Below are 72089 nucleotides of genomic sequence, written 5' to 3'. Positions count from 1 at the left end.
TGCAATCTATTTTGTGAAGTGCACCAGTCCCTCCTGCAGCAAAGCACCCCCACAACATGATGCTGCAACCCCTGTGCTTCACGGTTGGGATGGTGTTCTTCGGCTTGCAAGCCTCCCCTTTCCCTCCAAACATAACGATGGTCATTTTGGCCAAACAGTTCTGGGATTGATCGTCACTCTTCTAACCAAAGTACGTTCATCTCTAGGAGACAGAATGCGTTTCCTTCCTGAGCAATATGATGGCTGCGTGGTCCCATGGTGTTTATACTTGCATACTATTGTTTGTACAGATGAACATGGTACCTTCAGGTGTTTGGAAATTGCTTCTGAGGATGAACCAGACTTGTGGAGGTCTACCATTTTTTCTGAGGTTTTGGCTGATTTCTTTTTATTTTCTCATGATGTCAAGCAAAGAGGCACTGAGCTTGAAAGTAGGCCTTGAAATACATCCACAGGTACAGAGCTAAGGATGATGTCCACAGGTATACCTCCAATTGACTCAAATGATGTCAATTAGCCTATCAGAAGCTGTAACGACTGTTTGAAGAAGTGGACCAGAGGGAGATACCGGACAGGAGGGAGACTCCGGCAGCACCGGACAGGAGGGAGACTCCGGCAGCACCGGACAGGAGGGAGACTCCGGCAGCTCCGGACAGGAGGGAGACTCCGGCAGCTCCGGACAGGAGGGAGACTCCGGCAGCACCGGACAGGAGGGAGACTCCGGCAGCACCGGACAGGAGGGAGACTCCGGCAGCACCGGACAGGAGGGAGACTCCGGCAGCTCCGGACAGGAGGGAGACACAGGACTCACCGGGCTGGGGAGACACACAGGAGACCTGGCTCTGGGAGCAGGCACGGAGCCAGTGGGAGACATCCAGGAGGCCTCGTCCGTGGAGCAGACACAGGACTCACCAGGCTGGGGAGACATCCAGGAGGTCTCGTCCGTGGGGCAGACACAGGACTCACCAGGCTGGGGAGACATCCAGGAGGCCTCGTCCGTGGAGGAGGCAAAGGATAGACCGGGCTGTGGGGGAGCACTGGAGATCTGGTGAGTAGCCTTGGCACCACTCTTCCAGGCTGAATGCCCACTCTAGCACGGGGTAGAGCTGGAACAGGCCACACTGGGTCCTCCTGGCCAACTGGGGAAACTCCTTAGAGCCGGCGCAGGACTCACCGGGCTGTGGAGGCGCATTGGAGGTCTGGAGCGCCAAGCTGGCACAAGACATGCAGGGCTGGGGAGGAGCACAGGAGGCCTGGTGCGTGGGGCTGGCACAGTCTTCACCAGATGGCCAATACGCCCCATCAACTCGGGCGGATAACGTGCCTCATGCACCAACACAGCAACTCCCTCATTACTCTCTCCTCCAATCTCCCCATTAACTCCTTCACTGTCTCAGCCTTGCTTCCGTCTCTCTCCTCCAATCTCCCCATTAACTCCTTCACTGTCTCTGCCTTGCTTCCTTCTCTCTCCTCCAAACTCCCCATCAAATCCTTCACTGTCTCTGCCTTGCTTCCGTCTCTCCTCCAATTTCCCCCCGACTGGCTCTGGTTCCATCCTCGGCTCCTTACGGTAAGCACGGGGACTCTGAATCCTGACTCTGCCACACTCCCCGTGTGGGCCCCCAAAAATGTTGCCTCTCGTGTCTGCTTCGTTGCCGTGACTCCTGGTAGCAAAGTTGTTCCTCCCTCGCTACTTCAAATTGTTTCTATGGCAGGGTCTTGGTCCCCTGCCATCACCTCCTCCCATGTCCACGATGTCCTCCACTCTCTCTTCTCCCGGGCCCAGGATCCCTGCTCCTCCTGGCCACGCTGCTTGGTCCTTTGGTGGTGGGTAGTTCTGTAATGACTGTTTGAAGGAGTGGACCAAAGCGCAGCGTGGTACGTGTTCATGATTTTTATTAACTGAACACTGAAATAACAAAGAGAACGAACAAAATCGAAACAGTTGTCTGGTGCAGACACAAAAACAGAAAACAACTACCCACAAGACACAGGTGGGAAAAGGCTACCTAAGTATGGTTCTCAATCAGAGACAACGACAGACAGCTGCCTCTGATTGAGAACCACACCCGGCCAAACACACAGGAATAGAAAACATAGAACACAAAACGTAGAATGCCCACCCCAACTCACGCCCTGACCAAACCAAAACAGAGACATAAAAAGGATCTAAGGTCAGGGTGTGACAGAAGCTTTTAAAGCCATGACAATTTTCTGGAATTTTCCAAGCTGTTTAAAAGCACAGTCTGTTATGTACTTGAGTGAAGACCCAAAAGCGGTTTTAACAGAAAACAGAGTTCTTTAATGAAAACAGGAATGGCATAAATCCTCTTCCAACGTAGTCAATGGAACAAAAGAACGTAGTATAATGCAGGATGCACCTGCCAGGCAGACTCCGACAGGATAGGACAAGGTGGAAGCAAACGGGACGACAGCTTGCTTCTGGCATCAAAAACACAAACAAGAATCAGACACTGAAAGTAGCAGGAACAGAGAGAGAAATAGAGACCTAATCAGAGGGGGAAGAGAGAACAGGTGGGAAAGAGTGGATGAGCTAGTTAGGGGAGATGTAGAACAGCTGAAGAATGAGAGACAGAGAAGGTAACCTAAAAAGACCAGCAGAGAGAGACAGAGTGAAGAGAAAGGACAGGAACAGACATAACAAGACATGACAGTACCCCCCACTCACCGAGCGCCTCCTGGCGCACTCGAGGAGGAAACCTGGCGGCAACGGAGGAAATCATCGATCAGCGAACGGTCCAGCACGTCCCGAGAGGGAACCCAACTCCTCTCCTCAGGACCGCACCCTCCCAATCCACTAGGTACTGATGACCACGGCCCCGAGGGCGCATGTCCAAAATTTTACGAACCCTGTAGATGGGTGCGCCTCGACAAGGATGGGGGGGAGGGACGAGCGGGGCGCGAAGAACGGGCTTAACACAGGAGACATGGAAGACCGGGTGAACGCGACGAAGATAGCGCGGGAGAAGAAGTCGCACTGCGACAGGATTAATGACCTGAGAAATATGGAACGGACCAATGAACCGCGGGGCCAACTTGCGAGAAGCTGACTTAAGGGGAAGGTTCTGAGTGGAGAGCCATACTCTCTGACCGCAACAATATCTAGGACTCTTGGTCCTACGCTATTAGCGGCCCTCACAGTCTGCGCCCTATTACGGCAAAGTGCCGACCTGACCCCTTCCAGGTGCGCTCGCAACGCTGGACAAAAGCCTGAGCGGAGGGGACGCAGGACTCGGCGAGCTGAGATGAGAACAGCGGAGGCTGGTACCCGAGGCTACTCTGAAAAGGAGATAGACCGGTAACAGACGAGGAAGCGAGTTGTGGGCGACTCTGCCCAGGGGAGCTGTTCTGACCAAGACGCAGGGTTACGAAAAGAAAGACTGCGTAAAATGCGACCAACAGTCTGATTGGCCCGTTCGGCTTGACCGTTAGACTGGGGATGAAAGCCGGACGAGAGACTGACGGAAGCCCCAATCAAACGGCAAAACTCCCTCCAAAATTGAGACGTGAACTGCGGGCCTCTGTCGGAAACGACGTCAGACGGAAGGCCATGAATTCGGAAAACATTCTCGATAATGATCTGAGCCGTCTCCTTAGCAGAAGGGAGCTTATCGAGAGGAATGAAATGAGCCGCCTTAGAGAATCTATCGACAACCGTAAGAATAACTGTCTTCCCCGCTGATGAAGGCAGTCCGGTGATAAAATCTAAAGCGATGTGAGACCACGGTCGAGAGGGAATGGGAAGCGGTCTGAGACGGCCGGCAGGAGGAGAGTTCCCAGATTTAGTCTGCGCGCAGACCGAACAAGCGGCGACAAATCGACGCGCGTCACGTTCCCGAGTGGGCCACCAGAAACGCTGGCGAATGGAAGCGAGCGTACCCCGAACGCCGGGGTGGCCGGCTAACTTGGCAGAGTGAGCCCACTGAAGAACGGCCGGACGAGTAGGAACGGGAACGAACAGAAGGTTCCTAGGACAAGCTCGCGGCGACGGAGTGTGAGCGAGTGCTTGCTTTACCTGCCTCTCAATTCCCAGACAGTCAACCCGACAACACGCCCCTCAGGGAGAATCCCTCGGGGTCGGTGGAGACCTCAGAAGAACTGAAGAGACGAGATAAAGCATCAGGCTTGGTGTTTTTTGAGCCCGGACGATAAGAAATAACAAACTCGAAACGAGCGAAAAACAGAGCCCAACGAGCCTGACGCGCATTAAGTCGTTTGGCTGAACGGATGTACTCAAGGTTCCTATGGTCAGTCCAAACGACAAAAGGAACGGTCGCCCCCTCCAACCACTGTCGCCATTCGCCTAGGGCTAAGCGGATGGCGAGCAGTTCGTCATAGTTACGTTCTGACGGCGATAAGCGATGAGAGAAAAACGCGCAAGGATGGACCTTGCCGTCAGAGAGAGAGCGCTGAGAAAGAATGGCTCCCACGCCCACCTCTGACGCGTCAACCTCAACAACAAACTGACTAGAGATGTCAGGTGTAACAAGAATAGGTGCGGATGTAAAACGATTCTTAAGAAGATCAAAAGCTCCCTGGGCGGAGACGGACCACTTAAAGCACGTCTTAACAGAAGTAAGGGCTGTGAGGGGAGCTGCCACCTGACCGAAATTACGGATGAAACGACGATAGAAATTAGCGAAGCCCAGAAAGCGCTGCAGCTCGACGCGTGACTTAGGAACGGGCCAATCAATGACAGCCTGGACCTTAGCGGGATCCATCTTAATGCCCTCAGCGGAAATAACGGAACCGAGAAAAGGGACAGAGGCGGCATGAAAAGTGCACTTCTCAGCCTTCACATAAAGACAGTTCTCCAAAAGGCGCTGGAGGACGCGTCGCACGTGCTGAACATGAATCGAGAGAGACGGTGAAAAAATCAGGATATCATCCATGTAAACGAAAACAAAAATGTTCAGCATGTCTCTCAGGACGTCGTTAACTAGTGCCTGAAAGACAGCTGGAGCGTTAACGAGGCCGAAAGGAAGAACCCGGTATTCAAAGTGCCCTAACGGAGTGTTAAACGCCGTCTTCCACTCGTCCCCCTCCCTGATGCGCACGAGATGGTAGGCGTTACGAAGGTCCAATTTGGTGAAAAACCTGGCTCCCTGCAGGATCTCGAAGGCTGAAGACATAAGAGGAAGCGGATAACGATTCTTAACTGTTATGTCATTCAGCCCTCGATAATCCACGCATGGGCGCAGGGACCCGTCCTTCTTCTGAACAAAAAAAAACCCCGCTCCGGCGTGAGAGAAGGAGGAGGAGACTATGGTACCAGCGTCGAGCGAAACCGACAAATAATCCTCGAGAGCCTTACGTTCGGGAGCCGACAGAGAGTATAATCTACCCCGGGGGGGAGTAGTTCCCGGAAGGAGATCAATACTACAGTCATACGACCGGTGTGGAGGGAGAGAAGTGGCCTTGGAACGACTGAACACCGTGCGCAGATCGTGATACTCCTCCGGCACCCCTGTCAAATCGCCAGGCTCCTCCTGTGAAGAAGAGACAGAGGAAACAGGAGGGATAGCAGACATTAAACAGGTCGCATGACAAGAAACATTCCAGGATAGGATAGTATTACTAGACCAATTAATAGAAGGGTTATGGCGCACTAGCCAGGGATGACCCAAAACAACAGGTGTAAAAGGTGAACGAAAAATTAGAAAAGAAATGGTTTCGCTATGATTACCAGAGACAGTGAGGGTTAAAGGCAGCGTCTCACGCTGAATCTTGGGGAGAGAACTACCATCTAAAGCGAACAAGGCCGTGGGCTCCCCTAACTGTCTGAGAGGAATGTCATGTTCCCGAGCCCAGGTCTCGTCCATAAAACAGCCCTCCGCCCCAGAATCTATCAAGGCACTGCAGGAAGCAGATGAACCGGGCCAGCGGAGATGGACCGGAAAGGTAGTGCGTGATCCAGAAGGAGAGGCCTGAGTAGTTGCGCTCACCAGTAGCCCTCCTCTTACTGATGAGCTCTGGCTGTTACTGGACATGAGGTGACAAAATGACCAGCGGAGCCGCAGTAGAGACAGAGGCGATTGGTGATTCTCCGTTCCTTCTCCTTGGCCGAGATGCGGATACCCCCCAGCTGCATAGGCTCAGCCTCCGAGCCGGCGGAGGAGGGTGGCAGTGATGCGGCAGGTGGCAGTGATGTGGAGAGGGGAGCAACGGAGAACGCGAGCTCCTTTCCACGTGCTCGGCGACGAAGATCAAACCGTCGCTCTATGCGAATAGCGAGAGCTATTAAGGAGTCCAGACTGGAAGGAACCTCCCGGGAGAGGATCTCATCCTTAACCTCGACGAGGAGACCTTCCAGAAAACGAGCGAGCAAAGCCGGCCTGTTCCAGTCACTAGAGGCAGCGAGAGTGCGAAACTCAATAGAATAATCCGTTATGGATCGATTCCCCTGACATAGGGAAGACAGGGCCCTGGAAGCCTCCTCCCCAAAAACAGAACGGTCAAAAACCCGTATCATCTCCTCCTTAAAGTCCTGATACTGGTTAATACACTCAGCCCTCGCCTCCCAGATTGCCGTGCCCCACTCACGCGCCCCGTCCGGTAAGGAGAGAAATGACGTAGGCGATGCGGGCTGCGCTCCTGGAGTAAGTGTTGGGCTGGAGAGAGAACACCACATCACACTGAGTGAGGAATGAGCGGCACTCAGTGGGCTCCCAGAGTAACACGGCGGGTTGTTGATCCTGGGCTCCGGAGACTCGGAAACCCTGGAAGTGGGCGGTGGATCGAGGTGGAGTTGGTGAACCTGTCTTGTGAGGTCGGAGACTTGGACGGCCAGGGTCTCAACGGCATGTCGAGCAGCAGACAATTCCTCCTCGTGTCTGCCTAGCATCGCTCCCTGGATCTCGACGGCGGAGTGAAAAGGGTCCGGAGCAGCTGGGTCCATTCTCGGTCTGATTCTTCTGTTATGTACTTGAGTGAAGACCCAAAAGCGGTTTTAACAGAAAACAGAGTTCTTTAATGAAAAACAGGAATGGCATAAATCCTCTTCCAACGTAGTCAATGGAACAAAAGAACGTAGTATAATGCAGGATGCACCTGCCAGGCAGACTCCGACAGGATAGGACAAGGTGGAAGCAAACGGGACGACAGCTTGCTTCTGGCATCAAAAACACAAACAAGAATCAGACACTGAAAGTAGCAGGAACAGAGAGAGAAATAGAGACCTAATCAGAGGGGGAAGAGAGAACAGGTGGGAAAGAGTGGATGAGCTAGTTAGGGGAGATGTAGAACAGCTGAAGAATGAGAGACAGAGAAGGTAACCTAAAAAGACCAGCAGAGAGAGACAGAGTGAAGAGAAAGGACAGGAACAGACATAACAAGACATGACACAGTCAACTAAGTGTATGTAAACTTCTGACTCACTGGAACTATATGTACAGTTGAAGTCGGAAGTTTACATACACTTAGGTTGGAGTCATTAAAACTCGTTTTTCAACCACTCCACAAATTTCTTGTTAACAAACTATAGTTTTGGCAAGTCGGTTAGGACATCTATTTTGTGCATGACACAATAAATTTTTCCAACAATTGTTTACAGACAGATTATTTCATTTATAATTCACTGTATCACAAGGTGCATAGCTACATACACTACTGTTCAAAAGTTTGGGGTCACCGAGAAATGTCCTTGTTTTTGAAAGAAAAGCATGTTTTTTTTGTCCATTAAAATAACATCAAATTGATTACAAACACAGTGTAGACATTGTTAATGTTGTAAATGACTATTGTAGCTGGAAAAGGCTGATTTTTAATGGAATATCTACATAGGCCTAGAGGCCCATTATCAGCAACCATCACTCCTGTGTTCCAATGGCACATTGTGTTAGCTAATCCAAGTTTATCATTTTAAAAGGCTAATTGATCATTAGAAAACCCTTTTGCAACTATGTTAGCACAGCTGAAAACTGTGGTTCTGATTAAAGAAGCAATAAAACTGGATTTCTTTAGACTCCAGTATTTGGAGCATCAGTATTTGTGGGTTCGATTACAGGCTCAAAATGGCCAGAAACAAAGACTACTCAATAGCTAAACCCCTACTCCAGATTACTGGATCCAGAAGACTACTCCATAGCTAAACCCCTACTCCAGATTACTGGATCCAGAAGACTACTCCATAGCTAAACCCCTACTCCAGATTACTGGATCCAGAAGACTACTCCATAGCTAAACTGGATCCAGAAGACTACTCCATAGCTAAACTGGATCCAGAAGACTACTCCATAGCTGAAACCCTACTCTAGTAAACTGGATCCAGAAGACTACTCCATAGCTGAAACCCTACTCTAGTAAACTGGATCCAGAAGACTACTCCATAGCTAAACCCCTACTCTAGTAAACTGGATCCAGAAGACTACTCCATAGCTAAACCCCTACTCTAGTAAACTGGATCCAGAAGACTACTCCATAGCTAAACCCCTACTCTAGTAAACTGGATCCAGAAGACTACTCCATAGCTAAACCCCTACTCTAGTAAACTGGATCCAGAAGACTACTCCATAGCGGTGTGCCAGCATTGGAGTCAGGGTCGGAGGGGGTTTGAAACATAGTCTGGAGATTGTGAATAGTGAGAGAGAGGATTACACCACAATGTCAATGCAAAAAGGTCTCCTGTCGCATTCATTCAGATCCCGTGAGACACAAATTTAATCCACAAACCTTAAAAAGCAAACATCGGAGCTTACTTGACTAAAAAATAAAGCTCAGAGGCCAGGGCAACACGCAGCTCAGCTCAACTGGCTTACATCATGTCTGCATCTGGATGGACGGATTTATGTGTGGAAACAATATGGCTGTTTGGTGAGGGAGTAGAGAGAGCACAGGCGATGGGGAGAGAGACCGAGAGACAGCTAGTTTACATCATGTCTGGATGGATGGATGTATAAACAATATATATATATATATGTCTCTTTTGGTGAAAGAGTAGACAGAGTAGAATTCCAGGTAGTTGTAGAGGGAGAGAGATGGGGAGGGAGACAGAGAGAGAGAGACAGAGACAGAGAAAGAGAGAGAGAGCGAGAGAGAGAGTGGGGGTGGGAGAGAGAGAGAAAGAGAGAGATGGGGAGGGAGACAGAGAGTGGGGGTGGGAGAGAGAGAGAGAGAGAGAGAGAGAGAGAGAGAGAGAGATGGGGGGGAGACCGAGAGTGGGGGTGGGAGAGAGAGAGAAAGAGAGAGATGGGGAGGGAGACAGAGAGTGGGGGTGGGAGAGAGAGAGAGAGAGAGATGGGGAGGGAGACCGAGAGTGGGGGTGGGAGGGAGAGAGAAAGAGAGAGATGGGGAGGGAGACAGAGAGTGGGGGTGGGAGAGAGAGAGAGAGAGATGGGGAGGGAGACAGAGAGAGAGTGCGGGCGAGGGAGAGAGAGCGAGTGAGTGAAAAATAAAGAAGGATTGAGACCGAGAGAGATGTTCTACCAGGCGATCTGTGTGTGAGGTTGGGTTACCAGGTGCTCCCAGTGTGTGAGGTTGGGTTACCTGGTGCTCCTAGTGTGTGTGAGGTTGGGTTACCTGGTGCTCCTTATGTGTGTGAGGTTGGGTTACCTGGTGCTCCTAGTGTGTGAGGTTGGGTTACCTGGTGCTCCTAGTGTGTGAGGTTGGGTTACCTGGTGCTCCTAGTGTGTGAGGTTGGGTTACCTGGTGCTCCTAGTGTGTGAGGTTGGGTTACCTGGTGCTCCCACTGTGTGAGGTTGGGTTACCTGGTGCTCCCACTGTGTGAGGTTGGGTTACCTGGTGCTCCCACTGTGTGAGGTTGGGTTACCTGGTGCTCCTAGTGTGTGTGAGGTTGGGTTACCTGGTGCTCCCACTGTGTGAGGTTGGGTTACCTGGTGCTCCTAGTGTATGTGAGGTTGGGTTACCTGGTGCTCCCACTGTGTGAGGTTGGGTTACCTGGTGCTCCTAGTGTGTGTGAGGTTGGGTTACCTGGTGCTCCTAGTGTGTGAGGTTGGGTTACCTGGTGCTCCCAGTGTGTGAGGTTGGGTTAACCTGGTGCTCCCACTGTGTGAGGTTGGGTTACCTGGTGCTCCCAGTGTGCGAGGTTGGGTTACCTGGTGCTCCTAGTGTGTGTGAGGTTGGGTTACCTGGTGCTCCTAGTGTGTGAGGTTGGGTTACCTGGTGCTCCTAGTGTATGTGAGGTTGGGTTACCTGGTGCTCCCACTGTGTGAGGTTGGGTTACCTGGTGCTCCTAGTGTGTGTGAGGTTGGGTTACCTGGTGCTCCTAGTGTGTGAGGTTGGGTTACCTGGTGCTCCCAGTGTGTGAGGTTGGGTTAACCTGGTGCTCCCACTGTGTGAGGTTGGGTTACCTGGTGCTCCCAGTGTGCGAGGTTGGGTTACCTGGTGCTCCTAGTGTGTGTGAGGTTGGGTTACCTGGTGCTCCTAGTGTGTGAGGTTGGGTTACCTGGTGCTCTCAGTGTGTATGAGGTTGGGTTACCTGGTGCTCCTAGTGTGTGAGGTTGGGTTACCTGGTGCTCCCAGTGTGTGAGGTTGGGTTACCTGGTGCTCCTAGTGTGTGTGAGGTTGGGTTACCTGGTGCTCCTAGTGTGTGAGGTTGGGTTACCTGGTGCTCCCAGTGTGTGTGAGGTTGGGTTACCTGGTGCTCCCAGTGTGTGTGAGGTTGGGTTACCTGGTGCTCCCAGTGTGCGTGAGGTTGGGTTACCTGGTGCTCCCAGTGTGCGAGGTTGGGTTACCTGGTGCTCCTAGTGTGTGTGAGGTTGGGTTACCTGGTGCTCCTAGTGTGTGAGGTTGGGTTACCTGGTGCTCTCAGTGTGTATGAGGTTGGGTTACCTGGTGCTCCTAGTGTGTGAGGTTGGGTTACCTGGTGCTCCCACTGTGTGAGGTTGGGTTACCTGGTGCTCCCAGTGTGTGAGGTTGGGTTAACCTGGTGCTCCCACTGTGTGAGGTTGGGTTACCTTGTGCTCCCACTGTGTGAGGTTGGGTTACCTGGTGCTCCCACTGTGTGAGGTTGGGTTACCTGGTGCTCCTAGTGTGTGAGGTTGGGTTACCTGGTGCTCCCACTGTGTGAGGTTGGGTTACCTGGTGCTCCCAGTGTGTGAGGTTGGGTTACCTGGTGCTCCCACTGTGTGAGGTTGGGTTACCTTGTGCTCCCACTGTGTGAGGTTGGGTTACCTGGTGCTCCCACTGTGTGAGGTTGGGTTACCTGGTGCTCCCACTGTGTGAGGTTGGGTTACCTGGTGCTCCCACTGTGTGAGGTTGGGTTACCAGGTGCTCCCACTGTGTGAGGTTGGGTTACCTGGTGCTCCTAGTGTGTGAGGTTGGGTTACCTGGTGCTCCTAGTGTGTGTGAGGTTGGGTTACCTGGTGCTCCCACTGTGTGAGGTTGGGTTACCTGGTGCTCCTAGTGTGTGTGAGGTTGGGTTACCTGGTGCTCCTAGTGTGTGTGAGGTTGGGTTACCTGGTGCTCCCACTGTGTGAGGTTGGGTTACCTGGTGCTCCCAGTGTGTGTGAGGTTGGCCGGGTTAACTGCTCTGGGGACCATGGCCTTGCAGTGGTGGGCCAGGGTCTGATACTGGAGCAGGATAAACAGCTGGACCTGGACCTGTGGGCTGAGGCTCAGTCCTCTACTGCTCGACTTGTCCTGGGAGGTCAGGCTCTACATGGGGTCAAAGCTGAAACGGGCAAACAATCTGATGGCCGACGGAAAGCCATCTATATGGCATGATATTCTGTCACAGACATTCTGTAGCCTTACAAAACATGTACCATACCTCCCAGCTGAACCATACCTCCCATACCTCCCTGCTGAACCATACCTCCCATACCTCCCTGCTGAACCATACCTCCCATACCTCCCTGCTGAACCATACCTCCCATACCTCCCTGCTGAACCATACCTCCCATACCTCCCAGCTGAACCATACCTCCCATACCTCCCTGCTGAACCATACCTCCCATACCTCCCTGCTGAACCATACCTCCCATACCTCCCAGCTGAACCATACCTCCCAGCTGAACCATACCTCCCTGCTGAACCATACCTCCCATACCTCCCTGCTGAACCATACCTCCCAGCTGGACCATACCTCTCATACCTCCCTGCTGAACCATACCTCCCATACCTCCCAGTTGAACCATACCTCCCAGCTGAACCATACCTCCCTGCTGAACCATACCTCCCATACCTCCCAGCTGAACCATACCTCCCAGCTGAACCATACCTCCTATACCTCCCTGCTGAACCATACCTCCCATACCTCCCAGCTGGACCATACCTCCCATACCTCCCAACTGAACCATACCTCCCATACCTCCCAGCTGAACCATACCTCCCAGCTGAACCATACCTCCCAGCTGAACCATACCTCCCAGCTGAACCATACCTCCCTGCTGGACCATACCTCCCAGCTGGACCATACCTCCCAGCTGGACCATACCTCCCATACCTCCCAACTGAACCATACCTCCCATACCTCCCAGCTGAACCATACCTCCCAGCTGAACCATACCTCCCAGCTGAACCATACCTCCCAGCTGAACCATACCTCCCTGCTGAACCATACCTCCCATACCTCCCAGCTGAACCATACCTCCCAGCTGAACCATACCTCCTATACCTCCCTGCTGAACCATACCTCCCATACCTCCCAGCTGAACCATACCTCCCAGCTGAACCATACCTCCCTGCTGAACCATACCTCCCTGCTGAACCATACCTCCCATACCTCCCAGCTGAACCATACCTCCCAGCTGAACCATACCTCCTATACCTCCCTGCTGAACCATACCTCCCATACCTCCCAGCTGGACCATACCTCCCAGCTGAACCATACCTCCCATACCTCCCAGCTGAACCATACCTCCCATACCTCCCAACTGAACCATACCTCCCATACCTCCCAGCTGAACCATACCTCCCAGCTGAACCATACCTCCCAGCTGAACCATACCTCCCTGCTGGACCATACCTCCCAGCTGGACCATACCTCCCAGCTGGACCATACCTCCCATACCTCCCAGCTGAACCATACCTCCCAGCTGAACCATACCTCCTATACCTCCCTGCTGAACCATACCTCCCATACCTCCCAGCTGGACCATACCTCCCATACCTCCCAACTGAACCATACCTCCCATACCTCCCAGCTGAACCATACCTCCCATACCTCCCAGCTGGACCATACCTCCCATACCTCCCAACTGAACCATACCTCCCATACCTCCCAGCGGAACCATACCTCCTATACCTCCCTGCTGAACCATACCTCCCATACCTCCCAGCTGGACCATACCTCCCATACCTCCCAGCTGAACCATACCTCCCATACCTCCCAGCTGGACCATACCTCCCATACCTCCCAACTGAACCATACCTCCCATACCTCCCAGCTGAACCATACCTCCCATACCTCCCAGCTGGACCATACCTCCCATACCTCCCAGCTGGACCATACCTCCCATACCTCCCAACTGAACCATACCTCCCATACCTCCCAGCGGAACCATACCTCCTATACCTCCCTGCTGAACCATACCTCCCATACCTCCCAGCTGGACCATACCTCCCATACCTCCCAGCTGAACCATACCTCCCATACCTCCCAGCTGAACCATACCTCCCATACCTCCCAGCTGAATCATACCTCCCAGCTGAATCATACCTCCCTGCTGAACCATACCTCCCTGCTGAACCATACCTCCCAGCTGCTTGGTGACCAGGACCTGTATAAGCAGCCAGCAGAACCATGACGCTCTCCATCGAAAGGTGTCATAATGTATTTGATTTCTGGCTTCTTTTCCTTTCGTAATGTAACAGTAATCCAACAAGGCATAGTCATTACGTTTTCATGAAGTATCTGTAATCTGATGACACGATTTTACATTTAATCAGTTACTAACCAGTCCCCAACCACTGTCTAGAGGGAACCACACCTCCATAGAGTTTACTCCATAGCTAAACCCCTAATCCAGATGAATCGATTCAGAAGACTACTCCATAGCTGAAACCCTACTCTAGTAAACTGGTTCCAGAAGACTACTCCATAGCTGAACCCCTACTCTAGTAAACTGGATCCAGAAGACTACTCCATAGCTAAACCCCTAATCCAGATGAATCGATTCAGAAGACTACTCCATAGCTGAAACCCTACTCTAGTAAACTGGTTCCAGAAGACTACTCCATAGCTGAACCCCTACTCTAGTAAACTGGATCCAGAAGACTACTCCATAGCTAAACCCCTAATCCAGATGAATCGATTCAGAAGACTACTCCATAGCTAAACCCCTAATCCAGATTACTGGATCCAGAAGACTACTCCATAGCTAAACCCCTAATCCAGATGAATCGATTCAGAAGACTACTCCATAGCTAAACCCCTAATCCAGATTACTGGATCCAGAAGACTACTCCATAGCTAAACCCCTACTCTAGATTACTGGATCCAGAAGACTACTCCATAGCTAAACCCCTACTCTAGTAAACTGGATCCAGAAGACTACTCCATAGCTGAAACCCTACTCTAGTAAACTGGATCCAGAAGACTACTCCATAGCTAAACCCCTACTCTAGTAAACTGGATCCAGAAGACTACTCCATAGCTAAACTGATTGCTGAGTCAGGACGGATTGCTGAGTCAGGACGGATTGCTGAGTCGGGACGGATTGCTGAGTCGGGACGGATTGCTGAGTCAGGATGGATTGCTGAGTCACTATTGCTGAGTCAGGACGGATTGCTGAGTCAGGACGGATTGCTGAGTCAGGATGGATTGCTGAGTCACTATTGCTGAGTCAGGACGGATTGCTGAGTCAGGACGGATTGCTGAGTCAGGACGGATTGCTGAGTCAGGACGGATTGCTGAGTCAGGACGGATTGCTGAGTCAGGATGGATTGCAGGATGCCTGCATTCTGCGACGTGAAGAGCCTGCGTTTTGATCCTTGAGGTCCATTCTGTCCTCCTGACCAATCCGATGCCTCTTTCTCTCCTCCGACCAATCCGATGCCTCTTTCTCTCCTCCGACCAATCCGATGCCTCTTTCTCTCCTCCTGACCAATCCGATGCCTCTTTCTCGGCCTCCTGACCAAACCTATCGATGCCTCTTTCTCTCCTCCGACCAATCCGATGCCTCTTTCTCTCCTCCTGACCAATCCGATGCCTCTTTCTCGGGCTCCTGACCAATCTCATGCCTCTTTCTCAGGCTTCTGACCAATCCAATCCAATCCAAGACTTAGTTTCACCGCGTTAGAAAGTCACATAGAAAATAAAACAAAAATATGTGTTTGTGTCTGACATGACAGTAGACGGGAAGATCCAACCGGTACATTATGCAACTGGTGCCAATCAGCTTGGGTCATCGATGGCACAATACTTATATCAGCATCCACAAGTTCAATGTCCATTTGTCATGGTGCATCTCCCTTGCACTGTGTAAAAGATACCCTTTCGTTTGTGCATTGAGATAACAAAATAAATCAATAAAACATGTGATGCTTCAACGATGGGTTAGCCAATCGTCTCTCAGTTCTCCAACATCCTCTGATCCAGACTCAATTTAGACAGGACAGTAATTCCAGAGGTAATACCCTCTTCAACAGAGCCTTAGCAGTCCGTTATTCTGTTGTGGAGTTAGTCCTCCCCAATGAGTGATGCAGGGGGCGGGAGAGAGAGGGGGGGTTCAGAGTTCAGGAAGTAAAGCTCACATTCCACACACTCTCCCCAAATACCTCTCACACACACACACACACACACACACACACACACACACACACACACACACACACACACACACACACACACACACACACACACACACACACACACACACACACACACACACACACACACACACAAAGATGTTGTGGAGGTTGATGTATGCGTGTGAGGTTACGGTGACATGACCACTCAATTTAACTTTTTTTTTTTTAACTACTAAAAAGCTCTCTGTGTGAGGCTACTCTAAATAATCACATCTAGATCGGTTTAAATACTACAGTAACAACAGGAACAACACATTTGAAATAAACAGAGATGATGCATTCTGCTAGAGATGTCGCTGGACAAGAGTCTCAGTACGGGAGGCAATGCCAACCATCAACTGGCTACTAGTTCATATACTGCAGTCTAAACAGTAGCACTCTTTATGGATAGTCTCTTCAGAATGCATTATAAGCTCACATATCTATGTCAGGTGTTAATAAACTTCATAAACATTTATAAACTGCCTTTGTAAAAGCATTAAGGCCAACCAGGCCTAGAGACTACGCAAACACGAATAACAATACTAAGTGAGAAACTATTTCTATACTATTTCTCTCTACAAGCATTTCGCTACACTCGCATTAACATCTGCTAACCATGTGTATGTGACAAATAAAATTTGATTTGAACTATTTTACACCAGATTTATTTCCTCAAGGAGTTTTATTTAGTTCCTCCTCCTGTCCACATCAGAGTACATTGAGCAAACATATACACCCCCCCAAAAAAACAGCTGACTTGTTTCCTCATTAATACACGAAACAGGTCTTTTGGTCTGTCTATAGTACAGCTGGAGAGTCTATACTACAGCTGGAGAATCTATACTACAGTCCGGGGTTATTGTGGTCCTGACCCCTCCTGTTTCATTCTCCAGTGTTTATACTGCAGTAGTTTATGTGTCAGGGGGCTGGGGTCAGTTTGTTATATCTGGAGTACTTCTCCTGTCTTATCCGGTGTCCTCTGTGTATTTAAGTATGCTCTCTCTAATTATCTCTTTCTCTCAGAGGACCTGAGCCTTAGGACCATGCCTCAGGACTACCTGGCATGATGACTCCTTGTTATCCCCAGTCCACCTGGCCGTGCTGCTGCCTGCGGCTATGGAACCCTGACCTGTTCACCGGACGTGCTGTTTTTAACTCTCGAGAGACATCAGGAGTGGTAGAGATACTCTTAATGATCAGCTATGAAAAGCCAACTGACATTTACTCCTGAGGTGCTGACTTGCTGCACCTCGACAACTACTGTGATTATTATTATTATTATTATTATTCGACCATGCTAGTCATCTATGAACATTTGAACATCTTGGCCATGTTCTGTTATAATCTCCACCCGGCACAGCCAGAAGAGGTCTGGCCACTCGTCATAGCCTGGTTCCTCTCTAGGTTTCTTCCTAGGTTCTGGTCTTTCTAGGGAGTTTTTCCCTAGCCACCGTGCTTCTACACCTGTATTGCTTGCTGTTTGGGGTTTTAGGCTGGGTTTCTGTACAGCACTTTGAGATATCAGCTGATGTACGAAGGGCTTTATAAAGACATTTGATTGATTGAACTAATTGGTAGCAAACCAGCACAATACTGACCGTGTCTGTTGTTGTTGTTGAGTTGCTTCATGCCGGGGTTGAAGTGAGAGGCCAGGTTCTGTTGGAACGCCTGTTGCATCAATCTCTGCTGTTCCTCCATGACCAAGCGACTCATCTTCCTGTCTGTCTCCTCCTCTTCCTCCTCTTTCCAGTTTCTCTCGGAGGTGCTCCAGGGTAGCGGCCTGAGCTAGCTGCTGCCCGAGGGAGAGAGCGTTGGCCATGGGTAGACGGCTTGACGTCATGGGGGTCAACATCGCCTCTGAGAGGGACCAGGGGGGGGGGGGAGTACTTTTTTCATAGATTAATGACCCACCGCAAATGTCAACATTTGAAATATTCAACATTTAACAAATGTTTTCAAAACAAGGCCATTAGATTAAAAAAACACAGTCAGTCATTTGTTTCCTTATCAAGTACATGCTATGTGGATGGTCAGTGATCATGTCTGAATAAATCTGACAGTAGAGGGCGCCATAACACCACATTTATTATGTAGAAATGTGATGTCAGAACTATGTAGCCCATCACATGTTGGTGACAGGATATCATCCATGCTGCTCACCTAACTACATATCAAAAACATGTATGTGTTAGAAACCCACTAAAACACCTGCAGATCTCTTCAGAGATGGGCTGGGGGAGTGTGCAGACTGATGTGACCGGCTGGGGGAGGTGTGCAGACTGATGTGACCGGCTGGGGGAGGTGTGCAGACCGATGTGACCGGCTGAGGAGAGGAGGGGCATCTTGGAGGGAGAGAGGAGGGGCATCTTGGAGGGAAAGAGGAGGGGCATCTTGGAGGGAGAGAGGAGGGGCATCTTGGAGGGAGAGAGGAGGGGCATCTTGGAGGGAGAGAGGAGGGGCATCTTGGAGGGTGAGAGGAGGGGCATCTTGGAGGGAGAGAGGAGGGGCATCTTGGAGGGAGAGAGGAGGGGCATCTTGGAGGGAGAGAGGAGGGGCATCTTGGAGGGGAGAGGAGGGGCATCTTGGAGGGTGAGAGGAGGGGCATCTTGGAGGGAGAGAGGAGGGGCATCTTGGAGGGAGAGAGGAGGGGCATCTTGGAGGGAGAGAGGAGGGGCATCTTGGAGGGCATCTTGGAGAGGAGGGGCATCTTGGAGGGTGAGAGGAGGGGCATCTTGGAGGGAGAGAGGAGGGGCATCTTGGAGGGAGAGAGGAGGGGCATCTTGGAGGGAGAGAGGAGGGGCATCTTGGAGGGAGAGGAGGGAGGGGCATCTTGGAGGGAGAGAGGAGGGGCATCTTGGAGGGTGAGAGGAGGGGCATCTTGGAGGGAGAGAGGAGGGGCATCTTGGAGGGAGAGAGGAGGGGCATCTTGGAGGGAGAGAGGAGGGGCATCTTGGAGGGAGAGAGGAGGGGCATCTTGGAGGGAGAGAGGAGGGGCATCTTGGAGGGAGAGAGGAGGGGCATCTTGGAGGGAGAGAGGAGGGGCATCTTGGAGGGAGAGAGGAGGGGCATCTTGGAGGGAGAGAGGAGGGGCATCTTGGAGGGAGAGAGGAGGGGCATCTTGGAGGGAGAGAGGAGGGGCATCTTGGAGGGAGAGAGGAGGGGCATCTTGGAGGGAGAGAGGAGGGGCATCTTGGAGGGAGAGAGGAGGGGCATCTTGGAGGGAGAGAGGAGGGGCATCTTGGAGGGTGAGAGGAGGGGCATCTTGGAGGGAGAGAGGAGGGGCATCTTGGAGGGAGAGAGGAGGGGCATCTTGGAGGGGAGAGGAGGGGCATCTTGGAGGGAGAGAGGAGGGGCATCTTGGAGGGAGAGAGGAGGGGCATCTTGGAGGGAGAGAGGAGGGGCATCTTGGAGGGAGAGGAGGAGGGGGAGGGAGAGAGGAGAGGGGCATCTTGGAGGGTGAGAGGAGGGGCATCTTGGAGGGAGAGAGGAGGGGCATCTTGGAGGGAGAGAGGAGGGGCATCTTGGAGGGAGAGAGGAGGGGCATCTTGGAGGGAGAGAGGAGGGGCATCTTGGAGGGTGAGAGGAGGGGCATCTTGGAGGGAGAGAGGAGGGGCATCTTGGAGGGAGAGAGGAGGGGCATCTTGGAGGGAGAGAGGAGGGGCATCTTGGAGGGAGAGAGGAGGGGCATCTTGGAGGGTGAGAGGAGGGGGCATCTTGGAGGGGAGAGAGGAGGGGCATCTTGGAGGGAGAGGAGGGGCATCTTGGAGGGAGAGAGGAGGGGCATCTTGGAGGGAGAGAGGAGGGGCATCTTGGAGGGAGAGAGGAGGGGCATCTTGGAGGGTGAGAGGAGGGGCATCTTGGAGGGAGAGAGGAGGGGCATCTTGGAGGGAGAGAGGAGGGGCATCTTGGAGGGAGAGAGGAGGGGCATCTTGGAGGGTGAGAGGAGGGGCATCTTGGAGGGGGAGAGAGGAGGGGCATCTTGGAGGGAGAGAGGAGGGGCATCTTGGAGGGAGAGAGGAGGGGCATCTTGGAGGGTGAGAGGAGGGGCATCTTGGAGGGAGAGAGGAGGGGCATCTTGGAGGGAGAGAGGAGGGGCATCTTGGAGGGAGAGAGGAGGGGCATCTTGGAGGGAGAGAGGAGGGGCATCTTGGAGGGTGAGAGGAGGGGCATCTTGGAGGGAGAGAGGAGGGGCATCTTGGAGGGAGAGAGGAGGGGCATCTTGGAGGGAGAGAGGAGGGGCATCTTGGAGGGAGAGAGGAGGGGCATCTTGGAGGGAGAGAGGAGGGGCATCTTGGAGGGAGAGAGGAGGGGCATCTTGGAGGGAGAGAGGAGGGGCATCTTGGAGGGAGAGAGGAGGGGCATCTTGGAGGGAGAGAGGAGGGGCATCTTGGAGGGAGAGAGGAGGGGCATCTTGGAGGGAGAGAGGAGGGGCATCTTGGAGGGAGAGAGGAGGGGCATCTTGGAGGGAGAGAGGAGGGGCATCTTGGAGGGGCATCTTGAGAGGAGGGGCATCTTGGAGGGAGAGAGGAGGGGCATCTTGGAGGGAGAGAGGAGGGGCATCTTGGAGGGAGAGAGGAGGGGCATCTTGGAGGGAGAGAGGAGGGGCATCTTGGAGGGAGGGAGAGGAGGGGCATCTTGGAGGGAGAGAGGAGGGGCATCTTGGAGGGAGAGAGGAGGGGCATCTTGAGAGGAGGGGCATCTTGGAGGAGAGGGGCATCTTGGAGGGTGAGAGGAGGGGCATCTTGGAGGGAGAGAGGAGGGGCATCTTGGAGGGAGAGAGGAGGGGCATCTTGGAGGGAGAGAGAGGAGGGGCATCTTGGAGGGAGAGAGGAGGGGCATCTTGGAGGGAGAGAGGAGGGGCATCTTGGAGGGAGAGAGGAGGGGCATCTTGGAGGGAGGGAGGGGCATCTTGGAGGGAGAGAGGAGGGCATCTTGGAGGGAGAGAGGAGGGGCATCTTGGAGGGGAGAGAGGAGGGGCATCTTGGAGGGAGAGAGGAGGGGCATCTTGGAGGGAGAGAGGAGGGGCATCTTGGAGGGGAGAGGAGGGGCATCTTGGAGGGAGAGAGGAGGGGCATCTTGGAGGGAGAGAGGAGGGGCATCTTGGAGGGAGAGGAGGAGGGGCATCTTGGAGGGAGAGAGGAGGGGCATCTTGGAGGGGAGAGGAGGGGCATCTTGGAGGGAGAGAGGAGGGGCATCTTGGAGGGAGAGAGGAGGGGCATCTTGGAGGGAGAGAGGAGGGGCATCTTGGAGGGAGAGAGGAGGGGCATCTTGGAGGGAGAGAGGAGGGGCATCTTGGAGGGAGAGAGGAGGGGCATCTTGGAGGGAGAGAGGAGGGGCATCTTGGAGGGAGAGAGGAGGGGCATCTTGGAGGGAGAGAGGAGGGGCATCTTGGAGGGAGAGAGGAGGGGCATCTTGGAGGGTGAGAGGAGGGGCATCTTGGAGGGAGAGAGGAGGGGCATCTTGGAGGGAGAGAGGAGGGGCATCTTGGAGGGAGAGAGGAGGGGCATCTTGGAGGGTGAGAGGAGGGGCATCTTGGAGGGAGAGAGGAGGGGCATCTTGGAGGGAGAGAGGAGGGGCATCTTGGAGGGAGAGAGGAGGGGCATCTTGGAGGGAGAGAGGAGGGGCATCTTGGAGGGTGAGAGGAGGGGCATCTTGGAGGGTGAGAGGAGGGGCATCTTGGAGGGAGAGAGGAGGGGCATCTTGGAGGGAGAGAGGAGGGGCATCTTGGAGGGAGAGAGGAGGGGCATCTTGGAGGGAGAGAGGAGGGGCATCTTGGAGGGAGAGAGGAGGGGCATCTTGGAGGGGTGAGAGGAGGGGCATCTTGGAGGGAGAGAGGAGGGGCATCTTGGAGGGAGAGAGGAGGGGCATCTTGGAGGGAGAGAGGAGGGGCATCTTGGAGGGAGAGAGGAGGGGCATCTTGGAGGGAGAGAGGAGGGGCATCTTGGAGGGTGAGAGGAGGGGCATCTTGGAGGGAGAGAGGAGGGGCATCTTGGAGGGAGAGAGGAGGGGCATCTTGGAGGGAGAGAGGAGGGGCATCTTGGAGGGAGAGAGGAGGGGCATCTTGGAGGGTGAGAGGAGGGGCATCTTGGAGGGAGAGAGGAGGGGCATCTTGGAGGGAGAGAGGAGGGGCATCTTGGAGGGAGAGAGGAGGGGCATCTTGGAGGGAGAGAGGAGGGGCATCTTGGAGGGTGAGAGGAGGGGCATCTTGGAGGGAGAGAGGAGGGGCATCTTGGAGGGAGAGAGGAGGGGCATCTTGGAGGGAGAGAGGAGGGGCATCTTGGAGGGAGAGAGGAGGGGGCATCTTGGAGGGAGAGAGGAGGGGCATCTTGGAGGGAGAGAGGAGGGGCATCTTGGAGGGAGAGAGGAGGGGCATCTTGGAGGGTGAGAGGAGGGGCATCTTGGAGGGGAGAGAGGAGGGGCATCTTGGAGGGAGAGAGGAGGGGCATCTTGGAGGGAGAGAGGAGGGGCATCTTGGAGGGAGAGAGGAGGGGCATCTTGGAGGGTGAGAGGAGGGGCATCTTGGAGGAGAGAGGAGGGGCATCTTGGAGGGAGAGAGGAGGGGCATCTTGGAGGGAGAGAGGAGGGGCATCTTGGAGGGAGAGAGGAGGGGCATCTTGGAGGGTGAGAGGAGGGGCATCTTGGAGGGAGAGAGGAGGGGCATCTTGGAGGGAGAGAGGAGGGGCATCTTGGAGGGAGAGAGGAGGGGCATCTTGGAGGGAGAGGGAGGGGCATCTTGGAGGGAGAGAGGAGGGGCATCTTGGAGGGTGAGAGGAGGGGCATCTTGGAGGGAGAGAGGAGGGGCATCTTGGAGGGAGAGAGGAGGGGCATCTTGGAGGGAGAGAGGAGGGGCATCTTGGAGGGAGAGAGAGGAGGGGCATCTTGGAGGGAGAGAGGAGGGGCATCGTGGAGGGAGAGAGGAGGGGCATCTTGGAGGGAGAGAGGAGGGGCATCTTGGAGGGAGAGAGGAGGGGCATCTTGGAGGGAGAGAGGAGGGGCATCTTGGAGGGAGAGAGGAGGGGCATCTTGGCGGGAGAGAGGAGGGGCATCTTGGAGGGAGAGAGGAGGGAGTGGTGTGGGTGGCCAGGAGCGGTGGAGGGGAAGTGGTACAGGCTGTTGCTGTGTCTTCGGCCTTCCCTCCGGTTACCGTCTATAGCAGCCTGGAGCTCGCCTGGAGAGCTCAGCCCTTTCTTCTCACTCTCGTATGGGTACAGGTACTTCATATACCTGGGTGGACGTGGGACGAGGCAGTGGTTGGATGTATTTAGAAGTACTTTTCCGTCATGAGGTGATTGGCCTAGCTAGGTTCTATGCAGCTTCGCTGACCTCTAATTAGCTTGCTTTTCACACTTCCCATTTAATTGAAGATGAGCACATCTACGCCGCAAATGAGGAAATCTTGCTCAGGCCAATCCTTTTTTTGAACACAAGGACCCATTTACAGATGATCTCCCTGTTTAACTCAATTTCACAGCTTTTTCTTCTGTTTGGTGTTTAACGCCCAGGTGTTGACTCACTGTGTGCGGAGAGTGAAGGCTGCTGAGGTGATGGAGGTGGGCAGGTTGAGTCCTCTCGTGATCTCTCTCCAGATCTTGTTGTTGATGACCTCCACCAGGCCGCCCTTCTCCGTCACCAGCTTGTAGAGCATGTACAGGTCCAGCACCTGCTTAGCCATGATGGGGATACGGTTTACCGGGGTGCCTGGAGACAGAGGTAGAAACAGGTAGAAGAGTTGAAACTAGACGTCTACAGATCCAAGATGGTGGCAAATATCATGATGGGGATGCAGTTCACCAGCGTGCCTGGAGAAAGAGGTAGAAACAGGTAGAAGAGTTGAAACTAGACGTCTACAGATCCAAGATAGAAGGAGTCACTCAATGCCTATGCGGCCAAGATTTAGGCAGTCGGATTTGATTTAAAATGAGACCAGACTTCATAACACTTAACATAAATAACATTCTGACAGCTCATGTTTCCAAAACACAGTAGGTTGTACAGTAGTGTCTGTTGATCTAGCTACAGTAATATGTCAAATGAACACCTATTTAACCCAGTGTCAAAGCCCCCCCCAAAAAATCAGTGAATTTATTGGAATAAAGTACACTTATCCAATTGAAAGGCATCAAAGTGTTGCTTTAAGGCAACTCCTAAAGTCATCCAATAGTTATAATAGGACTTGAAGCAATAGTCTACCCGCATGTGGTCAACAATTCCAGCACCGCTTCGCCCACCATTTATTACTAACTAAGTAATTCACAGAAATGCATAAACAAACAGTAAATATGGTTACATGAAATGATAGAATGTGCCCTAGTGGGCTGACCCGGCATGGCGGCTTGTTTGACAAAGGGGAGTGGGGGTTTTACCAAGAAGTCACTACAGAGTAAATTATAACAATTAAAATGCTAATCTTTTACACATGAACTCTCACTCATTCGGGAACAATTGCAATCAATATATATATTTATGCTCAGTGTATCGTCTTGATCGCTGGTGAAAAGTCTTTCTTTTGTAGAATTGTCCGTCTCTCCTTTTTCTTTGTCTGTCTTGGTTAGAGGGGATAGTTTAAAGTGACATTCGTTATAGAATGGATGTTTCGGCAGTTGTCGTTCTTCGCGTTCAATGATACCAAATTCCTAGCTGCAGGCTAGTAATTAGTATGAAAGACTTGTTCTTATTCTGTCTGTATCGATAGTCTAAGAGTTTAACCACGTGGTATGGTTAAAAGATTCTACAACCTTTAGCCATCTCGAAATTGAGGTAAGCTTGGTCTGCTGATAATTTCTCAAAGTTGGGTTTTATTCGGAATGGCAGAAGAGGGCTGTCCCAGGATGTCTTACACTAACTGGGCTCAGGGGCGGTCCTCTGATTTAGTTCAAATCAAAAGGGAATTGTATTTTTTCTTCATTAACCTCTTGAAACTCTGGGGGCGCTATTTCATTTTTGGATGAAAAACGTTCCCGTTTTAAACAAAATATTTTGTCACAAAAAGATGCTCGACTATGCATATAATTGATAGATTTGGAAAGAAAACACTCTGAATTTTCCAGAACTGCAAAGATATTGTCTGTGGGTGCCCTAGAACGGGAGCTACAGGCAAAACCAAGATGAAACGGCAACCAGGAAACCAGCAGGATTTTTGAGGCTCCGTTTTCCATTGTCTCCTTATATGGCTGTGAATGCAAGAGGAATGAGCCTGCCCTTTCTGTTGTTTCCCCAAGGTGTCTGCAGCATTGTGACGTATTTGTAGGCATATCATTGGAAGATTGACCATAAGAGACTACATTTTCCAGGTGTCCGCCCGGTGTCCTCCGTCGAAATTGGTGCGTCTTTTTCAGCTGCTGGTATTTTTCCATGCGATTCTGAGGGGAAAGCAGGCTTCCACGAACTGCATATCAATAAAGAGATATGTGAAAAAACACCTTGAGGATTGATTCTAAACAACGTTTACCATGTTTCGGTCGATATTATGGAGTTAATTCGGAAAAAGTTTGACGTTTTGGTGACTGAATTTTCGGTTCGTTTCGATAGCCACATGTGATGTACAAAACGGAGCGATTTCTCCTACACAAAGATTCTTTCAGGAAAAACTGAACATTTGCTATGTAACTGAGTCTCCTCATTGAAAACATCCGAAGCTCTTCAAAGGTAAATGATTTTATTTATTTGGTTATCTGGTTTTTGTGAAAATGTTGCGTGCTAAATGCTACTCAAAATGCTAAATGCTATTCAAAATGCTAAGCTAGCTTAGCATACTCTTACACAAATTAGTGATTTGCTATGGTTCAAAAGCATATTTTGAAAATCTGAGATGACAGTGTTGTTAAGAAAAGGCTAAGCTTGAGAGCAGGCGCATTATTTTCATTTTATTTGCGATTTTCAGAAATCGTTAACGTTGCGTTATGCTAATGAGCCTGAGGCTTTATTCACGATCCCGGATCCGGGATGGGGAGTATCAAGAGGTTTTAAACAGTCCACAATCATATTACACAATTATACAAACAGTATCATACTCACTCATTCTTCTTATACAACAATTAGATGTAAACCTCATATCTGAGACTATTATATAAACAGCGTTATGGTAATGTGGCCACACCGTCTCTCTTGAGCTTCGCAAGTTGTGACAAACGGACCAGTTCGTAGCTGGATTCTTCACCGATCTTTTACACTTTCTCACGTTCTGTGAGGTGGAAGGATTTCCTTTGTCGTCTGTGACAGTTTACCCTCTCTCTAATACTGTGTGGCCATGAGGCAGAGTCTTCTGAGGAATTTACGATCTCTGACCACAGCAGTCTGGTTGTCGAAGCAGAGAGCGGGGGATGGTGCTCGCTGTACTCAAAGAGGGCAACGTCAAGAGTGTTATTACATACAGCCGGAGAAGAACTATTGGATATCAGAGCGACGTCCACTTACCAGCACAACGACATTCCCAAAGCAGATCCTTTGTCCGAACCACCCAGGGCATTTGAACTGATTCCAGACACAAAACAATGTCGCCGCGGGAAGAGGAAGACGGAGAGGCATTCTGGTCAGACTTTGGAGGCACGCACACCACCCACTGCTTTCGAGTACATTACACGCTAATGTCCAGTCTCTAGATAACAAGGTAGACAAAATTAGGGCAAGGGTTGCTTTCCAGAGAGGCATCAGGGATTGTAACATACTCTGTTTCAGAGAAACATGTCTCTCTCGGGATATGCTGTCAGTCGGTACAGCCACCAGGATTCTTTGTGCGTCGTGCCGACAGAAATAACCATCTGTCCGGGAAGAAAAAGGGTGGAGATGTATGTTTCATGATTAACTACTCATGGTGAAATTGTAACAACATACAGGAACTCAAGTCTTTTAATTCACCTGACCTAGATTTCCTCACAATCAAATGCCGACCATATTATCTCCCAAGAGAATTCTCGTTGGTTACTGTCCTAGCCGTGAATATCCCCCTTCAAGCCAATACCACGACGGCCCTAAAGGAACTTCACTGGATTTTATGCAAACTGGAAATCATATATCCCGAGACTGCATTTATTATTATAGCTGGGGATTTGAACTTCTCTAGGGAAGGGGGCAGCATTTGGAATTTTGGATGAAAAGCATGCCCAAATTAAACTGCCTGCTACTCGGGCCCAGAAGATATGGTATGCATATAACTGGTAGATTTGGATGGAAAACACTAAAGTTTCCAAAACTGTTAAAATAGTGTCTGTGAGTATAACAGAACTGATTTGGCAGGCAAAACCCTGAGAAAAATCCATTCAAGTTGTAGTTTTTTTTGTTGGTTTTGTAGTTTGCTATTCAATGCCATTACAGTATCCATTGACTTAGGACTCAAATTGCAGTTCCTATGCCTTCCACTAGATGTCAACAGTCTTTGGAAATTGTTTCAGGCTTGTATTCTGAAAAATGAGGGAGTAAGAGCAGTCTGAATGAGTGGACCCTACCGTGTCGCAGAGCTTTTTCATGCGCGTGACCGAGAGAGTGCCTTTCTCGTTTACCTTTTAAATATATATACCTTTTATATATACGACGTAATTGTCCGGTTGAAATATTATCGATTATTTAAGCTAAAAACAACCTAAGGATTGAATGTAAACATCGGTTTGACATGTTTCTATGAACTTTACGGATACAATTTGGATTTTTTGTCTGCCTGTTTTGACTGCGTTTGAGCCTGTGGATTACTGAAGAAAATGCAAACAAAACTGAGGTTTTGGGATATAAAGAGACTTTATCGAACAAAAGGAACATTTATTGAGTAAATTAATGTCTTCTGAGTGCAACCATATGAAGATCATCAAAGGTAAGAGATTAATTTAATCTCTATTTCTGACTTGTGTAACTCTTCTACTTGGCTGGTTACTGTTTTTTAAATGGTTTGATCACGCGGACTGGGACATGTTCCGGGTAGCCTCAGAAAATAATATTGATTTTACGCTGATTTGGTGAGTGAGTTTATAAGGAAGTGCATAGGAGATGTTGTGCCCACTATGACTATTAAAACCTACCCCAACCAGAAACCGTGGATAGATGGCAGCATTCGTGCAAAACTGAAAGCGCAAGCCACCGCACTTAACCATGGAACGGTGACTGGGAATATGGCCGAATACAAACAGTGTAGTTATTCCCTCCGCAAGGCAATCAAATAAGCGAAATGTCGGTATTGAGACAAAGTGGAGTCACAATTCAATGGCTCAGACACGAGACGTATGTGGCAGGGTCTACAGACAATCACAGACTAGAAAAAGAAACCCAGCCACATCACGGACACCAATGTCTTTCTTCCAGACAATCTAAATACCTTCTTTGCCCGCTTTAAGGATAACACAGTACCACCGACACGGCCCGATACCAAGGACTGTGGGCTCTCCTTCTCCGTGATCATTGTGAGTAAGACATTTAAACGTGTTAACCCTCGCAAGGCTGCCAGCCCAAACGGCATCTCTAGCCGCGTCCTCAGAGCATTAGCAGACCAGCTGGCTGGTGTGTTTACAGACGTATTCAATCTCTCCCTATCCCAGTCTGCTGTCCCCACATGCCCCACGCCCCCAGGTGGTGAAGGTAAGAAACAACATCTCCACTTCGCTGATCCTCAACACTGGGGCCCACAAGGGTGCGTGCTCAGCCCCCTCCTGTACTCCCTGTTCAACCATGACTGCGTGGACATGCACGCCTCCAACTCAATCATCAAGTTTGCAGACAACACAACAGCTTGATTACCAACAAAGTGATTTTATTTCACTGAATCTCCATCTGTATATTTGGTTAATTCTCTGGCAAAATAAGTGAAGGTGGTATAATTAAATCTGTTCATTTGCTCATCAAACAGCGATTAGAAACATTTAGCATGCAATACTGTAGCCGAAAGTATAGGCCTATTATTTTGCTCGTTGGTGTATAGGCAACTCCAGAAGCCTGAGGAGTGTTGTGAAATCACGTATCAGATTCACACCCCTGGGTCAATAATGTTCAAATCACCTTTGGCAGCAATTACAGCTGTGAATCTCTAAGAGCTTTCCACACCTGGATTGTACAATATTTGTTCAAATCACCTTTGAGCGATCTTTGGCAGCGAATACAGCGATTACAGCTGTGAATCTTTCTGGGTAAATCTCTAAGAGCTTTCCACACCTGGATTGTACAATATTTGCACATTTAATATTTTCAAGCTCTGTCAAGTTGGTTGTTGCTTATGACAAGCATACCCATAACATGATGCAGCCACCACAATGCTTGACAATATGAAGGTGCTAATACTTTCTGAAGGCACTGTAGGTGATGCTTACCATACTTACCACACTGTATGCTTACCATACTTACCACACTGTATCGGTGAGCTGTTGGTTAGAGCTCGCGTGTCAAGATCAGAGTGGGACCATTTGTATTTAACCCAACAGTTTTTGTGACAAAACGATCAGTAGAGTTGACAATGCAATGGAAACCCATTTAACTTGTATTTTATTTTTTTCTGTACATGGGAATTTAAGCGCAAAAGTAATTGATATGTGCACTGTCACGCTCAGCCTTTTTGTCCGCAATAAGTCCGTTTGATGGAAACGTAGCGGGTGGGAAAATGAACAATTGTTTTAGAAAAAATATTTACCTGAAAATCTGGTCACCAATTGGATGGACACCTAGCTATTAATAGACTACAGTCTCTCCTCTCTCGACGGTCTCTCAGCCACGCTTATACATCTCCAGAGGCCAAATATCTCACATGATGATGAGGACGAAAGCACCATTTCATTCACTGCAGTACGAGACAACTTGTTTACATTCATATATATACTGTATCTTCATACAATCCGTCAGTCATATTATGTTATAGAAAAGAGGGGCCCTGAACTAGAGGCTCATTTATCCATCAGGCCTAAAATAGGCCCCCTTAACCCAAACATCCCCACTCCATAAATCCCTGCTCCTCTCCCCCTACACATACGGAGCAAGGTTGGCGGCAGGAGGACTAGTGGGTAAATTATTTTAATTTGGAAAGAATGGACCATAGCTTTGATGACAGCTGACATTTATATTTTAATTTGAAGATTTAAAACTGTCTAACCACAGTTTAACTGCAGCAATAATTGTTTGTATATATTGTATTGATAAACCATGAATAGATGGTTAAATTGTGTATGTGCGTGATATTGATTATTTTCTTATGAATTCAGTTTAAAAATATAAGGAAACCTTTAGGTTAAAACAGTTATTTGCTTAGAGGGGGGACTCAAACGCCCAGAGACATGACTCCTCTGACATGAGGTAAAGATCCTGAAAGAAACTCTGTCAAGAACAGAACAGAAAGAGGAAATGGATAAGATGATATTTTATGGAGATTTAAAAATAAAAAATAAAAAAGTACAAATCTAAAAGTGAGGAATCCCAGGAAAATGCTTTCCACTACAGCAGAACTGGTTCTACAGTAACTGGTTTAACAGTAACTGGTTTTACCCTACAGTAACTGGTTTTACAGTAACTGGTTTGACAGTAACTGATTTTACAGTAAAGTAACTGGTTTTACAGTAACTGGTTTTACAGTAACTGGTTTTACAGTAACTGGTTTTACAGTACAGTAACTGGTTTTACAGTACAGTAACTGGTTTTACAGTACAGTAACTGGTTTTACAGTAACTGGTTTTACAGTACAGTAACTGGTTTTACAGTACAGTAACTGGTTTTACAGTAACTGGTTTTACAGTAACTGGTTTTACATTAACTGGTTTTACAGTACAGTAACTGGTTTTACAGTAACTGGTTTTACAGTACAGTAACTGGTTTTACAGTAACTGGTTTTACAGTAACTGGTTTTACAGTAACTGGTTTTACAGTACAGTAACTGGTTTTACAGTAACTGGTTTTACAGTACAGTAACTGGTTTTACAGTACAGTAACTGGTTTTACAGTACAGTAACTGGTTTTACAGTACAGTAACTGGTTTTATAGTACAGTAACTGGTTTTACAGTAACTGGTTTTACAGTAACTGGTTTTACAGTAACTGGCTTTACAGTAACTGGTTTTATAGTACAGTAACTGGTTTTACAGTACAACGCTTAGAGGAACAAATGAAGTTTTACCTCGTTTCTGCATAAACACAAACAGTTCATCAAGGAACTCCTTCCGGTTTGGATCCCTGTCCAACTCATACAGCTGGGGATGGAAATGAACTGTGTTAATAACTTTATAACTAAGTTACATAAATCAACTGTATAACTAACTTGGAATCATGTTTGTATGGTTATTAACTATGTGTATTCACTATTCAGACGTATTGCCACGTCCACTATATAGTGTTCGGTCCACACAGGCCATTGAGAAAATGTTGACTCAGGGCGGCAGGTAGCCTGGTGGGTAGGAGCGATGGGTCAGTAACTGAAAGGTTTGCTGGATCGAAATCCCCCGAGCTGACAAGGTAAAACATCTGTCGTTCTGCCCCCTGAGCAAGGCAGTTAACCCACTGTTCCCCTGAACAAGGCAGCTTAACCCACTGTTACCCTGATCAAGGCAGTTTAACCCACTGTTCCCCTGAACAAGGCAGTTAACCCACTGTTCCCCTGAAAAAGGCATTTAACCCACTGTTCCCCTGAAAAAGGCAGGTAACCCACTGTTCCCCTGAACAAGGCAGGTAACCCACTGTTCCCCTGAACAAGGCAGGTAACCCACTGTTCCCCTGAACAAGGCAGTTTAACCCACTGTTCCCCTGAGCAAGGCAGTTAACCCACTGTTCCCCTGAGCAAGGCAGTTAACCCACTGTTCCCCTGAACAAGGCAGCTTAACCCACTGTTCCCTTGAGCAAGGCAGTTAACCCACTGTTCCCTGTGTGCCGATGTCGATTAAGACATCCCCACTCACCTCTCTGATTTAGAGGGGTTGGGTTAAATGCGGAAGACATTTCAGTTGAATACATTCAGTTGTACAACTGACTAGGTATCCCCATTCCCTGTACAACTGACCAGGTATCCCCCTTTCCCTATACAAATGACTAGGTATCCCCCTTTCCCTATACAAATGACTAGGTATCCCCCTTTCCCTATACAACTGACCAGGTATTCCCCTTTCTCTATACAAATGACTAGGTATCCCCCTTTCCCTATACAAATGACTAGGTATCCCCCTTTCCCTATACAAATGACTAGGTATCCCCCTTTCCCTATACAACTGACCAGGTATTCCCCTTTCTCTATACAAATGACTAGGTATTCCCCTTTCCCTATACAAATGACTAGGTATCCCCCTTTCCCTATACAACTGACCAGGTATTCCCCTTTCCCTATACAACTGACTAGATATCCCCCTTTCCCTATACAAATGACTAGGTATCCCCTTTCCCTATACAACTGACCAGGTATTCCCCTTTCTCTATACAAATGACTAGGTATCCCCCTTTCCCTGTACAACTGACTAGGTATCCCCCTTTCCCTGTACAACTGACTAGGTAACCCCCTTTCCCTATACAAATGACTAGGTATCCCCCTTTCCCTATACAAATGACTAGGTATCCCCCTTTCCCTATACAAATGACTAGGTATCCCCCCTTTCCCTGTACAACTGACTAGGTATCCCCCTTTCCCTGTACAACTGACTAGGTATCCCCCTTTCCCTATACAAATGACTAGGTATCCCCCTTTCCCTATACAAATGATTAGGTATCCCCCTTTCTCTATACAAATGACTAGGTATCCCCCTTTCTCTATACAAATGAATAGGTATCCCCCTTTCCCTCTACAACTGACCAGGTATCCCCCTTTCCCTGTACAACTGACTAGGTATCCCCCCTTCCATCTGGACAGATTTGAGAACTTTTGAGTCCAGGGCTGCATTCCGATTCTCTACCCTTTACCACAAAGTGCGCCCTTGTTCGCTCCCCCTCATGCATGTACAGGCATTGGATTGTTGCAAGCGTAGTTGGAGGGAGAACTTTCCACCATGTTCCTCACACCAGTCCATTCCTTTTAAATCCATGAGGGGGGAGTGTACGACTGTACACTTTGGGAGAAGGGTGAAGAACTGGAACGTAGCCTTTTCTCAGATGGTCTGTGTGGATTAGTTTTACTTTGAGCTTTTAGTTTAGTTTAATGCATCTTCGGTTTATATCGGTCTGAACATTGTATCCAATCTGATTACCTTTGCAAAGTCTCGGGACGGCTCGCCTCTTGTTTCGCCTCCTTCATTCTCCTCCGCCCAGCCACACTGCCTTTCTGTAAAAACACAATAAACATGATTATTTTGGTTTTATTTATCAGTTAGTTTATCACTAAGGGTTGATAAAAAAGGCTTTATTTTTACATTAATAGATGCTTATTTTAAACATTTAGTTTAATTAGTTGTTCAGTTAGTTAGATAATTAGTTAGTGCCTTCAGAAAGTATTCATACCCCTTGAATTATTCCACATATTTTTTTTTATTTTACCTTTATTTAACCAGGCAAGTCAGTTAAGAATAAATTCTAATTTTCAATGATGGCCTACTGGGGAACAGTGGGTTAACTGCCTGTTCAGGGGAGCAGAACGACGGATTTTTACTTTGTCAGCTGGGGGATTCGAACTTGCAACATTTCAGTTACTAGATCAATGCTCTAACCACTAGGCTACCTGCCGCCCCTCCACTCTAACCACTAGGCTACCTGCCGCTCCTCCACTCTAACCACTAGGCTACCTGCCGCCCCTCCACTCTAACCACTAGGCTACCTGCCGCTCCTCCACTCTGACCACTAGGCTACCCTGCCGCCCCTCCACTCTGACCACTAGGCTACCCTGCCGCCCCTCCACTCTAACTACTAGGCTACCTGCCGCCCCTCCACTCCACTCTAACCACTAGGCTACCTGCCGCCCCTCCACTCTAACCACTAGGCTACCTGCCGCCCCTCCACTCTAACCACTAGGCTACGCTGCCACCCCTCCACTCTAACCACTAGACTACCTGCCGCTCCTCCATTCTAACCACTAGGGCTATCTGCCGCTCCTCAATTCTAACCACTAGGCTACCTGCCGCCCCTCCACTCTAACCACTAGGCTACCTGCCGCTCCTCCACTCTAACCACTAGGCTACCTGCCGCTCCTCAATTCTAACCACTAGGCTACCTGCCGCCCCCCTCCATTCTAACCACTAGGCTACCTGCCGCCCCTCCATTCTAACCACTAGGCTACCTGCCGCTCCTCCACTCTAACCACTAGTCTACCTGCCGTGTTCCAGCCTGAATTCAAAAAATGGATTCAATTTTTTTTTTAAATCCACACAAAACCCCATAACGAAAAAGTGAAAACATGTTTTTATAAATGTTTGCACATTTATTGAAAATGTAATACAGAAATCTAATTTACGTAAGTATTCACACACCTGAGTCAATACTTGTTAGAATCACCTTGGCAGTGATTACAGCTGTGAGTCTTTCTGGGTCAGTCTCTAAGAGCTTTTCACACCTGGATTGTACAATATTTTAGGACTGTCTGACTGTTTAGACCAATTGATTAGTCGAAAACGTGTAGTTTTCCATATACAGACACACCATATATGTTTTAATAAAACTAACTATTTGCATGGAGCTTGTTTGATGCGTTAGGCGCTCTGTTTGATGAAATAAGACATGACTCAAAGAGGAGCCAGAGATCAAGATAACCAGAAGGGGAAAAACCCCTTAACCTGACTAATCTCCTCCAGCTGGCTTTCACAGATTCTCCCGTTACTCTCCCGAAGTTGCCTGTAATAGGCTACAGGAGGTGTCGGCAACCTTTCTCCTGTGAAATGCCAATTTAACTGAACATTTCTACCAATCTGCATGCCAGTTACGGTTTTCATACACACACGTTCTTTTTGTGGAACAGATTTCATATATAATAATGTCTTCGTATCTCAAAATCATTGGCATGTGGTTTATCAAAATTATACAAACCTAAAAAGTACCTTATATTGTCATTAACAAAAAGCCAACAAATTAAAAAAAAAAAAATTGCAGCCCGCAGGTAGAAAAATATCCTGATAAAAATATCCTATAAATCACATTGTTGCAAAACAGGCCATGTGTAACTTGCAACATTGTATCAACTAGTAACTTGGGTCAGGCCTGAAGCTCACTCTAGCAAACTTGCAACATTGTATCAACTATTAACTTGGGTCAGGCCTGAAGCTCACTCTAGCAAACTTGCAACATTGTATCAGCTATTAACTTGGGTCAGGCCTGAAGCTCATTCTAGCAAACTTGCAACATTGTATCAACTATTAACTTGGGTCAGGCCTGAAGCTCATTCTAGCAAACTTGCAACATTGTATCAACTATTAACTTGGGTCAGGCCTGAAGCTCATTCTAGCAAACTTGCAACATTGTATCAACTATTAACTTGGGTCAGGCCTGAAGCTCACTCCAGCAAACTTGCAACATTGTATCAACTATTAACTTGGGTCAGGCCTGAAGCTCACTCTAGCAAACTTGCAACATTGTATCAACTATTAACTTGGGTCAGGCCTGAAGCTCACTCTAGCAAACTTGCAACATTGTATCACCTATTAACTTGGGTCAGGCCTGAAGCTCACTCTAGCAAACTTGCAACATTGTATCAACTATTAACTTGGGTCAGGCCTGAAGCTCACTCTAGCAAACTTGCAACATTGTATCAGCTATTAACTTGGGTCAGGCCTGAAGCTCATTCTAGCAAACTTGCAACATTGTATCAACTATTAACTTGGGTCAGGCCTGAAGCTCATTCTAGCAAACTTGCAACATTGTATCAACTATTAACTTGGGTCAGGCCTGAAGCTCACTCTAGCAAACTTGCAACATTGTATCAACTATTAACTTGGGTCAGGCCTGAAGCTCATTCTAGCAAACTTGCAACATTGTATCAACTATTAACTTGGGTCAGGCCTGAAGCTCATTCTAGCAAACTTGCAACATTGTATCAACTATTAACTTGGGTCAGGCCTGAAGCTCATTCTAGCAAACTTGCAACATTGTATCAACTATTAACTTGGGTCAGGCCTGAAGCTCATTCTAGCAAACTTGCAACATTGTATCAACTATTAACTTGGGTCAGGCCTGAAGCTCATTCTAGCAAACTTGCAACATTGTATCAACTATTAACTTGGGTCAGGCCTGAAGCTCATTCTAGCAAACTTGCAACATTGTATCAACTATTAACTTGGGTCAGGCCTGAAGCTCATTCTAGCAAACTTGCAACATTGTATCAACTATTAACTTGGGTCAGGCCTGAAGCTCATTCTAGCAAACTTGCAACATTGTATCAACTATTAACTTGGGTCAGGCCTGAAGCTCATTCTAGCAAACTTGCAACATTGTATCAACTATTAACTTGGGTCAGGCCTGAAGCTCACTCTAGCAAACTTGCAACATTGTATCACCTATTAACTTGGGTCAGGCCTGAAGCTCATTCTAGCAAACTTGCAACATTGTATCAACTATTAACTTGGGTCAGGCCTGAAGCTCACTCTAGCAAACTTGCAACATTGTATCAACTATTAACTTGGGTCAGGCCTGAAGCTCACTCTAGCAAACTTGCAACATTGTATCAACTATTAACTTGGGTCAGGCCTGAAGCTCACTCTAGCAAACTTGCAACATTGTATCACCTATTAACTTGGGTCAGGCCTGAAGCTCACTCTAGCAAACTTGCAACATTGTATCAACTATTAACTTGGGTCAGGCCTGAAGCTCACTCTAGCAAACTTGCAACATTGTATCAGCTATTAACTTGGGTCAGGCCTGAAGCTCATTCTAGCAAACTTGCAACATTGTATCAACTATTAACTTGGGTCAGGCCTGAAGCTCATTCTAGCAAACTTGCAACATTGTATCAACTATTAACTTGGGTCAGGCCTGAAGCTCACTCTAGCAAACTTGCAACATTGTATCAACTATTAACTTGGGTCAGGCCTGAAGCTCATTCTAGCAAACTTGCAACATTGTATCAACTATTAACTTGGGTCAGGCCTGAAGCTCATTCTAGCAAACTTGCAACATTGTATCAACTATTAACTTGGGTCAGGCCTGAAGCTCATTCTAGCAAACTTGCAACATTGTATCAACTATTAACTTGGGTCAGGCCTGAAGCTCATTCTAGCAAACTTGCAACATTGTATCAACTATTAACTTGGGTCAGGCCTGAAGCTCATTCTAGCAAACTTGCAACATTGTATCAACTATTAACTTGGGTCAGGCCTGAAGCTCATTCTAGCAAACTTGCAACATTGTATCAACTATTAACTTGGGTCAGGCCTGAAGCTCATTCTAGCAAACTTGCAACATTGTATCAACTATTAACTTGGGTCAGGCCTGAAGCTCACTCTAGCAAACTTGCAACATTGTATCAACTATTAACTTGGGTCAGGCCTGAAGCTCATTCTAGCAAACTTGCAACATTGTATCAACTATTAACTTGGGTCAGGCCTGAAGCTCATTCTAGCAAACTTGCAACATTGTATCAACTATTAACTTGGGTCAGGCCTGAAGCTCACTCTAGCAAACTTGCAACATTGTATCAACTATTAACTTGGGTCAGGCCTGAAGCTCACTCTAGCAAACTTGCAACATTGTATCAACTATTAACTTGGGTCAGGCCTGAAGCTCATTCTAGCAAACTTGCAACATTGTATCAACTATTAACTTGGGTCAGGCCTGAAGCTCACTCTAGCAAACTTGCAACATTGTATCAACTATTAACTTGGGTCAGGCCTGAAGCTCACTCTAGCAAACTTGCAACATTGTATCAACTATTAACTTGGGTCAGGCCTGAAGCTCATTCTAGCAAACTTGCAACATTGTATCAACTATTAACTTGGGTCAGGCCTGAAGCTCATTCTAGCAAACTTGCAACATTGTATCAACTATTAACTTGGGTCAGGCCTGAAGCTCACTCTAGCAAACTTGCAACATTGTATAAAATATTCTGGACCCTTAGTTTTCATGCCAGTGAGCTCGGAACAGACACAGCTGAAGGCTATTTGCGTCAGGGATAAGAGGTAAATCAATATTTGACTATTTTCTGATGTTTCCACTGGATTGTGTCCCTTTCACGCTGAGTGGTAATCGAAAGGGGAGAGAGCTGGAAAGATTTTTCAAATCCATTGAGGAACTACTGTCATCCTCAATGGATATAAACACTTTGTCTGCTTGCTGTTTGAGGTGTCGAAAACATTACTTTGAGAAGCTCCACAGCTCATTTGTGGTGGTGCATTAAGACAATCAGAAATACTAATCAGATTCACAAATGGACACATTTATATGCCTACATTTGCACGCAGGCCAGGTAGCCTACAGGCCTACTTCTATGCATAAACATATGCACGTTCTTACTCCACATTGACAGGAACAATGTCTTTCAACATTGAATCATTGATCGTACCATTTCTACTAGGGGTCGACCGATTATGATTTTATTTGTAATAATGACAATTACAACAATACTGAATGAACACTTATTTTAACTTGATATAATACATCAATAAAATAAATAAAAAATATAAATAAAAAATAGGCTAAATCGGTGTCCAAAAATACTGATTTCCGATTGTTATGAAAACTTGAAATCGGCTCTAATTAAAATCGGCCATTCCTCTAATTTCTACTGATCTGCATGCCAGTTATTACATTTACATTACATTTAAGTCATTTAGCAGACGCTCTTATCCAGAGCGACTTACAAATTGGTGAATTCACCTTCTGACATCCAGTGGAACAGCCACTTTACAATAGTGCATCTAAATCATTAAGGGGTGGTGAGAAGGATTACTTATCCTATCCTAGGTATTCCTTGAAGAGGTGGGGTTTCAGGTGTCTCCGGAAGGTGGTGATTGACTCCGCTGTCCTGGCGTCGTGAGGGAGTTTGTTCCACCATTGGGGGGCCAGAGCAGCGAACAGTTTTGACTGGGCTGAGCGGGAACTGTACTTCCTCAATGGTAGGGAGGCAAGCAGGCCTCAATGGTAGGGAGGCGAGCAGGCCTTTTATGACTTTCATATGCACATTTTAGGGGAACAGTTTTATTTACTTTATACTGACTGAACAAAATATAAATGTAATGTGTTAGTCCCATGTTTCATGAGCTGAAATAAAAAGACCCCAGAAATTTGCTGAAATTTGTTTACATATTAGTGAGAGAATATCATGCTATTGTTTGAGGACAGTGCCCAGTTATGAACTTGAAAAGTTATTGATAAACCAATTAGGCACAATTGGGCAGTCTTGACACAACATTTTGAACAGAAATGCAATGGTTCATTGGATCAGTCTAAAACTTTGCACATACATTGCGGTCATCTGGTGGCCAACATCTGAATTGCACCTGGTCTGGAATAATACATTATGGCCTTTCTCTTGCATTTCAAATATGGTACAAAAAAATACAAAAAATTGGTTAGTTGCCCTTTGCGAGAAATTGGAAAACCTCCCTTGTCTTTGTGGTTGAATCTGTGTTTGAAATCCACTGCTCGTCTGAGGGACCTTACAGATGAGTGGAGTACAGTGATGAGGTAGCCATTCAAAAATCATGTTTAACACTATTATTGCACACAGAGTGAGTCCACGCAACTTACCTTCGGAAAGTATTCAGACCCCACTTTTTCCAAAATGTTTTCATCAAATCGACACACAACAGCCCATAATGACAAAGAGGAAACAGATTGTTTTAGAAAATGTTGCTAATTTATCAAATAAAACAAGTAGAAATATCACATTTACATAAGTATTCAGACCCTTAACTCAGTATTGTAATGAAGCACGGGCAGCGAGTTCTGTCTAGAAAATAGTAAGTTTAGTTACTAGTAAGGCAATAAGTAAGGTAATTTCACAAAGTTATTCGTATTTACAGATGGCATATGCGTTTATTATTAAAAGACAAAAATGAAAAAGTGTTCAAGGCGGCAAAAAATTGATTTTGATTTTTTTTTAAATAAAAAAAATTATGTTCAAACGGCTCTCCTGTGAAGTTGTGACTTGGGCCATACACCTAGTTTCCTGAATCGGGTCACATTTATGCTTTTCATTTAATTTATTTGTAAAACTTTCTCAAAACATAATTCCACTTTGAACATTATGTATGGTTGGCCAGTGACACACAATCTCAATTTAATCCATTTTAAATTCAGGCTGTAACAACAACAACGGCCTTGTAGTCAGTAACACGACACAGCTACTGCACTTGGCCCCAAATTCTCAATCTTCTACCTGCTATATAACAACGTTCATGAAACTGTGTGTGTGTGTTCACCTCTATTTGCATCGCGTGACCCCCCCACCCATGAGAGACCGTCTCCATTTATACAGCTGTGGATTTGGTTAAAAGATTGTGTCCTTATTAGAGCCAAGAAAACGAACAATGATCTACTCCACCTGGTGTCTCAACCAGCTCTGTTCCCACTGAACTCATGCTACAAACTACGGTATTGTTCAACAGGGTACACAACGGAAAAAGTTACGCAACAGTAAACAAAAAAAAATAGTGTTTCTTATTGGACAAGTTCAGGTAGTTCCTCTCCGTTTTCGTCCGTTTCTTCAGTTTGGTGTCTAATGAACAAAATCCACATTAGCTAACAGTGGGGCTTTGCTTAGCATTTTCTTGGTGTACTGAGTATGGCATGTCAAAGCCATTGGCTATATAGGGTCTCTGGGTAGAGTGTGAGAGGTCTATACAATCTGAGGCATGGCATGGGCCCTGTTCTAAAGTAGTGCACTATATAGGGAATAGGATTGTATAGGGCTCTGGTCTAAAGTAGTGCACTATATAAGGAATAGGGTTCTATAGGGCTCTGGTCTAAAGTAGTGCACTATATAGGGAATAGGGTTCTATAGGGCTCTAGTCTAAAGCATACTACAAAAGCAGCACTCAAATGGTTTAAGGGAAAACATTTAAATGTCTTGGAATGGCCTAGTCAAAGCACTGGAATGGTAGATTTGCAGTGGAAGAATGTGCAAAGTAGAGATAGAAATAATGGGGTGCAAAGGAGCAAAATAAATAAATACAGTAGGGGGAGAGGTAGTTGTTTGGGCTAAATTATAGATGGGCTATGTACAGGTGCAGTAATCTGTGAGCTGCTCTGGCAGCTGGTGCTTAATGCTAGTGAGGGAGATAAGTGTTTCCAGTTTCAGAGATTTTTGTAGTTCGTTCCAGTCATTGGCAGCAGAGAACTGGAAGGAGAGGCGGCCAAAGGAAGAATTGGTTTTGGTGGTGACCAGAGAGATATACCTGCTGGAGCGTGTGCTACAGGTGGGTGCTGCTATGGTGACCAGTGAGCTGAGATAAAGGGGGACTTTACCTAGCAGGGTCTTGTAGATGACCTGGAGCCAGTGAGTTTGGCGACGAGTATGAAGCGAGGGCCAGCCAATGAGAGTGTACAGGTCGCAGTGGTGGGTAGTATATGGGGCTTTGGTGACAAAACAGATGGCACTGTGATAAACTGCATCCAATTTATTGAGTAGGGATTTGGAGGCTATTTTGTAAATGACATCGCCGAAGTCGAGGATCCGTAGGATGGTCAGTCTTACAAGGGTATGTTTGGCAGCATGAGTGAAATATGAAGCCAATTCTAGATTTAACTTTGGATTGGAGATGTTTGATGTGAGTTTGGAAGGAGAGTTAACAGTCTATCCAGACACCTAGGTATTTGTAGTCGTCCACATTGTCGAAGTCAGAACCGTCCAGAGTAGTGATGTTGGACGGGCGGGCAGGGATTGGTTGAAGAGCATGCATTTAGTTTTACTTGTATAGGGAACAGGGTTCCATTTGGGCCACACCCATACTCGCTAGGCAGTTTAATGTGACATTGTAAAAATGGCTCATTCTACAATCTGACAGTATGGGAGTGTAAATAATGTGAGTAGAGATTGGCGGGAGGGCTGGGCTGGGGGGTTAGGGTTTGCAAAGGCTGAGATGTGCAACAGTGTGGAAAGGCCTGCTGGGATGTCTAGACTCTGCGTCAGCGTGACCGTGTTTTGAAGAAAGGTTTGAGAGTTTTGAAAGATGGCGGGTGGCTGCGTATGTCAGGAAAGTGTTGTGTACCGTAAGAATAGGGTGACCAAACTCAAAAAGCAATTATTAAAATATATTTTTTTCTGTAAAATGACATTGATGTGTGTGAGACACTATGTTTAATTCTTTGGGTTGTGTTGCCAGATACACATTCATTTTGGAGACCACCAACCCTAAAACAGTTGGGGGTCGAGGTTAGTCTTTAGGAACAGTCCATCTTCACAAAATCTATTGAAAAGCCCTGTATGTTTGAGCCCGTCCACACAGACAGATAAATCCACTCCATTGTAAAGCCATATCCATGTGAGTTGTTGACATAAATCAGCTATAATAGCCAGGCATGTGGCTATATATTACTGTAATAATGGCAGTCTGGCTGCCCGGGGCAACACCGGACTGATCTATTGGCAGGGAAGCAAATGCCCCTGCCCTGACTGAGTGACTCAGTCGGTAACCGAGTTAAAATAAATAAAGAACTTCCTGCTATTGAGATGATGGTGAAAGCCACTATGGATCTATTGACAAAAGAACTCCCATTAGCTACTTTTAGTGATTACCGAAGCGTTCTATTCTGACTGCTTACTGTTTAACATAAGAAGTAGACCGTTCACATCAGAGCAGAAAACAGAACAGGTAAAAAAAACAACGTTTTTACAAGCATTCTGGTACCTAGCTACTATTTTTCCACACTTCAATCACTTAGTCAATCAAATACTTTCCATTTGGCAAAGCATCAATACTACGGTCGAATTCTACTACACCAGCTCTGACGCTCATCGGATGTGGCAGGGCTTGCAAACAGATTACCAAGGGAAACCCAGAAGCAAGCTGTCCAATGACGCGAGCCTATCAGACGAGCTATATGCCTCAATGCTCACTTCGAGGCAAGCAACACTGAATCATGCCTGAGAGCACCAGCTGTTCCGGACGACTGTGTGATCAAGCTCTCCATAGTCGATGTGAGTAAGACCTTTAAATAGGTTAACACTCACAAGACTGCAGGGTCCAGACTGATTACAATGATACATATTCTGAGCATGTACTGACCAGCTGTCTTCACTGACATTTTCAACCTCTCCCTGACCCAGTCTGTAATACCTACATGTTTCAAGCAGATCACCATAGTCCCTGTGCCCAAGAACGCGAAGGTAACCTCTCTAAATGACTATCGCCCCATAGCACTAACATCTGTAGCCATGAAATGCTTTGAAAGGCTGGTCATGGCTCACATCAACACCATCCCAGAAACTCTGTACCTACTCCAATTCGCATACCACCCCAACAGATGCACAGATGACGCAATCTCTATTGCTCTCCACACTGCCCTTTCCCACTTGGACAAAAGGAGCACCTACGTGAAAATGCTGTTCATTGACTACAGCTCGGCGTGCAAAACCATAGTGCCCTCCAAGCTCATCACTAAGCTAAGGACCCTGGGAATAAAAACCTCCCTCTGCAACTGGATCCTGGACTTCCTGATGGGATGCCCCCAGGTGGTGAGGGTAGGCAGAAACACATTCGCCAACACGGTGGCCCCTCAGGGATGTGTGGTCAGTCCCCCCAGACAGTCCAGGAGACAGAGTCAGTGCAGTGCAGCAGACAGTCAGTCAGTGCAGTCCAGCAGACAGTCATTCAGTGCAGTCCAGCAGACAGTCAGTCAGTGCAGTCCAGTCCAGCAGACAGTCAGTCAGTCAGTCCAGTCCAGCAGACAGTCAGTCAGTCAGTGCAGTCCAGCAGAGAGTCAGTCAGAAACACATTCGCCAACACGGTGGCCCCTCAGGGATGTGTGGTCAGTCCCCCCCAGACAGTCCAGGAGACAGACAGTCAGTGCAGTGCAGCAGACAGTCAGTCAGTGCAGTCCAGCAGACAGTCATTCAGTGCAGTCCAGCAGACAGTCAGTCAGTCAGTCCAGTCCAGCAGACAGTCAGTCAGTCAGTCAGTCCAGCAGACAGTCAGTCCAGCAGACAGTCAGTCCAGCAGACAGTCAGTCCAGCAGACAGGCATTCAGTGCAGTCCAGCAGAGAGTCAGTCAGTCAGTCCAGTCCAGCAGACAGTCAGTCAGTCAGTCCAGCAGACAGTCAGTCAGTCAGTCCAGCAGACAGTCAGTCAGTCCAGCAGACAGTCAGTCAGTCCAGCAGACAGGCATTCAGTGCAGTCCAGCAGAGAGTCAGTCAGTCAGTCAGTCCAGCAGACAGTCAGTCAGTCAGTCCAGTCCAGCAGACAGTCAGTCAGTCCAGTCCAGCAGACAGTCAGTCAGTCCAGCAGACAGTCAGTCAGTCCAGCAGACAGTCAGTCAGTCAGTCCAGCAGACAGTCAGTCAGTCAGTCCAGCAGACAGTCAGTCAGTCAGACAGTCAGTCAGTCAGTCCAGCAGACAGTCAGTCAGTCAGACAGTCCAGCAGACAGTCAGTCAGTCAGTCCAGCAGACAGTCAGTCAGACAGTCCAGCAGACAGTCAGTCAGACAGTCCAGCAGACAGTCAGTCAGTCAGTCCAGCAGACAGTCAGTCAGTCAGTCCAGCAGACAGTCAGTCAGTCAGTCAGTCCAGTGCTGCACATGGGACACCTGAAGCACATTCTACCTGCTGTAGATTGTCAGTCCAGCAGACAGTCAGTCTGTCACGTAGAGTAGGCCAGAAGGCTAAACTGGATAACCTAACCTCTATCAAAATAAAAAGATGGCGGAACCGCAAAAGTTCTTCTGTGCAAAGGTGTTTATTTACAAGTGATTCCGGAACAAAAAACAACAGTACTGCCGTCAACGTCTACCTTATGGGACAGCTTAAAACCAATGCTGCCCCATCCACAGCTCAATCCAAACTGCCTCTCCATGACTGAAAGAGAGGCTCCTTTTGTAGGGCTAGCCCCTCCCCTCAGAACAATTAACCCTAATTAATTAATCAATTAACAATACAAACCTACATTTTCCATGAACTAAACATACTAAAGGATATACATTGCAACACAGTTTTAAACAATATCACAACATAACATTTACAACATTACATCACTACTGACAATATCTTTCAATATGCCCATATGCATTAATGAGCCATTTGGGACAGGCACTATAAAGCCAACCCAATTCCCTTAGCTCGGGTCCTTTTCCAGCATACCCGGAAGCTACAGAGATGGAGAGAGAGGAACAGAACAAACAAACAATGCGCTCATCCACAACATTGATAAGTATAATAATTATTGTATCTCTCAAATATGAACATTGACAAGTGTGAAATGCATGCACCAAGACAGAAGTTAATTTGTGTGTCGACCCACATTGTTAACTTATCTTATAATGGCGCAGGGAGGAGTGATGAATATGTGTGTGCGTTAAAGAACCAAATGCTGCCCGCGGCCAGTGACTGACTTCTACGTCACACAGTCAGTCAGTCCAGCAGACAGTCAGTCAGTCCAGCAGACAGTCCAGTCAGTCCAGCAGACAGTCCAGTCAGTCCAGTCCAGCAGACAGTCAGTCAGTCAGTCAGTCCAGCAGACAGTCAGTCCAGTCCAGCAGACAGTCCAGTCTGTCCAGCAGACAGTCACCTGCAGTCCAGTCAGTCCATTCCAGCAGACAGTCCAGTCAGTCCAGTCCAGCAGACAGTCCAGTCAGTCCAGTCCCAGCAGTCCAGTCACAGTTCAGTCCAGTCCAGCAGACAGTCCAGTCAGTCAGCAGAGTCCTCAGTCCAGTCCAGCAGACAGTCCAGTCAGTCCAGTCCAGCAGACAGTCCAGTCAGTCCAGTCCAGTCCAGCAGACAGTCCAGTCAGTCCAGTCCAGTCAGTCCAGTCCAGCAGACAGTCCAGTCAGTCCAGCAGACAGTCCAGTCAGTCCAGTCCAGCAGACAGTCAGTCAGTCCAGCAGACAGTCCATCAGTCAGTCAGTCAGTCAGGCAGACAGTCAGTCAGTCAGTCCAGCAGACAGTCAGTCAGTCCAGCAGACTGTCAGTCAGTCAGTCCAGCAGACAGTCAGACAGTCAGTCAGTCCAGCAGACAGTCAGTCAGTCCAGCAGACAGTCAGTCAGTCCAGCAGACAGTCAGTCAGTCCAGCAGACAGTCAGTCAGTCAGTCCAGCAGACAGTCAGTCAGTCAGTCCAGCAGACAGTCAGTCAGTCAGTCCAGCAGACAGTCAGTCAGTCCAGCAGCAGACAGTCAGTCAGTCCAGTCCAGCAGACAGTCAGTCAGTCCAGTCCAGCAGACAGTCAGTCAGTCAGTCCAGTCCAGCAGACAGTCAGTCAGTCCAGTCCAGCAGACAGTCAGTCAGTCCAGTCCAGCAGACAGTCCAGTCAGTCCAGTCCAGCAGACAGTCAGTCCAGTCCAGCAGACAGTCAGTCAGTCCAGTCCAGCAGACAGTCCAGTCAGTCCAGTCCAGCAGACAGTCAGTCAGTCAGTCCAGCAGACAGTCAGTCAGTCAGTCCAGCAGACAGTCAGTCCAGTCCAGCAGACAGTCCAGTCAGTCCAGTCCAGTCCAGCAGACAGTCAGTCAGTCAGTCCAGTCCAGCAGACAGTCCAGTCAGTCCAGTCCAGCAGACAGTCCAGTCAGTCCAGTCCAGCAGACAGTCCAGTCAGTCCAGTCCAGCAGACAGTCCAGTCAGTCCAGTCCAGCAGACAGTCCAGTCAGTCCAGTCCAGCAGACAGTCCAGTCAGTCCAGTCCAGCAGCACAGTCCTAAGTTAGTCCAGCAGACAGGTAGCCAGCAGACAGTCCAGTCCAGCAGACAGTAACCAGTCAGTCCAGTCCAGGGCAGACAGTAACCAGTCAGTCCAGTCCAGCAGACAGTCATTCAGTCCAGTCCAGCAGACAGTCAGTCAGTCCAGTCCAGCAGACAGTCAGTCAGTCCAGTCCAGCAGACAGTCAGACAGTCCAGTCCAGCAGACAGTCAGTCCAGCAGACAGTCAGTCCAGTCCAGCAGACAGTCAGTCCAGTCCAGCAGACAGTCCGTCAGTCCAGTTTGTCAGTCCTGCAGACAGTCCGTCAGTCCAGTCCGTCAGTCCAGCAGACAGTCCATCAGTCCAGTCCAGTGCTGCACATGGGACACCAGAAGCACATTGTACCTGCTGCACATTCTACCCAGCTGCACATGGGACACCTGTAGCACAGTCTGCCTGCTGCACATTCTAATTAAAAAACACCACAAGTTTCCTCATACAAGGTTCCCCTTCCATGAAGAAAGCTCTTTCCCTTAAAGTGAAAGAACATAGTGCAGGCGTTCTGCAATAAAAACAACATCTCTAATAACATCTTATAGATGGGGCAGAAGGTAGCCTAGTGGTTAGAGGGGGAGGCAGGTAACCTAGTGGTTAGAGGGGGGAGGCAGGTAACCTAGTGGTTAGAGGGGGAGGAGGGTAACCTAGTGGTTAGAGGGGGAGGCGGGTAACCTAGTGGTTAGAGGGGGAGGCGGGTAACCTAGTGGTTAGAGGGGGAGGCGGGTAACCTAGTGGTTAGAGGGGGGAGGCGGGTAACCTAGTGGTTAGAGGGGGAGGCGGGTAACCTAGTGGTTAGAGGGGGAGGCGGGTAACCTAGTGGTTAGAGGGGGAGGCGGGTAACCTAGTGGTTAGAGGGGGAGGCGGGTAACCTAGTGGTTAGAGGGGGAGTCGGGTAACCTAGTGGTTAGAGGGGGAGGCGGGTAACCTAGTGGTTAGAGGGGGAGGCGGGTAACCTAGTGGTTAGAGGGGGAGGCGGGTAACCTAGTGGTTAGAGGGGGAGGCGGGTAACCTAGTGGTTAGAGGGGGAGGCGGGTAACCTAGTGGTTAGAGGGGGAGTCGGGTAACCTAGTGGTTAGAGGGGGAGTCGGGTAACCTAGTGGTTAGAGGGGGAGTCGGGTAACCTAGTGGTTAGAGGGGGAGTCGGGTAACCTAGTGGTTAGAGGGGGAGTCGGGTAACCTAGTGGTTAGAGGGGGAGTCGGGTAACCTAGTGGTTAGAGGGGGAGTCGGGTAACCTAGTGGTTAGAGGGGGAGTCGGGTAACCTAGTGGTTAGAGGGGGAGTCGGGTAACCTAGTGGTTAGAGGGGGAGTCGGGTAACCTAGTGGTTAGAGGGGGAGTCGGGTAACCTAGTGGTTAGAGGGGGAGTCGGGTAACCTAGTGGTTAGAGGGGGAGTCGGGTAACCTAGTGGTTAGAGGGGGGAGTCGGGTAACCTAGTGGTTAGAGGGGGGAGGCGGGTAACCTAGTGGTTAGAGGGGGGAGTCGGGTAACCTAGTGGTTAGAGGGGGAGTCGGGTAACCTAGTGGTTAGAGGGGGGAGTCGGGTAACCTAGTGGTTAGAGGGGGGAGTCGGGTAACCTAGTGGTTAGAGGGGGAGTCGGGTAACCTAGTGGTTAGAGGGGGAGTCGGGTAACCTAGTGGTTAGAGGGGGAGTCGGGTAACCTAGTGGTTAGAGGGGGAGTCGGGTAACCTAGTGGTTAGAGGGGGAGGCGGGTAACCTAGTGGTTAGAGGGGGAGGCGGGTAACCTAGTGGTTAGAGGGGGGAGGCGGGTAACCTAGTGGTTAGAGGGGGAGGCGGGTAACCTAGTGGTTAGAGGGGGAGGCAGGTAACCTAGTGGTTAGAGGGGGAGGCAGGTAACCTAGTGGTTAGAGGGGGAGGCGGGTAACCTAGTGGTTAGAGGGGGAGGCGGGTAACCTAGTGGTTAGAGGGGGAGGCGGGTAACCTAGTGGTTAGAGGGGGAGGCGGGTAACCTAGTGGTTAGAGGGGGAGGCGGGTAACCTAGTGGTTAGAGGGGGAGGCAGGTAACCTAGTGGTTAGAGGGGGAGGCGGGTAACCTAGTGGTTAGAGTGGGGGAGGCGGGTAACCTAGTGGTTAGAGGGGGGAGGCGGGTAACCTAGTGGTTAGAGGGGGAGGCTGGTAACCTAGTGGTTAGAGGGGGGGCAGGTAACCTAGTGGTTAGAGGGGGAGGCGGGTAACCTAGTGGTTAGAGAGGGAGGCGGGTAACCTAGTGGTTAGAGGGGGGGCAGGTAACCTAGTGGTTAGAGGGGGAGGCAGGTAACCTAGTGGTTAGAGGGGGAGGCAGGTAACCTAGTGGTTAGAGGGGGGGGGCAGGTAACCTAGTGGTTAGAGGGGGAGGCAGGTAACCTAGTGGTTAGAGCGTTGGGCCAGTAACTGAAAAGTTGCTAGATCGAATCCCCCGATCTGACAAGGTAAAATCTGTCGTTCTGCCACTGAATAAGGCAGTTAACCCACTGTTCCTCGGCAGCCATTGTAAATAAGAATTTGTTCTTAACTTCTCTAGGGTGGGGGGCAGCATTGGGAATTTTGAATGCGTGCCCAAAAGCGTGCCCAAATTAAAACTGTCTGCTACTCAGCCATAAAAGCTAGAATATGCATATAATTAGTTGATTTGGATAGAAAACACTGAAGTTTCTAAAACTGTTTGAATGATGTGTGTGAGTATAACAGAACTCACAAGGCAGGCAAAAACCTGAGAAAATAATCCAACCAGGAAGTGGGACATCTGAGGTTTGTAATTTTTCAAGTCATTGCCTTTCAAATATAGTGTCTATGGGGTCATATTGCACTTCCTAAGGCTTCCACTGGATGTCAACAGTCTTTAGAACCTTGTTTGAGGCGTCTACGTGAAGGAGGGGGGAGTGGGAGCTGAATGAGTCAGAGGTCTGCCAGAGAGGCATGAGCTGGTCACGCGCGTTCACGTGAGAGTTAGCTTGCGTTCCATTGCATTTCTACAGACAAAGTAATTCTCCGGTTGGAACATTATTGAACATTTAGGATTAAAAAAAAAATCCATAAGATTGATTCTATACTTTGTTTGACATGTTTCTACGAACTGTAATATGACTTTTCGTCTGGACCTAGTGCCCGCGCGTCGTGAGTTTGGATTGTGTACTAAACGCGCAAACAAAAAGGGGGATATTTGGACATAAATGATGGACATTATCAAACAAATCAAACATTTATTGTGGAACCGGGATTCCTGGGAGTGCATTCTGATGAAGGTCATCAAAGGTAAGTGAATATTTATAATGCTATTTCTGACTTCCGTTGACTCCACAACATGGTGGATATCTTTATGGCTTGTTTTTGTTGTCGGAGCGCTGTACTCAGATTATTGCATGGTGTGCTTTTTCCATAAACTTTAAAAAAAAATCTGACACAGCGGTTGTATTAAGGAGATGTGGATCTAAAATTCCATGTGTAATAGTTGTATCTTTTAGCAATGTTTATTATGAGTATTTCGGTAAATTGACGTGGCTCTCTGCAAAATCACCGGATGTTTTGGAACTACTGAACATGAGATTTTTGGATAGAAATATGAACTTTACACAATACATGTATGTTTTGTTTGGTAACATGAAGTCCTATGAGTGTCAACTGATGAAGATCAAAGATTAGTGATTCATTTTTATCTCTATTTCTGCTTTTTGTGACTCCTCTCTTTGGCTGGAAAAATGGCTGTGTTTTTCTGTGACTTGGTGCAAACATAATCGTTTGGTGTGCTTTCGTCGTAAAGCCTTTTTGAAATCGGATATTGTGGCTGGATTTACAACAAGTGTATCTTTAAAATGGTGTAAAATACTTGTATGTTTGAGGAATTTTAATTATGGGATTTCTGTTTTGAATGTGGCGCCCTGCAGTTTCACTGGCTGTTGACGAGGTGGGGCGCTAGCGTCCCACATACCCTAGTGAAGTTAACTGACTTGCCTAAATAAATAAATAAATAAAGGGATTGAGCAGTGAAATACAACTTACTTGCTGAAATGTTCCATCATCAAATCTCCAATCTCCAAATCCATTGGATGATGTGAAGGAGTGTTGTTCTGTGGTAGACAGGTCCTTCTCCCCAGACCTTCGCTTTAGATTCATAGGAGGGGAAGCGTCTCTGTGTTGCGCAGCCGCTGGTGGAGAGGTTGAAGACGGACAAAAAGATGATAAGGAACACTCCTGCTGGAGGGGAGACATCTTTGTCATGTGGCCACGCCCCATTCCAACATCATCAACCTCTTCTTCACCTTCCATCCTTTCTTCTTCATCCTCCTCACCTCCCAGTCCCTCTTCTCTGTTATCCACACAACTCTGTGTTGCCGTTGCTGCCACCAGCCTCTGTCTGTTGCTGACCCATCTGGGGAGTCCTTGCTGTCCCGGTTCCTTCCACCCGTTTGCCCAGGAAGGCAGAGTCCAGGGGGGCTCCAGTGACCCGGGCGACGGCTACGTGTTTAGCAAACATCGTCTGGGCCTGGCGGAGGTGTTTCTCATGCTGGTCCATCTCCAGCTTGGCCTCCTGTTGTCTCTGGAGCTGCTCCATCACAGCCTCTAGTCTGACACCGGCAGGGCTACCCAGACCACCCCCAGCCTCCTGGGATACGTTGGGCTGTACAGGGATATGATCTTATTTTTACCACAGAGAAATGTATAATGTTAAAATATTGTACAAAAAGATACATGTTTATATTTTCCCCCGGAGATTTTAATTTGTTATTTTGAGTAATTTATAACCTAGAGAGCCTTCAATCTCAACTCTGGACCGTGAAGACAGTTCCACTACACGTTTTCCTTGTTCCCCTCTAATCAGGGACTGGTTTAGCCCTGGAACACAAGGTGGGTGCAGGTATCAGGTAGAACAGAACGCCAGCAGACCCCGGACCTCGTAGGGTAAGAGTTGAATATCCCTGGCTTAGAGAAAAACAAAGATAGAATATCTTATTTATACAGTATGTAGTCAGTGCATGGGTGTAACGGGGCTGCATGATATTTATAAACTGGGTGGTTTGACCACTGAATGCTGATTGGCTGAAAGTCTATGTATATTTGACCACATACCACTGGTATGACAAAACATGTACTTTTGCTGCTCTAATTACGTTGGTAACCGGTTTATAATAGCAATAAATGCACCTAGTGGGTGTGTGATATATGGCCAATATACAGTACCTCGGCTGAGGGCTGTATCCAGGCACTACGCGTTGCCTCTTGATTAAAGGACAGCCCTGAAGCCGAATTTAACCTACACAATGGCGTCAGTGAAAGAGTCAACAACATTCCTATAATTGGCTTTTGTTTAATTATTCTGCATGTTAAATAGACTTTAAACGCGTCCAAAAGGATGCATTAGTCTTGAAAAGCAGGGTATTTACCTAGCACTATGTATTTGACCTAAAATATCGTCAATATGGAAAATATTGATTTATTAAACCAAATGCTGTACATAAAATAGGCCATTATTTTAATTACTATTGGTAGTCCTTAATTTATTTTTTAGGGGGGGGGATACACTGGCAAGTGAAGTGGCTCAAAAGGTATTGAGAAGACATCTCAAACCTGGTCCAATTACAGTAAAACAATGCCAACAGATGGATATACATATAATTACTTTACTGTTACAAGGTGGGCTCGGAAGCGTTATGGAATGTTTATTTTACGAGATACTATCGACAAACAATGTATTAATCTAATAACTATTTCTAAATGTGATACCTTTTAGTCTCTTCTGCCCGGAGGCAGATGGTAAAAACAAACGCATGACGTGTACAACACAGTCGTTTAAACAATGTTTCAAAGTTGTGTCCCTCAAGGTTAAAATACTTCCGAGGTAAGCAATTCACCGAATAGGTTACAGTGTTGTCTCCTCATAGTTTATAAAATATAGTTTAAAAGTGTTAAAACAACAACAGATCACTTCCACGTCCGTTGCTGCCCAATAGTTTATTAGTGTCTAACTAACATGGGGCACGGTGCCAAATGAAAAGTCCGCCAGCCGCGAGACGACTCGATCAAAACTCACCATTTGCGCTTTTGAGTTGTCCATCCTTCCCTCCAGTCCTTTCCAAAGTTACCGTGCTTTTTCCCCCACACTCGTTTTCTCAATCCAATTTTACGTGAGCATTTAGTTTACTATGATAAACCTTCGGTAGAAATGAATAGAACGCCTGTATATGTTGTAACCTATGATATGATTGGAAGAGCAGCGAGGCCAGTGTAGTTGTTAAATGACAGGGCCTCACCTCCCTGACCGCTGCCTGCGCATGGGGGGGGGCGGCATCATAGGCTTGATAGCTACACCACCCTTGTAATAAGACAAAGCCCAGCCTACTTGAAAAGCTGTGCTTCTTTCACCGTTTTTATTTGCCCACGTTTTAAGGTTTTTGCAACATTCGCGTAGGTCAATTCTTACCACAGCGCTTGTCTGAAATAGCATGCTATACACTATGAACAGTGTTTCTAGAATCAATCATGTCTACTGTAGCTTGCTATGCGGGCTGTTTTTCATAGCAGAGCTTTTTAACTTAATAACCAACACCATCAGCAATATTGATATAATGTATTTCGTAAAGTTATCGATTTCTTTGTATTCCACGTGTATAAGCATTAACTATAAACATACCATGTTTATGCAATAATGCTTTTAATAATTGTGAGAGAAAAAAACTACATAAAGAAGTATCATCTTTGCCCTTGTTGATGTCGTCTCTCCATCAATGAGCTTCAGCGCAATACGCGCATATACAAATCCGTAAAATACGTAAAATACTTATCAAATTCCAATTTGTAAGTCGCTCTGGATAAGAGCGTCTGCTAAATGACTTAAATGTAAATTTCTGACTGTTCTGCTCCCTGGTGGCAAGAAGATGCACTAGCACCAACGCAATACCAGGTGGGTCTGGTCCACTTCGTTCATTGACTTTCATTGAACCAGGGAAAAGAAAGAAACAGCGAGTGGGGTGTATCGCTTCTTCTTCCGTCGCTGACCAGACAAAATTATTTTTCATTTAAAAATGGACAAAGTTATTGTATCATATCGTATAAATGACACTAAGAAACACTTATGACTGATAAATACTGATATTTTTTCCAATAATTGGACTTTTGACCAATTACATTCACCTCAGATCTGATTGTTAAAAATACCAATTCGTGAAAACGCAGCCGGCGACACATTAATTTAATTTATATATATATATATATATATTCTTTATTAAGTTCATCAATATTTTACAAACAAAAGGCCCAAATTAAATATCACACACATTTATACAAGGAGGCAACGACTAATAAGTACAAGGTTCCCAGAGACATCGACAGCAGTCCTGAGAAAACCTGGGAGCGAGAAACAGACAGAAGAATTTCAGTTAGATATGAGGTCTAGTTTTATCTCAAAAACACTAACCCTGAATCCCAAGTCGACCCCTTGCCCCTTCTTTAGATCTGAAAGGATTGGATTGGATAGGGTCTAAAGGCGCATGCTTCCTAGCCTAAACAGGTCGGTAGTGTTCCTGCATATACTATGACGACATCGTGTGACATTTTTGGTAAGGGTTTTTCCGGCTGTTCGGAGACACAAGTTCGGACCCATAGTCTACGCCCCTTTGTCGGTGATTGGTCAACAGTTTATTTTTATTTTTTTACTTTCACCCTTTTTCTACACAATTTCATGATATCCAATTGGTAGTTGGTACCGGAGCGCCAGGTCTCGGTCCAAGAGGCTTCAAAACAGCTTCTACCCCCAAGCCAGAAGAACATCTAATCAAATGGCTACCCAGCCTATTCGCATTGTACCCCCCCCCTTATACTGCTGCTACTCTATCATCCATGCATAAGTCACTTTAATAACTCTGCCTACATGTACATATGATCGACACTGATTCCCTCCCCCTCCCCCCAATTGACTCTGTACCGGACATAGCTACATTTCCATAAATGTTTAATGCTTTTCGACCTGGCCCCAAATTAATATAGTTGGTTCAGAGTTTGTTTTGATATTTCAACCTGTGTGTTCTGATCGCATTTATTGAAAAATATTGCACTTATCTTAGTTCGAGATCTTAGTCGTGCAATTTTACATCTTTGGGAAAAACTCCCAAATTAATGACCGATTTCTTGAGTAATCTTAGATTAAGTCAGACTATTTTGAGAATATCTACACTGGCTACAGCGTCTCAAAATGGACAAACAGTACTATTGCCACATTTGTTTTCCAAGCGAAGGTTTTTTTAAACTTATTCGGGATCGGTGTCCCTACCACCGGGCGGTTGAGCTAACGTAGGCTAATGCGATTAGCATGAGGTTGTAAGCAACAAGAACATTTCCCAGGACAACGACATATCTGATATTGGCAGAAAGCTTAAATTCTTGTTAAACTGCACTGTCCAATTTACAGTAACTTTTACAGTGAAATAATACCATGCTACTCTTTGAAGAATTCACAATTTTGAACATGAAAAGTTATTAATAAACAAATGAGGCACATTTGAACTGAAATGCAATGGTTCATTGGATCAGTCTAAACCGTTGCACATACATACACTGATGCCATCTAGTGAGTAAAATATAAATTGCACATGGGCTTTAATAATACATTATGGCCTTTCTCTTGCATTTCAACGATGGTACAAAGAAAATACAAAAGAACGGTTGTTTTATTCTTCGTATTATCTTTTACCAGATCTATTGTGTGATTCTACTATATTCCTTTCACATTTCCATAAACTTCAAAGTGTGTCCTTTCAAATGGTATCAAGAATATGCATATCCTTGCTTCAGGGCCTGAGCTACAGGCAGTTAGCTTTGGGAACGTCATTTTAGGTGAAATAAAAAAGTTTTTTAAAAAAGGGGGCTAATCCTTTTTAAGGGAGTATGCACTCATTCGGCACCAGGGGGCGTCACTTCCAGCCGTAGTGCTGCCGGAGCACGGAGGAGTGGCACTCCCTCACTTTGTTCAATTAGACCAAACATGAAGCTAGTAAAAATATTTCTGGAAAATTCTAATAAATTCTAAATAAATTCTATTTAATTACAACTAAAATTCAATTTAAAAAAAAAACTATAGGAATGACAAACCAAATAAATGTATAGCCGCCTAGTGGTAAATAGTGGTTTCTTCTCCGTCTTCTCTGCGACTGTGACCAGAATGATGACGAACTGTAGACTGTGTGTGTATTTAGCATTAGCTATTGGTTGAGATGCAGGGCCCGTTCTAGCTTGGTCAGGATGGGAAAGTGGAAATGTGAATTGGGCCAAGTCGTGATGTAATAATGTCTTTCGGTTATAGTTTGAGATGCATGAATACACCAACACCAAAATATTGAATTTTATGGCCATTATAAAATGATTTTCTTGCAATTGTACATAGTAATGCTTTATGTTGACTACTTTTTCGAATAGTATAGTATAGTATAACGCTACTGTCAGATGACAAACATTCATTTCTAATGAGATTTTATTTTAGCTGAGGCAGCATTAAGGAGCCAAAACTCAGAGCCACGAGGGAGGATATATGCTTTGATTGAAACAAAATACAAAAAAGGCTAATAGTTTGTTACACCATCTGCTCGAATTCGCTCACGAAACTGATTGGCAAAGAGATGTAGTTTGGACGTTTCACCGGTAAAAAAAAAAAAAAAAAAAAGTCCAAACATTAAAAACTGGCATCGATTTTATGGCCTATTTTGAAATTAGGTAGCCTATGCCGAACTTAGTGTTTTGAGGGTATTTAAAAATAAAAATAAATGTTATTGAGACAATGTGTGTGGGTAAAGGCAGACGTCGCAATTGGAGGATGCATTTCAATATTAATAGGCTATTCAACAAACTGAGGAAATGATGTCATTGGTTAAAAAAAAAATGGGAGGGGGATGTGTGCTCCCTCACCTATAACAATAGCACTAACCCACTGGGCATTTCCACCAGGCCAATCGAAGGTGACGCTTACCACCACATTGTTTACACCTATCCAATCATCTCAGGTCTAGACTGCCTAGGGTGTAGGTCTGTAGCTGGGGGGGGGTTAAAGGTCTTCACGGGTCCACAATTCTACCCTTTCCTCTCAGATCCGGGCCTTGTTCGATTGTCATCAGGTCTAAGTAACTACAGTTGATAGAGCAGAGTAGACTCGACCACAGCTCTGCATAGCATATTTATTTTATGCTAATACGGTGCATTTATTGACTTATAGAAGGCCTAGCCAACATATGAAGACCTATTTGTTAACCAGCAGAGCAACTTAACCGATAAACCATTTTTTGTCACTCTGGTCAAAAATCGGGTCTGGTTGTTCTCGTCTAACTTTTTAGACCCGCGAAGACCTCTACCTCGGGGTTAATCTGGAATTCAGGTTGCCAGACAGTGCATGTCCATTCGATACCTACCCATTTATAATTTGTCCATGCCAAGCTCTTCAGGTGTGGAGATACCAAGCTCATCTAGTGTTGGCCGCAGCTCCTGAATTAGGTATGGGTAGATGTCTTTGTGGGGGCCAGATTTGTCCTGGGGAGACAATAAAACACAGACTGCTTTGACCAATAGGGTGACGGCTAAAGATATAAGAAATAGTTGTTGTTGCATAACTACTGGTCATTTACAGGTAACCTATGGTAATTTATACTTGAATAACTTAAAAAAATGTATTCAATAAAAAAAGAAAAGCATTAATCATCAATGGCTTGATTTTAAATTCACTCTGCAATTCTCCCAACCATTGACTTTTGAGATTCACACCTCTACTCAATACAACACATTGAATTGAACGTCTTACAATATAATAGGAAAGGTGACTGCAGAAAATAGCCGATTTGCTCATAACCAAAGGCTGTGATTGGCAGGAGGAATGGAGTACGGAATGTAAATGCATAATGATGTGTATTTTCATTGTGGCAGTAAGAGGAAATCTCGTTTTTTTTTTTAAACTTTGAATCTGATTTAGATTGATTAAGGCATATTAATCCTACCATTGAAGTATCTATCCTTTTTTTCTGTGCCATTCAAATTTTTGTTAGCCAACTAGCCAGGTAACATGACTAAACAAGATCATTTGTTATCAAACCAAAAACGTACCAAAACAAAAATGTCCACCAATTCGTGGTAGAAAGGGGAGAAGGTAGTTTTGATAATATGCGGCTGTCACTCCACTCTGTTTTTCCTCTATGGCAGTGGCACCGGAAGGCTGCTTGACAGCGAAGCCTAGTCAGATTGGCAGTGGCTCCGGAAGGCTGCTTGACAGCGAAGCCTAGTCAGATTGGCAGTGGCTCCGGAAGGCTGCTTGACAGCGAAGCCTAGTCAGATTGGCAGTGGCTCCGGAAGGCTGCTTGACAGCGAAGCCTAGTCAGATTGGCAGTGGCTCCGGAAGGCTGCTTGACAGCGAAGCCTAGTCAGATTGGCAGTGGCTCCGGAAGGCTGCTTGACAGCAAAGCCTAGTCAGATTGGCAGTGGCACCGGAAGGCTGCTTGACAGCGAAGCCTTGTCAGATTGGCAGTGGCTCCGGAAGGCTGCTTGACAGCGAAGCCTAGTCAGATTGGCAGTGGCTCCGGAAGGCTGCTTGACAGCGAAGCCTAGTCAGATTGGCAGTGGCACCGGAAGGCTGCTTGACAGCGAAGCCTAGTCAGATTGGCAGTGGCTCCGGAAGGCTGCTTGACAGCGAAGCCTAGTCAGATTGGCAGTGGCTCCGGAAGGCTGCTTGACAGCGAAGCCTAGTCAGATTGGCAGTGGCACCGGAAGGCTGCTTGACAGCGAAGCCTAGTCAGATTGGCAGTGGCACCGGAAGGCTGCTTGACAGCGAAGCCTAGTCAGATTGGCAGTGGCACCGGAAGGCTGCTTGACAGCGAAGCCTAGTCAGATTGGCAGTGGCACCGGAAGGCTGCTTGACAGCGAAGCCTAGTCAGATTGGCAGTGGCACCGGAAGGCTGCTTGACAGCGAAGCCTAGTCAGATTTGCCAGCTTGTTCTTACAGGATAATTTTTTTTTAAAAATACGGATCCACTTTGCTCCAATAATTGGGGCGGCAGGGTAGCCTAGTGGTTAGAGCATTGGTCTAGTAACCGGAAGTTTGCAAGTTCAAATCCCCGAGCTGACAAGGTACAAATCTGTAATTTTGCCCAGTTAACCCACTGTTCCTAGGCCGTCATTGAAAATAAGAATTTGTTCTTAACTGTCTTGCCTAGTAAAATAAAGATAAAATAAATGTAGGATTTATTATTAGGACTTTTTTTTATGTAGATGTTCCTAAAGGTCAGTGGCTGTGTGTGTTCAAAACCAGGAGGTGCCAAATGCGTTTACGTTCATTAACTGTCAATTACCGGCAGACCCGACAGTTGTTAGCTTGACAATCACCAGCTGGCGAAATTTCATGACCGCCACACAGCCCTACATATACATATATATATCCCTTTTGTTACAAACTTCACATGAAAAGGTCATGTTAGGATTGAATGAAAACACATAGTAAAATATTGGAAGAATGGCTGGTAGAGTTGTGGAGAGCTTCCACAGTGGACTGTTGGTCACAATACTAGGACTTAAAGATAAATGTATCCATCAAGGGAATTTTCTACGCTTTCATTTGTTCCCCCTCACCCCCCCCCCCTCCCCCTCACCTTGACAGCCTCCAGGATGCGAATGGCACTAGCCAGGTCGTCTAACCCGCGACAGGCTCGGAGGGCAGCGTCCAGGATCTTTGGCTCAGGTACCAGGTCGTATCCAATCAGCGTGTTCATCCCTGGACAAACGGTGAATATAGGGTCAGTTACCACAGGATGGTAGAAGAGGTAGACCCCAATAAAAATAGTAAAATAAACAAACAGTTGCATCTCTCAAAGACCATGAGGCTGGGTCTCTTGGGTTTGCGAGACTCTAAAATTATATCTTATTTTTGACTCGAAATCAATCCCTCTAATTTTGCTCATCGAGGGCAGTAACCCTGGGGAAGATTCATACGAGGGCAGAGCAAAATGGTGATTGGGGTTCAGTAACCAAAACACGTTGACAACTACTGCTCTCTAGTCAACTGTATATCTGTGAACAGACTACCAAGTCACCAATGCAGAAGTGCACTGTGCTCCTCTTTATAATCCTACCAGGTGATTTTTCTCGTCACTCACCTTTCCTCAGCTCCCACGCATCAATATCTGCCTTGTTAAAATAGTTAACCCAGCGGGCGTCAAACTCCTCGTCCGTCTCCTGCTTCCCACCATGTGAGTAACACCTCTGGGCTAAGGGAGCTGAAGAATGAACAGAACAGATTAGGGAAGAAAAAAAAAACACACCCATTATAAAAATAAAAACATGTCAAGTCAGAATTCCGGGTAGCGGGGTAGCCTAGTGGTTAGAGCGTTGGACTAGTAACCAAAAGGTTGAGAGTTCAAACCCCCGAGCTGACAAGGTACAAATCTGTCATTCTGCCCCTGAACAGGCAGTTTACCCACTGTTCCTAGGCCGTCATTGAAAATAAGAATTTATTCTTAACTGACTTGCCTAGTTAAATAAAAGGTACAATTTAAAAAAAAAAAAAAAATTGACAAATATTTAATTCACAGAATAAGAGATGAGATGTATAGCTACTTTGTCTTTCACTTGAAAAGTGCTTTGCAATTTGTATCACACAGGTATCACATAGCCAAAAGGTGCTGTACAGTGCTATGTATGACCTGTATATTCTGGGAAAACTCATGACGTCACACCCAGTCAAGAGTATCCACTCCCGCGTATTGTTGGCTCGATCAAGTCCATGCTGGATCCTTGCAAGTGTGTTATGACCTACCTAACTACTAAGCAAGATGGCAGTAATGCTTAACTTGATACTCTGCACGCACGCACGCACGCACACACACCACTATGTATTATTCAGTCGAAGGACTGAGGGCAGATGTTTCACGTTCAACATTTGAGGCTCGAACCCTTTTCCGATGATATTGCTACCACTTAGCTTAGCTAGCTAGCTAAATCAGTACAGGCATTTGATATGGCAAGAGTGGCATAGCTATGCAGTGTACCTCAGAATCAAAATAAATCAGCAGTTTATAAGAAGTAGGACTAGCTAGTGGCTAGCTAGCCAAGCTAGGGTGTAACGTCTTTCACTAGGAACCAAACAGTATGAAACGGGGAGGGACCTAGCTAGCTACCCGAATTTGTCCAATAGAAACTCTAGTTCTTTGTTAAAATGTTTTCTGTTTGCTACATTTTTGGACTAATGCCTTCACCTCTGGTTTGTTATCTAGTTATGCTGCCTGCTGCTAGTAGCTACAGTTCTTAGTTCATAAACACAATCAATCAGCATTGAGTTGAACAACAACTCCTGTCTGTATGTGACATGAACATTTCGCTTGCTAAAACAGACATTGGTGACTAGCCATCTCCTAACAAATATTAACAAATGCTAACAAGCCAGCTAGTTAGGATTCACCAGAGTTTAAACCCAGAGGCGCAATACTCATTCAGACCAGGTTTGGGATTTGAGAAGTCAACAATTCAACAACAACTTTAGATGTAAAATTTTCTACAAAAAAATAAAAAATAAGGCACAACCTAGATTCGAGCTTAATGTCTTAAGTTGTTGAACATGTTATTACGCCAACCTCGTGAAAGTGACAAACGTTACAATTTTCATCAAAAACAACCTCATATCGAAAGGGGTGACTTCGATTTTTACGGCCTGCACATGTGCAGTTCGGCATGAGACGATCGTTAGACACCGACTCATTCAAGGGTTTTTCTATATTTTTACTATTTTCTACATTGTAGAATAATAGTGAAGACATAAAAACGATGAAATAACAACTAGGGAATCATGTAGTAAACAAACAAACAAAAAAATGTTAAATTAAAATATATTTTATAATTGAGATTCTTCAAAATAGCCACCCTTTGCCTCGATGACAGCTTTGCACATTCTTGGCATTTTCTCAACCAGCTTCACCTGAAATGTGTTTCCAACGGTCTTGAAGGAGTTCCCACATATGCTGAGCACTTGTTGGCTGCTTTTCCTTCACTCTGTGGTCCAACTCATCCCAAACCATCTCAATTGGGTGGAGGTCAGGTGATTGTGGAGACCAGGTCATCTGATGCAGCGCTCCATCACTCTCAAAAAGCCCTTCCACAGCCTGGAGGTGTGTTGGGTCATTGTCCTGTTGAAAAACAAATGATAGTCCCACTATGCGCAAACCAGATGGGATGGCGTATCACTGCAGAATGCTGTGGTAACAATGCTGGTTAAGTGTGCCTTGAATTCTAAATAAATCACACAGTGTCACCAGCAAAGCACCCCCACACCATCACGCCTCACCTGGGAACCACACATGCAGAGATTGTCCATTCATCTGCTCTTATTGTCCATTCATCTGCATTTATTTGGGCTACAATTTCTGATGCTGGAAACTAATTAACTTATCCTCTGCAGCAGAGGTAACTCTGGGTCTTTCCTGTGACGGTCCTCATGAGAGCCAGATTCATCATAGCGCCTGATGGTTTTTGCGACTGCAGTTGAAGGAATGTTCAAAGTTCTTGACATTTTCCATATTGACTGACCTTTATGTCTTAAAGTAATGATGAACTGTCATTTCTCTTTGCCTATTTGAGCTGTTCTTGCCATAATATGGACTTGGTCTTTTACCAAATAGTGCTATCTTCTGTATACCACCCCTACCTTGTCACAACACAACTGATTGGCTCAAACACATTAAGAAGGACATACATTCCACAAATTAATTAACACCTGTTAATTGAAATGCATTCCAGTTGACTTCCTCATGAAGCTGGTTGAGAGAATGCCAAGAGTGTGCAAAGATGTCAAAGGCAAAAGGTGGCTATTTTGAAGAACCTAAAATAACATATTTTGGTTTGTTTAACACTTTTGTTGGTTACTACATGATTCCATATGTGTTATTTCATAGTTTTGATGTCTTCACTATTATTCTACAATGTAGAAAATAGTAAAAAAAGAAAACCCCTGGAATGAGTCGGTGTGTCCACACTTTGACTGGTACTTTATGTTTCAGAAAGATTGGATTTTTAGCATTTATAGTCTTGGTTATCAATTATACTGCAAGTTGCAGAAAATGGTGGTTGTTGTGGCAGATGAAGAGAGGGTGTGCGAGACTTTCTACTTATTTTACCTTTATTTAACCAGGCAAGTCAGTTAAGAACAAATTCTAATTTTCAATGACGGCCTAGGAACAGTGGGTTAACTGCCTGTTCAGGGGCAGGACAACAAATTTGTACCTTGTCAGCTCAGGGGTTTGAACTCACAACCTTCCGGTTACTAGTCCAACGCTCTAACCACTAGGCTACCCTGCCGCCCCTGACTTGCAGTCAGAAGAGTTACAGGGTGTTTGTGGTAGTGTCCCATCTTTTCAGGCTGTTGGCTTCAGGTAGAATTGCATATATTTAAAATAGTGGACGAGGGTGATGGGTTTTTTAGTGATACATGGTAGTGTAGTTGATTGTTGATTGATATTTTTCAAGCAAAGTATAAGGGAGTTTTCCTCCAGTCCGGTAGGTGGCGGTAATGACATTTATCGCCAATCACCGTTAAACCACATCGAAGAAGAACTGCGGTATTGGGCGACACGCCATCTTAAATCCCCCACATTTATTTAATTGGTTGAAAAGTGCGACCCCCCCAAGACAAGCTTCCCTCGTTTCAGGCGTTTAATTAATGCCTACTACGTTCCCAAATATATGCAATGGCATTAACTAGTCTACTAACGTTAACTAGTTAGCAGCAAGCCCAATGCAGTCGGTCATTGCAAGAACATTGGGGGGGGGGATTTCATTTTAATATTTAACCGCGCTTTCAAACATTTAGTAAATATCTTATTCTTAACCACGTCTATAGAACTATATACTCCCAAAACTTTTGTAATTTCGCAATCCATCTGCCACTGATTGGGTGCCAATAGCAACGTGCTAACTAGTCAATAACTCATACCGACCCTGATTTCCTTTCGAAACACCGCGTGAACCGTGTCCTAAACGACGACATTTGGACATAAAAGTAATAAAACACAAGAATACCTGTACACCCAAGTCGTGTCCAGGTCAAACTCCGGGCCCCGGACACTGAAAGACGGACGGCGGCTCTGAACATGATGAAGGGTCAGCCAACTGAAGGAGACTTGGCGGAACAACGTGGTTGTCACTAGTTAAGACAGCCAATAAGACAAGAATGGCTTTATCGTAAAAAATATTAAAAACAAAAAAATCTGTTGGTTTTTTGTATTAATTTAATCTAAGGCATAAGACGAGCAGTGTGGTCAGGTTTCAAATCGGATTTTTAGAAGAGAAATTGTAGAAATGGGCGAGGTTTATGACTTTGTGGCTGTGGTAACTAGTGACGAACTCAAGGACGTTAGCTAGCAGCTGAATACCTAACCATGAGCATGTACAAGGTCCTAAAATTACGGGGGGGTTGCACGTTATCATAACATACATTACATTTATTTAGCATTTTACCATAATTTTATGAGAAATTTTTCCTAAACTACTGAAGTATAATTTGAAAAAGTAGGGGTTTACTAGTTGTCCCTAACCCACTACACCTTTTATAATCTATGCTAGAGCCTAAACTTTTACTCAAAAGCAATCTCTTCCAGTTGTCTCCTCACTTTCCTCTGTTTCTCTGTTGTGTCTAACAGGAGCACAGAGTTCTACTTGGAACTCAAGTTTCTTTCAAGTTGAGGGTGTCGAGGGAACAGGTGGTTCTCCATACAGGTTCTCTTGGCTTCAGGACCAGGCAATATGTATGAACAAGGACTGTAGAGTATCTCTCCTCCTGCTGTTTTTCTCTCCGAGGCGGCATACAGGCGTGGCGTACAGCTCTGTGCATCTCTACTGCCCTCCGGAGACCTAGAGGTACCGGCACTCTGGAACCAAAAAGGGCTTTGGCTTTTCTGGGTCAGTGGTATTGACAACAGTTGTGTTTTGCGGAGTTCGAGCTGTGGTCGAGGTTGAATTTTCACACTGTCACATAGCATCACTGGGGGCTGATACCTAGGAGGCTGGTACCCTGGGGGTTGGTAGCTAGGATCATGCTGGGTTTCTGGGGGCTGATACCTAGGAGGCTGGTACCCTGGGGGTTGGTAGCTAGGATCATGCTGGGTTTCTGGGGGCTGATACCTAGGAGGTTGGTACCCTGGGGGTTGGTAGCTAGGATCATGCTGGGTTTCTGGGGGCTGATACCTAGGAGGCTGGTACCCTGGGGGTTGGTAGCTAGGATCATGCTGGGTTTCTGGGGGCTGATACCCAGGCTCACGTGGGTCCAGTGGGTGTTTGGAGAGCAGGATACTAAGAGCAGGAACAGTCTTATAAACAGTCATCCTGGACCTGGGTGTCATGTCAGTCTCCTGACTCTCCCACACCTCACTCACAGTCTTGTAGTGGAGCTTGGACAACTGGTGTAGTCCTCCCAGTTTTCGTTTCAGGATCTCAACACATGTTATGGTTTTGGTGATCCCTTTTCCTGATCCAGTGAAAACCACCTGTCTCACTCTCAGCCCGGTCCGGGTCTGACTCCGGCCAATGTCCATGACTCCCTCTCCTTGCCTCTTCCCCATCTGAATCCCTTTCACTGTCACTCCCTCTTTCACACTCAGCGTTGTCTGAATCTGACTCCCATCCACTTCCTGTTCCTCCGTCTGCATACGAGCCATTACAAATCCCAAGAGGTTTCGGATCTTGCTCCCTTCCTTCACTCTCATTTCGAGCACGCCTGCTGCCAGTCCAGGGATTGGACAGGTAGTGGGTTCATCCGTGATGCAGACTCTCCTGAAGCCGCTCTGGCCACCCAGTTGAGGCAATGGGGAAGAGGATGAAGGAATGGAAGGCAGTTCTGTGGTCGTTCTAGGGAACGCGGACTGGATTGGTTTCATACTGGTAAAAGTACATGTCGTCATGGTGGGTGAGATGCTGCTGCTTTGTTAGAGCAGGGGTCGGTAACAGGACAAAACCAGCCCACAAGTGATTTTTGTTGTTGTTGTTGCCCCCCCCCCGAAAGTCTTTAGTAAAAAATTAAATAAATAAAAATGTTTTTATTCTTATTTTTTTCAGGATTTTTGTTTTTTTGGGGGGATTAAAAAAGACAGTAAAATCAAAGTAATCAAAGTAGGAAATGATTGTTATTTTAAAATACAATCTCTATTTGGGTTTAGTTGTGGTCAATTTGTAATGTACAAATTATTATAAATATGTTCCGACCCCCCAACCATCCGCTCCAACAAAAATCGTCCCCCAGCTGAATCTAGTTGCCTACCCCTGTGTCAGAGGGTCCCTCAACTTCCATTTGCTGTGATTCCAGTCCTTTTCTAATCCTTTGAAAAATGCATGTCAGTTTTTAAAAACTGAATTCTATTAAATCCCTTTTTTTTTGGTTTTCAGGAAGCTACGATGACGATGATAATCTTCCTCATTCTCCAAACCACTGGACGAGATGGAAATAAGTTTACCTCCGACTCCGACTGATGCTGGGGTTTGTCTGTAAGGTTTACCTCCTGTTCCAACTGATGCTGGGGTAAGTTGTAGCACAGAGAGAGAACAAGAGGAGGAGAGAGAGAGAGACATTCCATTGGCTGTCCTATCCTGAATCTGTGTGTGTGTGTGTGTGTGTGTATGTGTGTCTCTGGTCTGGTCTGGTCTGGTCTGGTCTGTCTGTCTGTCTGTCTGTCTGTCTGTCTGTCTGTCTGTGCCTGATTAAACATAGTTTTTAATATGATGCAATGAGGCATTAAAACAAGACTAAGCTGTGGAAACATGAAATGAGAGATGGTACCTAGTCATGTATGTCTCTCAACTGGGTTGTCAAAAACAAGGCAGACACCTGGCTGGAAGAACCTGCAGTTAATGAGTAAAAGACTGTTCAGAGAGGTATTGTGTATTTATTTTCTACCGCTTTGGCAGCATGATAACATGAGAGACATAAGATCATTTGGAAGCCATTAAAATATGAACAGCTGACATAGCCTAAGGCTAGTACGTCTCCTAACACACACAGAGAGAGAGAGAGAGAGAGAGAGAGCCATCTGGTGTTGGGGAAATGACTGCCTGGAGGATCTCTTTTTGAGGGGAGGGGAACACAGGGGGAGTGTGGTGATCAGCTCAGCAGTCCCCATCCTCATCACACCTCACAGCCCTCACTGCTGAATGACCCAGAAAAGGAAAGTAGTTTGGCACATTAAAACGGGGAAGTTTTCTTATCAATTATTAAGATGATTGCACTCAAGTTCATTGTTTTAATATGGTTAGTAGTAAGAGCCCAGAAAAAAGGGTAGATAGATCTTTGTCAGAACATACGACCCTTTCATATTTCTCTGTGATAGGCAGGTTCCCCGACCACAACCACACCTCACCTTGTGTTTATCTACACAATAGCCACCCTGATTCTCCTGCTCCCTCATCCCAGAGTAGTAGAGTGATTTGACATGAGGCAGCTGCTGAAGAGCTCATATGGAACCATTGCAGTGTTATAATGCTGAATTTCTGCCTCACAGAATGCACGGACCCATCTCCCCAGACAGCCAATCACTGTCTCTCACACTGAGCACAGACATTCAGTCCCCGGAGAGAACGGGCAAAAGCAGAATCACACAGCACAGCTGCCGACACGTCTGTATCTGCCTCTTGTGGACATTGATGGCACTCCGCTGTGCTGTGAAATTGGAGCACTCGGCTGATGTCACCTGCCATACACTCTGCACAACAGCCCGCAGTGCTGAGCATCCCCACCTTGTGGCAAAATACTAAAATGGCTCAGTGTTTTTGTTGCCAACATGTTTGACAACGACCATAGGAGTTGACAAGACAGCATAGAAACCAGGCTAATATGACATTGATTAGACCTGTGCGGGGCTTCCAGTAGGTACTGTAGGTAGTTGCCATACTAGGTAGGTAGTTGAGGATAAGTCCTGGCCATACTAGGTAGGTAGTTAAGGATAGGGCCTGGCCATACTAGGTAGGTAGTTAAGGATAGGTCCTGGACATACTAGGTAAATAGTTAAGGATAGGTCCTGGCCATACTAGGTAGGTAGTTAAGGATAGGTCCTGGCCATACTAGGTAGATAGGTGAGGATAGGTCCTGGCCATACTAGGTAGGTAGTTGAGGATAGGGCCTGGCCATACTAGGTAGATAGTTGAGGATAAGTCCTGGCCATACTAGGTAGGTAGTTGAGGATAGGGCCTGGCCATACTAGGTAGATAGTTGAGGATAGGTGAGGATAGGTCCTGGCCATACTAGGTAGGTAGTTGAGGATAGGTCCTGGCCATACTAGGTAGGTAGTTAAGGATAGGGCCTGGCCATACTAGGTAGGTAGTTAAGGATAGGTCCTGGCCATACTAGGTAGGTAGTTGAGGATAGGTCCTGGCCATACTAGGTAGGTAGTTGAGGATAGGTCCTGGCCATACTAGGTAGGTAGTTGAGGATAGGTCCTGGCCATACTAGGTAGGTAGTTGAGGATAGGTCCTGGCCATACTAGGTAGGTAGTTGAGGATAGGTCCTGGCCATACTAGGTAGGTAGTTGAGGATAGGGCCTGGCCATACTAGGTAGATAGTTGAGGATAGGTCCTGGCCATACTAGGTAGATAGTTGAGGATAGGTGAGGATAGGTTCTGGCCATACTCGGTAGGTAGTTGAGGGTAGGTGAGGATAGGTTCTGGCCATACTCGGTAGGTAGGTAGTTGAGGATAGGTCCTGGCCATACTAGGTAGGTAGGTGAGGATAGGTCCTGGCCATACTCGGTAGGTAGGTAGTTGAGGATAGGTCCTGGCCATACTAGGAAGATAGGTGAGGATAGGTCCTGGCCATACTCGGTAGGTAGTTGAGGGTAGGTGAGGATAGGTTCTGGCCATACTCGGTAGGTAGATAGTTGAGGATAGGTCCTGGCCATACTAGGTAGATAGTTGAGGATAGGTGAGGATAGGTTCTGGCCATACTCGGTAGGTAGTTGAGGGTAGGTGAGGATAGGTTCTGGCCATACTCGGTAGGTAGGTAGTTGAGGATAGGTCCTGGCCATACTAGGTAGGTAGGTGAGGATAGGTCCTGGCCATACTCGGTAGGTAGGTAGTTGAGGATAGGTCCTGGCCATACTAGGTAGGTAGGTGAGGATAGGTCCTGGCCATACGGTAGGTAGGTAGTTGAGGATAGGGCCTGGCCATACTAGGTAGGTAGTTGAGGATAGGTCCTGGCCATACTAGGTAGGTAGTTAAGGATAGGTCCTGGCCATACTAGGTAGGTAGTTGAGGATAGGTCCTGGCCATACTAGGTAGGTAGGTAGTTGAGGATAGTTGATAGGTCCTGGCCATAAAAGGTAGGTAGGTAGTTGAGGATAGGTGTAGGGCAACAACAAAAAAATGCAGAGCAAAAAAATCACATTACACAGAACGCACAACCCTGAAAATATGTCACTGAAGCAGAGCAAAAATGTTGCGGTTCGTGATGTGGTATGTTTCTCAAACATGGGATTTATAAAAAATGCACAATCAAATTTTTAAAAAAACATAACGCTTCAGAGCGACTCCTCTCCTCGGATGTGGAATGTTGTTTGTTTTGTTGTTTTTTAAAGTGGGTTCTAGAATTTATTTTAAATAGGGTGTCATTTGTGATATATCCATAGACTGTATATCTGTCCATATTGTCTTTTTAAAAGTGTCATAACTTCTTTCATGGGGCGGCAGATCGTCTATATCCCTTATTGACCATGGGTTGTTTTCCCCCAAAGCGGCCGGGCTGCAAAGGTCTATTTAATACCGACTGGGACTATAGTCAATTTACATCTAAGAAGATGACATTGATTTGCATTTCAACGTCCATGTTGTCAATGGACCCCTACTCTCTGGAGAGGAGGAAGAAGAAGAAGAAAGAAAGAAAGAAAGTCACGAGTCATTTATTGATAACAAGCATTTCATTGAGATGCTTTCCCATTGTACCCTGTTAACTAAAACCAAATTCTGCTGTCTACACGTCAGTAAGTTCAGCAAGGCCAGTCTTCTATGTTACCGGTTGTAGCTGACAGAGACAGCTGTGTCAGCGTAGATGGCCTTTACTGAATCTATATCGGTGTCCAGCTGAGGGCGTCTTCAGAGGTCAGTAGCACAGCCCTCCTACAGAGACAAACCCAGTTAGTGAACTACCTTAAACCCAGGATTAACCAGTACTAGACACAACACCTTCAATAATAACCGAGAGAGAGAGATAACGCAACCAGTTAAACACTGCAACACGGTCACACAACCACACACAATATATTTACCTCGGGAAACCAGTTAAACACTGTCACACAACCACACACAATATATTTACCTCGGGAAACCAGTTAAACACTGTCACACAACCACACACAATATATTTACCTCGGGAAACCAGTTAAACACTGTTACACAACCACACACAATATATTTACCTCATGAAACCAGTTAAACACTCACACAACCACACAGAATATGTTTACCTCAGGCAACCAGTTAACCATCACATGGAGTTAAAAAGAAGATAATACTGTACAGAATACCTTCAAGAATAACAAGGAGTACAACAGGGAGCTGGAGAACAGCTGTATACCCTATCAGGGTGATCAGACAGGTCTGGGTAGCTGGAGACCAGCTGTATACCCTATCAGGCTGATCAGAGGTCTGGGTAGCTGGAGACCAGCTGTATACCCTATCAGGCTGATCAGAGAGGTCTGGGTAGCTGGAGACCAGCTGTATACCCTATCAGGCTGATCAGAGAGGTCTGGGTAGCTGGAGACCAGCTGTATACCCTATCAGGCTGATCAGGTCTGGGTAGCTGGAGACCAGCTGTATACCCTATCAGGCTGATCAGAGAGGTCTGGGTAGCTGGAGACCAGCTGTATACCCTATCAGGCTGATCAGAGAGGTCTGGGTAGCTGGAGACCAGCTGTATACCCTATCAGGCTGATCAGAGAGGTCTGGGTAGCTGGAGACCAGCTGTATACCCTATCAGGCTGATCAGAGAGGTCTGGGGAGCTGGAGACCAGCTGTATACCCTATCAGGCTGATCAGAGAGGTCTGGGGAGCTGGAGACCAGCTGTATACCCTATCAGGCTGGTCTGGGTAGCTGGAGACCAGCTGTATACCCTATCAGGGTGATCAGACAGGTCTGGGGAGCTGGAGACCAGCTGTATACCCTATCAGGCTGATCAGAGAGGTCTGGGGAGCTGGAGACCAGCTGTATACCCTATCAGGCTGATCAGAGAGGTCTGGGTAGCTGGAGACCAGCTGTATACCCTATCAGGCTGATCAGAGAGGTCTGGGTAGCTGGAGACCAGCTGTATACCCTATCAGGGTGATCAGACAGGTCTGGGTAGCTGGAGACCAGCTGTATACCCTATCAGGGTGATCAGACAGGTCTGGGTAGCTGGAGAACAGCTGTATACCCTATCAGGCTGATCAGAGAGGTCTGGGTAGCTGGAGACCAGCTGTATACCCTATCAGGCTGATCAGAGAGGTCTGGGTAGCTGGAGACCAGCTGTATACCCTATCAGGCTGATCAGAGAGGTCTGGGTAGCTGGAGACCAGCTGTATACCCTATCAGGCTGATCAGAGAGGTCTGGGTAGCTGGAGACCAGCCGTATACCCTATCAGGCTGATCAGAGAGGTCTGGGTAGCTGGAGACCAGCTGTATACCCTATCAGGCTGATCAGAGAGGTCTGGGTAGCTGGAGACCAGCTGTATACCCTATCAGGCTGATCAGAGAGGTCTGGGTAGCTGGAGACCAGCTGTATACCCTATCAGGCTGATCAGAGAGGTCTGGGTAGCTGGAGACCAGCTGTATACCCTATCAGGCTGATCAGAGAGGTCTGGGTAGCTGGAGACCAGCTGTATACCCTATCAGGCTGATCAGAGGTCTGGGTAGCTGGAGACCAGCTGTATACCCTATCAGGCTGATCAGAGAGGTCTGGGTAGCTGGAGACCAGCTGTATACCCTATCAGGCTGATCAGAGAGGTCTGGGTAGCTGGAGACCAGCTGTATACCCTATCAGGCTGATCAGAGAGGTCTGGGTAGCTGGAGACCAGCTGTATACCCTATCAGGCTGATCAGAGAGGTCTGGGTAGCTGGAGACCAGCTGTATACCCTATCAGGCTGATCAGAGAGGTCTGGGTAGCTGGAGACCAGCTGTATACCCTATCAGGCTGATCAGAGAGGTCTGGGTAGCTGGAGACCAGCTGTATACACTATCAGGCTGATCAGAGAGGTCTGGGTAGCTGGAGACCAGCTGTATACCCTATCAGGCTGATCAGAGAGGTCTGGGTAGCTGGAGACCAGCTGTATACCCTATCAGGGTGATCAGAGAGGTCTGGGTAGCTGGAGACCAGCTGTATACCCTATCAGGCTGATCAGAGAGGTCTGGGTAGCTGGAGACCAGCTGTATACCCTATCAGGGTGATCAGACAGGTCTGGGTAGCTGGAGACCAGCTGTATACCTTATCAGGGTGATCAGACAGGTCTGGGTAGCTGGAGACCAGCTGTATACCCTATCAGGCTGATCAGAGAGGTATGGGTAGCTGGAGACCAGCTGTATACCCTATCAGGGTGATCAGAGAGGTCTGGGTAGCTGGAAACCAGCTGTATACCCTATCAGGGTGATCAGAGAGGTCTGGGTAGCTGGAGACCAGCTGTATACCCTATCAGGCTGATCAGAGAGGTCTGGGTAGCTGGAGACCAGCTGTATACCCTATCAGGGTGATCAGAGAGGTCTGGGTAGCTGGAGA

General features: G+C 47.1%; 1 protein-coding gene and 1 pseudogene across 2 annotated transcripts; both read right to left on the bottom strand.

Moving 5' to 3' along the window:
- Positions 1-17217: 17217 nt before the first annotated feature.
- Positions 17218-52641, bottom strand: LOC135508949 (AT-rich interactive domain-containing protein 3B-like; annotated as a pseudogene).
- A 911-nt stretch (positions 52642-53552) lies between these two features.
- LOC135508950 (cytochrome c oxidase subunit 5A, mitochondrial-like) lies at positions 53553-63657 on the bottom strand. Of its 2 annotated transcripts, XM_064929186.1 has the most exons (6): positions 63390-63472; positions 61294-61501; positions 59480-59599; positions 58976-59097; positions 56756-56873; positions 53553-53708 (listed from the first exon to the last, which is right to left on the bottom strand). In XM_064929186.1, the coding sequence occupies exons 2-5, from the start codon at positions 61433-61435 to the stop codon at positions 56760-56762; spliced, it is 498 nt and encodes a 165-aa protein (XP_064785258.1). In that variant the 5' UTR covers positions 61436-61501; positions 63390-63472; the 3' UTR covers positions 53553-53708; positions 56756-56759. The 2 variants fall into 2 exon arrangements, with proteins under 2 accessions (XP_064785258.1, XP_064785259.1); XM_064929187.1 differs by lacking the exon at positions 61294-61501 and having other exon boundaries at positions 63390-63657.
- Positions 63658-72089: the final 8432 nt, after the last annotated feature.

The sequence above is a fragment of the Oncorhynchus masou genome, chromosome 22, assembly GCF_036934945.1.
Source record: "Oncorhynchus masou masou isolate Uvic2021 chromosome 22, UVic_Omas_1.1, whole genome shotgun sequence".
NCBI classification, from domain to species: domain Eukaryota; kingdom Metazoa; phylum Chordata; class Actinopteri; order Salmoniformes; family Salmonidae; genus Oncorhynchus; species Oncorhynchus masou.
This window is presented reverse-complemented; position numbering and strand designations above follow the sequence as displayed.

Bases quoted from the DNA above. Each gene is read 5' to 3' on its own strand.
- LOC135508950 (XM_064929186.1), bottom strand. From the start codon at position 61,435: ATGACCTGGTCTCCACAATCACCTGACCTCCACCCAATTGAGATGGTT. The intron at 59,600-61,293 runs GTGAAGCTGGTT...TTCATTCTTCAG, and splicing joins CCGTTGGAAACACATTTCAG to CTCCCTTAGCCCAGAGGTGT. The intron at 59,098-59,479 runs GTGAGTGACGAG...CCGTTTGTCCAG, and splicing joins TGCGTGGGAGCTGAGGAAAG to GGATGAACACGCTGATTGGA.